At 34.4% G+C, this 72,089-nt stretch overlaps 3 protein-coding genes across 3 annotated transcripts; 2 read left to right on the top strand and 1 right to left on the bottom strand.

The window, feature by feature from the left end:
• Positions 1–23,358: 23,358 nt before the first annotated feature.
• Positions 23,359–24,133, bottom strand: LOC139866506 (large ribosomal subunit protein uL15x-like). Its single transcript, XM_071854760.1, has 2 exons — positions 24,078–24,133; positions 23,359–23,945 (listed from the first exon to the last, which is right to left on the bottom strand). Exon 2 carries the CDS (start codon positions 23,937–23,939, stop codon positions 23,493–23,495), a length of 447 nt encoding a protein of 148 aa, XP_071710861.1. The 5' UTR covers positions 23,940–23,945; positions 24,078–24,133; the 3' UTR covers positions 23,359–23,492.
• A 1,583-nt stretch (positions 24,134–25,716) lies between these two features.
• On the top strand, positions 25,717–28,251 carry LOC139867576 (plant intracellular Ras-group-related LRR protein 9-like). The gene is made up of 3 exons (XM_071855942.1): positions 25,717–26,561; positions 27,055–27,221; positions 27,426–28,251. Exons 1-3 carry the CDS (start codon positions 25,806–25,808, stop codon positions 28,024–28,026), a joined length of 1,524 nt encoding a protein of 507 aa, XP_071712043.1. The 5' UTR covers positions 25,717–25,805; the 3' UTR covers positions 28,027–28,251.
• Positions 28,252–30,091: 1,840 nt separating this feature from the next.
• Positions 30,092–34,139, top strand: LOC139865865 (protein JOKA2-like). The gene is made up of 7 exons (XM_071853966.1): positions 30,092–30,309; positions 30,792–31,786; positions 31,873–31,993; positions 32,671–32,922; positions 33,016–33,165; positions 33,247–33,765; positions 33,836–34,139. The coding sequence occupies exons 1-7, from the start codon at positions 30,283–30,285 to the stop codon at positions 33,932–33,934; spliced, it is 2,163 nt and encodes a 720-aa protein (XP_071710067.1). The 5' UTR covers positions 30,092–30,282; the 3' UTR covers positions 33,935–34,139.
• Positions 34,140–72,089: the final 37,950 nt, after the last annotated feature.

Below are 72,089 nucleotides of genomic sequence, written 5' to 3'. Positions count from 1 at the left end.
AGTTTTTTTTTTAATTTTTTTTTTTTTGGGTATACTTTAGATCAATAATATTAAAAATAATGATAACAAAATTTGTCGCCCCGCCCTCGAGTAAAGTAATTTCGGTTCAACGACCTAGTTTTCAACTTACGACGAATTTTAGAAATTATATTTTTAACTTAATTAAATAAAGTACATTTTTGTTTTTAAATTCACACAAAACTTAAATTTAAAAATGCGTATTAATTTAATACAAAACCTACAAAACAAAAATTTAGAATGGGGGGAGAAAACTAGTTCTTTAGTGTCTGCTAGTGAAAAATGTAGTGCCTGAACTTTTCCATGTTTATATATATTAATTGAGATTGATATTTACATGATTAAATGTTTCCAACATGTTAAGCAATCAAACTTGTTAAGACTTGATTAATTGAAATAGGTTTCATATAGACAATTGACCACCCAAGTTGACCGGTGATTCACGAACGTTAAAACTTGTAAAAACTATATGATGACATATATATGGTTATATATATAGTTAACATGATATTATGATAAGTAAACATATCATTAAGTATATTAACAATGAACTACATATGTAAAAACAAGACTACTAACTTAATGATTTTGAAACGAGACATATATGTAACGATTATCGTTGTAACGACATTTAATGTATATATATCATATTAAGAGATATTCATACATCATAATATCATGATAATATAATAATTTAAAATCTCTTTTGATATTATAAACATTGGGTTAACAACATTTAACAAGATCGTTAACCTAAAGGTTTCAAAACAACATTTACATGTAACGACTAACGATGACTTAACCACTCAGTTAAAATGTATATACATGTAGTGTTTTAATATGTATTCATACACTTTTGAAAGACTTCAAGACACTTATCAAAATACTTCTACTTAACAAAAATGCTTACAATTACATCCTCGTTCATTTTCATCAACAATTCTACTCGTATGCACCCGTATTCGTACTCGTACAATACACAGCTTTTAGATGTATGTACTATTGGTATATACACTCCAATGATCAGCTCTTAGCAGCCCATGTGAGTCACCTAACACATGTAGGAACCATCATTTGGCAATTAGCATGAAATATCTCATAAAATTACAAAAATATGAGTAATCATTCATGACTTATTTACATGAAAACAAAATTACATATCCTTTATATCTAATCCATACACCAATGACCAAAAACATCTACAAACACTTTCATTCTTCAATTTTCTTCATCTAATTTATCTCTCTCAAGTTCTATCTTCAAGTTCTAAGTGTTCTTCATAAATTCCAAAAGTTCTAGTTTCATAAAATCAAGAATACTTTCAAGTTTGCTAGCTCACTTCCAATCTTGTAAGGTGATCATCCAACCTCAAGAAATCTTTATTTCTTACAGTAGGTTATCATTCTAATACAAGGTAATAATCATATTCAAACTTTGGTTCAATTTCTATAACTATAACAATCTTATTTCAAGTGATGATCTTACTTGAACTTGTTTTCGTGTCATGATTCTGCTTCAAGAACTTCGAGCCATCCAAGGATCCATTGAAGCTAGATCCATTTTTCTCTTTTCCAGTAGGTTTATCCAAGGAACTTAAGATAGTAATGATGTTCATAACATCATTCAATTCATATATATAAAACTATCTTATTCGAAGGTTTAAACTTGTAATCACTAGAACATAGTTTAGTTAATTCTAAACTTGTTCGCAAACAAAAGTTAATCCTTCTAACTTGACTTTTAAAATCAATTAAACACATGTTCTATATCTATATGATATGCTAACTTAATGATTTAAAACCTGAAAACACGAAAAACACCGTAAAACCGGATTTACGCCGTCGTAGTAACACCGCGGGCTGTTTTGGGTTAGTTAATTAAAAACTATGATAAACTTTGATTTAAAAGTTGTTATTCTGAGAAAATGATTTTTATTATGAACATGAAACTATATCCAAAAATTATGGTTAAACTCAAAGTGGAAGTATGTTTTTCTAAAATGGTCATCTAGACGTCGTTCTTTCGACTGAAATGACTACCTTTACAAAAACGACTTGTAACTTATTTTTCCGACTATAAACCTATACTTTTTCTGTTTAGATTCATAAAATAGAATTCAATATGAAACCATAGCAATTTGATTCACTCAAAACGGATTTAAAATGAAGAAGTTATGGGTAAAACAAGATTGGATAATTTTTCTCATTTTAGCTACGTGAAAATTGGTAACAAATCTATTCCAACCATAACTTAATCAACTTGTATTGTATATTATGTAATCTTGAGATACCATAGACACGTATACAATGTTTTGACCTATCATGTCGACACATCTATATATATTTCGGAACAACCATAGACACTCTATATGTGAATGTTGGAGTTAGCTATACAGGGTTGAGGTTGATTCCAAAATATGTATAGTTTGAGTTGTGATCAATACTGAGATACGTATACACTGGGTCGTGGATTGATTCAAGATAATATTTATTGATTTATTTCTGTATATCTAACTGTGAACAATTAGTTGTAGGTTACTAACGAGGACAGCTGACTTAATAAACTTAAAACATCAAAATATATTAAAAGTGTTGTAAATATATTTTGAACATACTTTGATATATATGTATATATTGTTATAGGTTCGTGAATCAACTAGTGGCCAAGTCTTACTTCCCGACGAAGTAAAAATCTGTGAAAGTGAGTTATAGTCCCACTTTTAAAATCTAATATTTTTGGGATGAGAATACATGCAGGTTTTATAAATGATTTACAAAATAGACACAAGTACGTGAAACTACCTTCTATGGTTGAATTATCAAAATCGAATATGCCCCTTTTTATTAAGTCTGGTAATCTAAGAATTAGGGAACAGACACCCTAATTGACGCGAATCCTAAAGATAGATCTATCGGGCCCAACAAGCCCCATCCAAAGTACCGGATGCTTTAGTACTTCGAAATTTATATCATATCCGAAGGGTGTCCCGGAATGATGGGGATATTCTTATATATGCATCTTGTTAATGTCGGTTACCAGGTGTTCACCATATGAATGATTTTTATCTCTATGTATGGGATGTGTATTGAAATATGAAATCTTGTGGTCTATTATTATGATTTGATATATATAGGTTAAACCTATAACTCACCAACATTTTTGTTGACGTTTTAAGCATGTTTATTCTCAGGTGATTATTAAGAGCTCCCGCTGTCGCATACTTAAATAAGGACGAGATTTGGAGTCCATGCTTGTATGATATTGTGTAAAAACTGCATTCAAGAAACTTATTTTGTTGTAACATATTTGTATTGTAAACCATTATGTAATGGTCGTGTGTAAACAGGATATTTTAGATTATCATTATTTGATAATCTACGTAAAGCTTTTTAAAACCTTTATCTATGAAATAAAGGTTATGGTTTGTTTTAAAAATGAATGCAGTCTTTGAAAAACGTCTCATATAGAGGTCAAAACCTCGCAACGAAATCAATTAATATGGAACGTTTTTAATCAATAAGAACGGGACATTTCAGTTGGTATCCGAGCGTTGGTCTTAGAGAACCAGAATTTTGCATTAGTGTGTCTTATCGAGTTTGTTAGGATGCATTAGTGAGTCTGGACTTCGACCGTGTTTACTTGAAAAATGATTGCTTAACAAATTTTGTTGGAAACTATATATTTTTAACATGTGAATATTATGTGATATATTAATCTCTTAACACGTTTGATATTATGTGATAGATGTCTACCTCTAGAACAAGTCCCATTGACTCACCTAATAATAATGAAGAGTCAAATGTAAATTGGAATGATTCGTGGACTGATTCACAAGTTCCCGAAGAGGAACCGGAAGAAGAGTCGGAACCGGAAGAAGAATCGGAACCGGAAGAAGAATCGGAACCGGATGAAGAAATAGAACCGGTGGGGGAAATAATAAAACGGTTAAGTAAAAGAAAATCCTCAACCAACCGACCAAAGTTAATTATGGTCAATGGTGTTTCCGCCAAGGAAGCAAAATATTGGGAGGATTACCAATTCTCCGATGAATCGGATTCCGACGAGAATTCCGATGATGTTATAGAAATTACCCCAACTGAATTTAAAAAGGCAAAAGAAAATAATAAGGGTAAGGGCATAAAAATAGAGAAATCTATTTCCAACCCCGATGAACTTTATATGTATCGTCAACCCCCGAAGTCCTTAAGTTGTAACAATGACCCGGGAACCTCTAAACCACCAGGTTTTTCTAAACCAATGTGGATAACGACGGCTCATATTAGGGGAACATCATATATCCCTAGAAACTTGGCAAAACGAACCAAAACCGAAGAAGAAGAAACAAGCGAGTCGGAATAAGATAGTTGTATTCGTGTGGTGTAATATAAGTAATATAGTGTGCTTATGCTTTATGATATATGTAAAAATTGCTTGTATTAATAAGTATTTTTTTTTTATGAATCTAACTCTTGTCTATTTTACAGTATAAAAACACAAAATGGATAGACAACCCAATATTTTAAGAGACCTACCCGGAGACATGATTGATGAAATCTTGTCTAGAGTCGGTCAGAATTCTTCGGCATAACTATTTAAGGCGAGATCAGTTTGTAAGACATTCGAAGAACGTTCCAAGAATGCCTTGGTTTATAAAAGGCTTTCGTTCGAAAGATGGGGGATATCACATTGGGAAATCCATAAGTTACGATGTGTTTACTTTGACGCATATATTGCGGGGAACCCAAATGCTATTTTACGCAATGGGTTAAGAAATTATTTTGACTCAATATATCCGAATATTGGACTTCGTGATTTAGAAAAAGCGGCTAACATGCAACATAAAGAAGCATGTTATGCTTACAGATTAGTAATGTTCGCTTCTCACCAAAGTGAGAACAAGAACATCGGGCTACAACTATTAAACAAAACGTTCCCACAAGTAACGGAGTCGGTAATTGGGGTAATAAATGAGGTTTTTAGATTGTTACGGGACTGTTGGACATTACGTAACCCTCGTCCCTTTGACGACGTTACAACACGCTGTCTTATCAACGGCCATAACGGTTATGTTCCACAAGACCAAGGATGGGAAGTAATCCTAGTAAAACCAGAATGCATGACTTGTTTCTGGACGTATGAATTACGTGTCTTTATTGCCTTTGCTGAACGACTTGTGTACTAGCTAGAATTATCTTCACAACCATATTGTATCAAATTTATTGTGTGCTATATTTCATGCTATATGTAAAATAAGCGGTATTGTAAGTTTGTAAAATATTGTGTAAAAGTTTGAACGCGAAATATTATTATAATCAGTTTTTCATATAGAATTGTAGTAGTTGAATTGTATATTAGCTACTAAGTATGAACTTAACGGGTAGGTACTACCCGAGTTTAAACTTATAAAACGCTAATATGAAGAAAAAGCTTTTATAAATGAGTTCATATTATGCTACAAAATACTATTAACTACTCTTAATATTCTGTATGATTAACTTGTTCCATTTGACTATTTTGAAGGAAATGGCACCGACTACTCGACACACCGTGAATATGAATGAAGAGGAATTCCGTACTTTTCTAGCTTCAAACATAGCCGCAGTACAAGCTGCGCTACATACCAACAATAACCTTGGATCTAGCAGTACAGGAAATCGTGTAGGATGCACCTACAAAGAATTCACTGCCTGCAAACCTTTGGAATTTGATGGAACCGAAGGACCGATCGGATTGAAACGGTGGACCGAGAAGGTCGAATCGGTGTTTGCCATAAGTAAGTGTACTGAAGAGGACAAAGTGAAGTACGCTACGCATACCTTCACAGGTTCTGCGTTAACATGGTGGAATACCTATCTAGAGCAAGTGGGACAAGACGATGCGTACGCACTACCGTGGTCAGTATTCAAGCACTTGATGAACGAGAAGTACCTCCCAGAACCGAGGTCAATTAGCTCAAGACAGAACTTAGAGGGTTATGAACCCAAGGATTTGATATTACCACGTACGAAAGACGATTCACAGAATTGTGCCTATTGTGTCCGGGAGCATTCGAAGATGAGGAAGAGAAGATCGACGCGTTTGTGAAAGGATTACCGGAAAGAATCCAAGAAGATATAAGTTCACACGAGCCCGCCTCCATACAACAGGCATGTAGAATGGCTCACAAACTAGTGAACCAGATTGAAGAAAGAATTAAAGAACAGACTGCTGAAGAGGCCAATGTGAAGCAAGTCAAAAGAAAGTGGGAGGAAAACGGTGATAAGAATCACCAATACAACAACAACAGCAATTACAACAATAATCGCAACAATTATCCCAACAATCGCAACATCAATCGCAACTACAACAAACGGCCCAACAACAACAACAACAACAACAGCAACTACAACAATCATCCCAACAACAATAATAACCGCAACAACAACAACAACAATCAGAAGCAGCTATGCCAAAGGTGTGAAAAGTATCACTCGGGGTTCTGCACCAAATTTTGCAACAAGTGTAAAAGAAATGGTCATAGCGCGGCGAAGTGTGAGGTCTACGGACCAGGGGTTAATAGAACGAAAGGAACAAATAGTGTCGGAACGAGTAATGGCGGAGCAAGTAGTGTCGGAGCAAGTTATGCCAATGTAGTTTGTTATAAATGTGGAAAACCGGGCCACATTATTAGAAATTGTCTGAACCAGGAGTACACGAATGGACAAGGCCGCGGAAGAGTTTTCAATATTAATGCGACAGAGGCACAGGAAGACCCGGAGCTTGTTACGGGTACGTTTCTTATTGACAATAAATCTGCTTACGTTTTATTTGATTCGGGTGCGGATAGAAGCTATATGAGTAGAGATTTTTGTGCTAAATTAAGTTGTCCACTGACGCCTTTGGATAGTAAATTTTTACTCGAATTAGCAAATGGTAAATTAATTTCAGCAGATAATATATGTCGGAATCGAGAAATTAAACTGGTTAGCGAAACATTTAAGATTGATTTGATACCAGTAGAGTTAGGGAGTTTTGATGTGATAATCGGTATGGACTGGTTGAAAGAAGTGAAAGCAGAGATCGTTTGTTACAAAAATGCAATTCGCATTATACGAGAAAAAGGAAAACCCTTAATGGTGTACGGAGAAAAGGGCAACACGAAGCTACATCTTATTAGTAATTTGAAGGCACAAAAATTAATAAGAAAAGGTTGCTATGCTGTTCTAGCACACATCGAGAAAGTACAAACTGAAGAAAAGAGCATCAATGATGTTCCCGTCGCAAAAGAATTTCCCGATGTATTTCTGAAAGAATTACCGGGATTACCCCCACATCGATCCGTTGAATTTCAAATAGATCTTGTACCAGGAGCTGCACCAATAGCTCGTGCTCCTTACAGACTCGCACCCAGCGAGATGAAAGAACTGCAAAGACAATTACAAGAACTTTTAGAGCGTGGTTTCATTCGACCAAGCACATCACCGTGGGGAGCTCCTGTTTTGTTTGTCAAGAAGAAAGATGGTACATTCAGGTTGTGTATCAACTACCGAGAGTTGAACAAACTTACCATCAAGAACCGCTACCCACTATCGAGAATCGACGACTTATTTGATCAACTACAAGGCTCGTCTGTTTATTCAAAGATTGACTTACGTTCCGGGTATCATCAAATGCGGGTGAAAGAAGATGATATTCCAAAGACTTCTTTCAGAACACGTTACGGTCATTACGAGTTTATGGTCATGCCGTTTGGTTTAACTAATGCACCAGCTGTGTTCATGGACCTTATGAACCGAGTGTGTGGACCATACCTTGACAAGTTTGTCATTGTTTTCATTGATGACATACTTATTTACTCAAAGAATGACCAAGAACACGGTGAACATTTGAGAAAGGTGTTAGAAGTATTGAGGAAGGAAGAATTGTACGCTAAGTTTTCAAAGTGTGCATTTTGGTTGGAAGAAGTTCAATTCCTCGGTCACATAGTGAACAAAGAAGGTATTAAGGTGGATCCGGCAAAGATAGAAACTGTTGAAAAGTGGGAAACCCCGAAAACTCCGAAACACATACGCCAGTTTTTAGGACTAGCTGGTTACTACAGAAGGTTCATCCAAGACTTTTCCAGAATAGCAAAACCCTTGACTGCATTAACGCATAAAGGGAAGAAATTTGAATGGAATGATGAACAAGAGAAAGCGTTTCAGTTATTGAAGAAAAAGCTAACTACGGCACCTATATTGTCATTGCCTGAAGGGAATGATGATTTTGTGATTTATTGTGATGCATCAAAGCAAGGTCTCGGTTGTGTATTAATGCAACAAACGAAGGTGATTGCTTATGCGTCTAAACAATTGAAGATTCACGAACAAAATTATACGACGCATGATTTGGAATTAGGTGCGGTTGTTTTTGCATTAAAGACTTGGAGGCACTACTTATATGGGGTCAAAAGTATTATATATACCGACCACAAAAGTCTTCAACACATATTTAATCAGAAACAACTGAATATGAGGCAGCGTAGGTGGATTGAATTGTTGAATGATTACGACTTTGAGATTCGTTACCACCCGGGGAAGGCAAATGTGGTAGCCGATGCCTTGAGCAGGAAGGACAGAGAACCCATTCGAGTAAAATCTATGAATATAATGATTCATAATAACATTACTACTCAAATAAAGGAGGCACAACAAGGAGTTTTAAAAGAGGGAAATTTAAAGGATGAAATACCCAAAGGATCGGAGAAGCATCTTAATATTCGGGAAGACGGAACCCGGTATAGGGCTGAAAGGATTTGGGTACCAAAATTTGGAGATATGAGAGAAATGGTACTTAGAGAAGCTCATAAAACCAGATACTCAATACATCCTGGAACGGGGAAGATGTACAAGGATCTCAAGAAACATTTTTGGTGGCCGGGCATGAAAGTCGATGTTGCTAAATACGTAGGAGAATGTTTGACGTGTTCTAAGGTCAAAGCTGAGCATCAAAAACCATCAGGTCTACTTCAACAACCCGAAATCCCGGAATGGAAATGGGAAAACATTACCATGGATTTCATCACTAAATTGCCAAGGACTGTAAGTGGTTTTGATACTATTTGGGTAATAGTTGATCGTCTCACCAAATCAGCACACTTCCTGCCAATAAGAGAAGATTACAAGATGGAGAAGTTAGCACGACTGTATTTGAAGGAAGTCGTCTCCAGACATGGAATACCAATCTCTATTATCTCTGATAGGGATGGCAGATTTATTTCAAGATTCTGGCAGACATTACAGCAAGCATTAGAAACTCGTCTAGATATGAGTACTGCCTATCATCCACAAACTGATGGGCAGAGCGAAAGGACGATACAAATGCTTGAAGACATGCTACGAGCATGTGTTATTGATTTCGGAAACAGTTGGGATCGACATCTACCGTTAGCAGAATTTTCCTACAACAACAGCTACCATTCAAGCATTGAGATGGCGCCGTTTGAAGCACTTTATGGTAGAAAGTACAGGTCTCCGATTTGTTGGAGTGAAGTGGGGGATAGACAGATTACGGGTCCGGAGATAATACAAGAAACTACCGAGAAGATCATCCAAATTCAACAACGGTTGAAAACCGCCCAAAGTCGACAAAAGAGCTACGCTGAATTAAAAGAAAAGATATAGAATTTGAAATTGGAGAGATGGTCATGCTTAAAGTTGCACCTTGGAAAGGCGTTGTTCGATTTGGTAAACGAGGGAAATTAAATCCAAGGTATATTGGACCATTCAAGATTATTGATCGTGTCGGACCAGTAGCTTACCGACTTGAGTTACCTCAACAACTCGCGGCTGTACATTACACTTTCCACGTCTCGAATTTGAAGAAATGTTTTGCTAAAGAAGATCTCACTATTCCGTTAGATGAAATCCAAATCAACGAAAAACTTCAATTCATCGAAGAACCCGTCGAAATAATGGATCGTGAGGATAAAAGACTTAAGCAAAACAAGATACCAATTGTTAAGGTTCGATGGAATGCTCGTAGAGGACCCGAGTTCACCTGAGAGCATGAAGATCAGATGAAGAAGAAATACCCGCATCTATTTCCAGAAGATTCGTCAACACCTTCAACAGCTTAAAATTTCGGGACGAAATTTATTTAACGGGTAGGTACTGTAGTGACCCGAACTTTTCCATGTTTATATATATTAATTGAGATTGATATTTACATGATTAAATGTTTCCAACATGTTAAGCAATCAAACTTGTTAAGACTTGATTAATTGAAATAGGTTTCATATAGACAATTGACCACCCAAGTTGACCGGTGATTCACGAACGTTAAAACTTGTAAAAACTATATGATGACATATATATGGTTATATATATAGTTAACATGATATTATGATAAGTAAACATATCATTAAGTATATTAACAATGAACTACATATGTAAAAACAAGACTACTAACTTAATGATTTTGAAACGAGACATATATGTAACGATTATCGTTGTAACGACATTTAATGTATATATATCATATTAAGAGATATTCGTACATCATAATATCATGATAATATAATAATTTAAAATCTCTTTTGATATTATAAACATTGGGTTAACAACATTTAACAAGATCGTTAACCTAAAGGTTTCAAAACAACATTTACATGTAACGACTAACGATGACTTAACGACTCAGTTAAAATGTATATACATGTAGTGTTTTAATATGTATTCATACATTTTTGAAAGACTTCAAGACACTTATCAAAATACTTCTACTTAACAAAAATGCTTACAATTACATCCTCGTTCAGTTTCATCAACAATTCTACTCGTATGCACCCGTATTCGTACTCGTACAATACACATCTTTTAGATGTATGTACTATTGGTATATACACTCCAATGATCAGCTCTTAGCAGCCCATGTGAGTCACCTAACACATGTGGGAACCATCATTTGGCAACTAGCATGAAATATCTCATAAAATTACAAAAATATGAGTAATCATTCATGACTTATTTACATGAAAACAAAATTACATATCCTTTATATCTAATCCATACACCAACGACCAAAAACACCTACAAACACTTTCATTCTTCAATTTTCTTCATCTCATTGATCTCTCTCAAGTTCTATCTTCAAGTTCTAAGTGTTCTTCATAAATTCCAAAAGTTCTAGTTTCATAAAATCAAGAATACTTTCAAGTTTGCTAGCTCACTTCCAAACTTGTAAGGTGATCATCCAACCTCAAGAAATCTTTGTTTCTTACAGTAGGTTATCATTCTAATACAAGGTAATAATCATATTCAAACTTTGGTTCAATTTCTATAACTATAACAATCTTATTTCAAGTGATGATCTTACTTGAACTTGTTTTCGTGTCATGATTCTGCTTCAAGAACTTCGAGCCATCCAAGGATCCATTGAAGCTAGATCCATTTTTCTCTTTTCCAGTAGGTTTATCCAAGGAACTTAAGGTAGTAATGATGTTCATAACATCATTCGATTCATATATATAAAACTATCTTATTCGAAGGTTTAAACTTGTAATCACTAGAACATAGTTTAGTTAATTCTAAACTTGTTCGCAAACAAAAGTTAATCCTTCTAACTTGACTTTTAAAATCAACTAAATACATGTTCTATATCTATATGATATGCTAACTTAATGATTTAAAACCTGGACACACGAAAAACACCGTAAAACCGGATTTACGCCGTCGTAGTAACACCGCGGGCTGTTTTGGGTTAGTTAATTAAAAACTATGATAAACTTTGATTTAAAAGTTGTTATTCTGAGAAAATGATTTTTATTATGAACATGAAACTATATCCAAAAATTATGGTTAAACTCAAAGTGGAAGTATGTTTTTCTAAAATGATCATCTAGACGTCGTTCTTTCGACTGAAATGACTACCTTTACAAAAACGACTTGTAACTTATTTTTCCGACTATAAACCTATACTTTTTCTGTTTAGATTCATAAAATAGAGTTCAATATGAAACCATAGCAATTTGATTCACTCAAAACGGATTTAAAATGAAGAAGTTATGGGTAAAACAAGATTGGATAATTTTTCTCATTTTAGCTAAGTGAAAATTGGTAACAAATCTATTCCAACCATAACTTAATCAACTTATATTGTATATTATGTAATCTTGAGATACCATAGACACGTATACAATTTTTCGACCTATCATGTCGACACATCTATATATATTTCGGAACAACCATAGACACTCTATATGTGAATGTTGGAGTTAGCTATACAGGGTTGAGGTTGATTCCAAAATATGTATAGTTTGAGTTGTGATCAATACTGAGATACGTATACACTGGGTCGTGGATTGATTCAAGATAATATTTATCGATTTATTTCTGTATATCTAACTGTGGACAATTAGTTGTAGGTTACTAACGAGGACAGCTGACTTAATAAACTTAAAACATCAAAATATATTAAAAGTGTTGTAAATATATTTTGAACATACTTTGATATATATGTATATATTGTTATAGGTTCGTGAATCAACCAGTGGCCAAGTCTTACTTCCCGACGAAGTAAAAATCTGTGAAAGTGAGTTATAGTCCCACTTTTAAAATCTAATATTTTTGGGATGAGAATACATGCAGGTTTTATAAATGATTTACAAAATAGACACAAGTACGTGAAACTACCTTCTATGGTTGAATTATCAAAATCGAATATGCCCCTTTTTATTAAGTCTGGTAATCTAAGAATTAGGGAACAGACACCCTAATTGACGCGAATCCTAAAGATAGATCTATCGGGCCCAACAAGCCCCATCCAAAGTACCGGATGCTTTAGTACTTCGAAATTTATATCATATCCGAAGGGTGTCCCGGAATGATGGGGATATTCTTATATATGCATCTTGTTAATGTCGGTTACCAGGTGTTCACCATATGAATGATTTTTATCTCTATGTATGGGATGTGTATTGAAATATGAAATCTTGTGGTCTATTATTATGATTTGATATATATAGGTTAAACCTATAACTCACCAACATTTTTGTTGACGTTTTAAGCATGTTTATTCTCAGGTGATTATTAAGAGCTCCCGCTGTCGCATACTTAAATAAGGACGAGATTTGGAGTCCATGCTTGTATGATTTTGTGTAAAAACTGCATTCAAGAAACTTATTTTGTTGTAACATATTTGTATTGTAAACCATTATGTAATGGTCGTGTGTAAACAGGATATTTTAGATTATCATTATTTGATAATCTACGTAAAGCTTTTTAAAACCTTTATCTATGAAATAAAGGTTATGGTTTGTTTTAAAAATGAATGCAGTCTTTGAAAAACGTCTCATATAGAGGTCAAAACCTCGCAACGAAATCAATTAATATGGAACGTTTTTAATCAATAAGAACGGGACATTTCAGAAAAGACCAATCGAATTCCATTCTCGGAACTACACGAGAACAGAATAACTAACCCTAGACAGCATTATTTCTTAGAACATTTGAATCTCCCCACACTTAGGTAGTTGTGGTGTCGAAATTGTGATTAACTTCATTGTCAATTTCTCTTGGACCATAATCAACTTGCATATCTGTGACTTTTGCTTTAAGCCATTGGTCGGATTCCTGTGTAATATCCACAAATTCAACTAGTTTCGCCTTTTCTTTAGGCGATAGATTAGATACTAACCGGTTACATAACTTAAAGTTCCCCTTGGTTCTAGCATCACGAATCCGTTTAATAAGTTTCTTCATTGAACTATTAATAACGGGGTCATTTAATTTTGTATCAACAACGGGGTTCTTTGTTATCAAGTCATCATTAGGTGTTACTTCATTTTCCCCACACTTAGGCATTTTATTATTACTAAGCACTACCGTTGGAGTTGGTAAGACAACATGGTTCTTACCAATCGTTTTTGCTGGTTCAACGGTTTTGGTTGGTGGAGATTTAGACTTTCAAATCATAAAGGTGATTGATTTCTCATCATTACTAAGTGTCATTCTACCCTTTCTTACATCAAATAACGCCCCGGTGGACGCTAAGAATGGTCGACCTAAAATTAGAGGAATGTTTGAGTCCTCTTCTATGTCAATGACAATAAATTTGACTAGAAAGGTTAAATTACCCACTTGAATGTGTAGGTTGTCAGCAATTCCAACTGGGTGCCTAATGGTTTGATCAAAGAGTCGAACACTCATTTTCGTTGGACTTAACTCACCTACTCCTAATCTCTTATATAATGAAAGAGGCATAACACTCACACTCGCACCTAAATCTTCTAGTGCATCATACATGACACAATCACTAAGTAGACAAGGAACAATAAATTCACCCGGATCACCCACCCTGGGTGGAGGTTTTGGTAGAACTGTCTTCACCGGGTTTATTTTTACAGTTTTTGTTTCTTGTACTTTCTTATTCTTCTTCTTCTTTCCAGAGGTATCACAAACTTTATTACCTATTACTTGCTCATACTCAATTCTTTTTCTTGGAAATGGGATGGGTGGTCTGTATGGTGCCACCACTGACTTTACAAACTCGGGTGGTGGTGGTGTTGTAACTTCTTCATTGTTACTCACATCTAAAACCTTCCCATCTTCTGATGATGGTTTTTCAGAATTTGTTGACACCATATTAACATTCTCATTCCGAGGATTTACTTCAGTATTACTCGATAGCTTTCCTTGTTCCCTCTCACTCATCAAGCTAGCAAGAGTACCTACGTGTTTTTCTAGATTCAAAATGGAAGCTTGTTGAGTTCTTAATGACTGATCAAACCTCTCATTTGTTTGGGTTTGAGATGTAATAAATTGTGTTTGAGATTCCATTAACTTTACCATCATTTCTTCCAGATTTGGCTTTTTCTCTTCGGTTTGTTGTGGTGGTTTATACAAGCTAGGACTTTGTTGATTGAAAGTGTTGTTTTGAGTTGGTTGGTTATTCGGACCTTGTTGGATATACGAGTTATTGCTGGGTCCATTTGGATTGTAAAGAATGTTTTGATTTCGATTGAAGTTTGGCCTTGGCGGTTGATAATTATTTTGATAATTATTTCCCGGCCTTTGGTTCATGTAGGAAACATTCTCACGTTGTTCCATCGTTTGTTCAATGTGACAATCTTTCGTTAAGTGTGGTCCACCGCATTGCTCACAACTGATTCGTATTGCGTGAATATCTTTAGTCATCTTTTCCATTCTTCTTTCGAAAGCAACTATTTTTGCGGAAACGGAATCAAAGTCATGGCTAGAATCGGCTCTAGCCGCTTTAGATGATCTAACGATATCTTTTTCTTAATGCCACTCATGAGAGTAGGAAGCAGTGTTATCAATAATTTTGTAAGCTTCAGTTGCGGTTTTCTTCATAATGGAACCACCAGCTGCTATATCGATATCTTTTCGTGTAGCAACGTTGACACCTTGGTAGAATATTTGTACTATTTGATAAGTGTCTAAACCATGTTGTGGACATCCTCTCAACAACTTTCCAAATCTTGTCCACGCCTCATATAGAGTTTCATTTGACTTTTGTGTGAACGTAACTATTTCTCCTTGAAGTCTCATGGCTTTAGATGCCGGAAAGAATTGTTTAAGAAATTTTTCAACTAAAACATCCCATGTATCAATCGCCCCTTCAGGTAACGATTCTAACCACTCTTTGGCTTCTCCCTTTAAAGTCCAGGGAAATAACATGAGATATATCTATTCATCCTCAACTTCTCGAATTTTGAATAGTGTACAAATCCTATTAAAGGTACGAAGATATTCGTTTGGATCTTCTTTTGGCGTACCACTAAATTGGCATTGGTTAGTTACCATGTGTAGGATTTGTCCTTTGATTTCATAATCTGGTGCATTAACATCTGGCTTAATAATGGCGTGACCTTGGCCCGTGCGTGTAGCTCTCATTCAGTCTTCCATACTTAGAGGTTCTTGATTTTCCATGATTGGATTTGTTGAATCTGAATCACTAGAGGATTCTGATTTAATGGTTTCTTCCTCGACAATCTCGGGATGAGTGATTTGTGGTTCAGGAGGAATGATTAGTGGTTCGGGATCTCTGAATTGTCCTTGAATATCCTCCGGATTCTCAATTGTGAGGTTGGGTTCAAAAAATGGATTATCGGAAATTTGAATTGGATTACTTGGTCGACTTGATGATGATTCTAAAGAAAAATCAACGGCGACAATATTGGCTAGATGTCTTGATCGAGTAACAGGTGGTGAACGTATGAAAGGTGGTGAAAGTTTTGCTCGGTGCATTCACAGAATATCCTATTAGTTATAAAAAGAAAGAAAAATTATATAAGTTATCCAATTAATAGACTTTTCTGCTTTTGCCCACGTTTCGAATAGTCAAAAGATGTAGCAGGGAGCCAGAACCCTTTAAATCGGAAGCTCACAACTCAGCCACTAACAAATCCAACTATTACTACGAAGCATAAAATTTTGATGTCTATCAATTTAACCGCTTAAAATAATTTTTCGTTGAAATTTAAAGAAATTTTAGAGAAGTAATAGAGAAAATTCTAAGTCATAAAAACAAGAGCGGCGAGAAATAAGAAAGAAAAAGAGTGCGTCGAAAAACGTCGAAAAATAAAAGGTCGAAAAAAATAAAAATAAGAAAGTAGCGCGTCGAAAATTAAAAAGGAATTAAAATGTATAAACAGCGTCGCAAAATTCTAAAGCACCTAAATCTTAGTCAAAAGAAAAAGCACTTAGGGGATTTTACGGCAAAGCCTAAGAATCTAAAAATAAAAATAAACTACGGCAAATACTAGTCTTAAAACTAATTACGAGCGAAAAATATAAATATTACGAATAAACGATTAAAAAGGTACGAAATAAAAATTAAACTTAAAGTTGTAAAAAAATACAATTTTTATAAAAATATTATTTTTATATTTTTTATTTTATAAAAGTATTAATTTATATATTAATAAAACTAAATAAAACTTAAAAATACAAATTTAATTAACTAATTAAAATTAAATATAAACCCTAATTATAATTAATAATAAATAATTTAACCCTAATTTCGTAATTAATGCTGCAATGTTTGACCTGTCAGAAACCTCCGCGAGTGCGGATATCTTCAGTTCAAAAACTCCGCGAGTGCGAAGGATGCAAGTTCAGTTGAAGTGCAGATCGAAAAATTACAGGTTCAGTTATATTATTTTTTTTTACTTTTTTTATTTTGTTTTTAATTTTCTGTTTTTTTTATTTTATAGAAAATGTTTTATAATATAACTTAAAAATAAAAATCACTTATTAGTATTTTATAACTAAAAATATATTTTTTTTAGACTTAAAGATATATATATATATATATATATATATATATATATATATATATATATATTTTATTTTTATATTTTTGATATTTAAAACTTATGTAAAAAAAATAACTGAAAAACTAAATTTTTTTTTAATAGCGTCTCGCTTCGGCGTTAAGTGTTGTTCCCCGGCAGCGGCGCCAAAAATACTTGATGTGTGCGAGGTGGTGTATAAAATAGTTATATTTTTACAACAAAATACTATTAAATACGATACAATTTTACACAAGTTATTTATTCAATTATAGAGTGGATATACCTAAACATTGCTACAACACTTGTAGGCAGTGTACCTAATCGTACAGTAGTGTAGTTTTTAGTAAGTCCGGTTCGTCCACAGAGAACTCGCCAAGATTAACGCTATATTTTTAAAACTATAATTGTAAATAAATATATATATATAAATATAAGTAGTATTATTATTATAAAAGGGGGGTTTTTACCGTTTAATGACCGGTTTGTCGATTTTAAAACTTTAGTCGCAGTTAAAACCTAATGTAAAATATTAAATATATAAAACTTAATTTAAAGCGTAAAGTAAATAACGATAATGAAATTGCGATAAATAAAAGTGCGATAAAATAAAATTGCGATAATTAAAAAGTACGATAATTAAAAGTGCAATTAAATAAAATGACAGTAAATAAAATGCGATAATTAAAAGTGCAATTAAATATGAAATAAAGGAATTATGCTTATTTAAACTTCCGTAATCATGATGTTTGACGTGTTGATTTTAGTTTATTCCCATGGGTTAATTGTCCTTTGTCCTGGATTATTCAATAAGTCCGTCTGGTTTTTGTCCATAACAGTCCATCAGTCATAAATATAAAGTGCGAGTGTCCTCGTCAAATTATCCTTATATCCGAAGTCAAATATTCCAACTAATTGGGGACTTTAACTGTAACAAGGTCTTAATATTTTGTTTAATAGTTACACCAGGATATCGACTGCGTGTAACCCAAGGTTTTAATACTTTGTTAACAATTACGCCAAGTGTCCTTCTACATAATCCACCCCTGTTTTAATAAGTCTATTAACTATTAATCCATTCCCTTATCCGGTTAAATGAACGATTATTCATACATATAAATATCCCGCCCATCGTGTCCGATCGAGTGTATATGGTTATTTATAGCTACGTCCAATTTTAAATCTTTATATTAAAATTAACAAACTATCATTTAGTTAAATAAATATAAAGCCCATTAATAGCCCATAGTCTAATTTCCACAAGTGTCGTTCTTTTGTCCAAACCCCAATTATGGTACAAAACCCAATTACCCAATTTTAATATTTAGCCCAACATCACGATTACTTCGGCTTAAATAAGCATAATAATAACTTAGCTACGAGACATTAAATTAAAAATAACATTAACCATAACTTACAGTGATTAAAAATAGCGTAGCGTTACACGGACATAATTTCGACTTACACCCTTACAATATTCGCTAACATACCCTTATTATTAGAATTTAAAATTAAAATTAAAATTAAAATTATAATATATATATATATATATATATATATATATATATATATATATATATATATATATATATATATATATATATATATATATATATATATATATACACGTGAGATAGATAGAGGAAAGATTAGAAAAGTGTGTAAAATTCGTGCAGAATTCGATGGCTTTTATAGGCCCACGTTGTACTGTAGAGCTCCGCGAGTGCGGAGGTATCATTCACAAAAGTACCGCGAGTGCGGATGTCTGGAAACCAGCTCACATATTAGATCCAAAACGTGGGCTGCGTAAAATTATATTATATAATAATATATATAATTAATTATATATTATATTTTATTCTTATGCATAGTTGACTTGTAATTTTTGGTCCGTTGCGTCGCGCACTGAAAGTTGGTTCATGTCTCGGTTCCAAATTTTCGAACGTCCTTGCGTACTATTTAATATCTTGTACTTTGCGTTGTGTGTCTTGTACTCTTGTAATTTTGAGACGTTTCTCATCAATAATTTGAACCACTTTGATTGTACTTTGTACTTTTTAGCTTTTTGGTCGTTTGCGTCTTCAAATCGTCGAATCTGTCTTTTGTCTTCACCTTTTATTATTTAAACGAATATCACTTGTAAATAGAACAATTGTAACTAAAAGCTTGTCTTTCTTGAGGAATAATGCTATGAAATATATGTTCGTTTTCAGCATTATCACCATGAAGAAAATAGTAACACAAGTTCCAGATTCAATTGATTCAACCAAAATATCAAAAATGCAGTAATCTTCAATCACGAAACCAGATCCAAAAATACATACACACTTCAATATTACAGAACTTAATAATGAGGTACAAGACTAAGAAACAGGAAACACAAATGAACACAAAAGATCAAGATGAACCAGATGATGAGTAAGCTCTGGAACAATCGGCCAAAGTACAAGAAGGAACTCAAACCCTAAAACAGATGAGAGTGTGATGACTGCAACACCAAAAAGGGCACATATATATAGCCTCAAGAAAGTAGGGTTGACACTTCTGGTCCTTCAATTATTTCCATCAGCAACACCAACCTTTTTATTATTCAACTTTGGCCACTGCACAAAAAACTTAGACTAACATTAGAAACCAAGGAACTTACAAGGGTAAGATTGTCATTTCAACATTCCGTTAAGTGGCGTCACGTGATTAATAGGTGGGTATTTTTGTCTTATTACTTTATGTTCAGCTTTTTTTGCTATGTTGGTCCCTCGTTTTTATATTGTTTAGCTAGGGTGATCCCTCATTCTATAATTGTTGCGTGGGTAGCCCTTCAGTCTAACTTTCTTTAAAAAAAAATTGTAAACTCTTGACAAGTGCATTCCATGTGACGGTAAATACGTCCTTTTACTTCCATCTTCATCTTCTTCATAAACCCTAATTTAATTAACCCATCAAAATAAGATACGTAAAGAAAAAAAATGCTCGTACAATAACAATTTTGAATTGGTTTCAAGAGTTTGAAAGTCCGTTAATTTCGATTTGGTTTCAAGAGTTTGAATAAAAAAAAACCGCTAATAACAATTTCTTTCCGATGTGTTTGATTTTGATGGGTTAATTAAATTAGGGTTTATGATGTTTTGGTGAAGAAGATAAAAATGAAGATGGTAATGAAGATGAAGATGACGATTAAAAAGACGTATTTACCCTCACATGCAATGCACATGTCAAGGGTTAACAATTTTTTTTGTTGAAAGTTAGACAGGGGAACCACCGACACAACAATTGTAAAATGAAGAGATCAACGTAACTAAACAATATTAAACTGAGGTGCCAATAAAGCACAAAAAGCTGAAAATGAAGTAAAATTCCGAAAATGTCCATCACGTGTTAATCACGTGATGGCACTTAACGGGCCCTTCGACGACCGTTAGACAGATGGTCTTGGATAAATGTAAAAAAATAATAATTGGGAAAATCTGATTGCTATTTGTTGTATAATCAAGGTAGGAACAGAACAAAAGAGTTGGTGCTTGATTTTCTAATAGAAGTGATGAATCATAATAATTGCTTGAAAATTGTAAACCATGAACAAAATTAGATCATAGATAAGTGACTTCGATTAAAAAGCAATGTGATTAAAGGATAACTTTTTTGTAATTTTTGTATTTGTGTGTTGTTCCAAGTTTCGAAAAATAAATTATCTGCTTTTATTTTATTTTTATATTAATTTAAATTACATTTAACACACTTAAAAACAAACAAAACAAACACCACCTATAAGTCATTCTAGTTTTCAACTTTTCTTCATATCACTAATATAAAACGTTAGGTCATCCTATGGTATGCAAATCTCATTGATTACATCATAGGAGCATAACATATGAGATGAACGAGATACCATTTATGCTGTATGTCAGAATATACATAATGTTTTTCCAATACTAAGGCCACTTGCAATGGGTCCCTGAACAGCTACGCCAGAAACCGCCACCCACTCACCACCATCACCAACAAATCACCAGCAGGGTCGCCAGTGGCACCTGATGGTTTAACGAATTTCAGTGGGTCCCACTCTTCTTTCTTCACCCAAATTCACAAACTTCTTTTCTTCGACCTCTTTTCTTTTCACTCTTCACCAACTTCTTTTTTTCTCTAAAAACTTCTCTTATTTTCATATATCAAATCATGACTGCTTACACCGGAAAGTATGCTGGTACGATCTTCATCTCTTTTTCTATATATCCGTAATTAAACTTTGATTGATGATTAATTCGTGACTAAAATTTTTAGATGCTGTAATTTGACCTAATTGCAATTGGTATGAGTTAACTACTTACGGAGTATGTTATTTTTATTTATTTATTTATTTATTTATTGTATTTAATATTTAATAATAATGAAAAATTAGTTAGAGTTTGAAATTGAGTGTAAGATAGTGAGGGTTTAGTGAAAGAAATGTGAAATGAATGTTAAAGTGTTTGTGCTGATGTTGCGGAGAGAGTTTCAGTGAAAATGAAGTAGAATTGCGAGTGGCCTAAACGTTCATTACAAACTATTTTGCCATAACATAGGCAAGCATAATAAAGGGCCCATTTACTGATTTACCTAATGACTAATCTGGTAACTTGCAGGGCAAAAGAATAATAGCGAAGAAGTAAACGTTTTATGGGTCTGCATAGAGGTTATTTGATCGCAAAGGATTCACAACAAAATTTTGATATTATTGGGTAGGTGATAAAACTTTAGAAGGTTATAAGTCAAATTACAGTAATAATAAATTTGACGAATACATAAAGCAAGCCTCAAAAGAAAATGGGCGAAAACACGCGGACACAAGAGATCATAACTACTTAATCTAACAATGAAACAACTCAAGCAGAGTAATCTATGGAGAGAAACTATTCAAGTGAACATTAAGGATTGAAAGCATACAGTCCACAATTGGGAGCAAGACTAAAAGGTAAAAGGGATGAGCAGATTTTTTTTTTTTTCAACGAAAATACGAATTACTTGTATTAAACAATTGAGAGCTTCAACAAAATTGAAGTCCCAAAAAAACAAACCAACCAAGAAACCAGACATATTTCGTGGGTTATTGTAAATATTTTTGTGAAGTGTGCGTGAGTTTGTCTTTCAAAAAAAAAAAAAATTTAAGAAACCAAAAAAGACGTGACCAATCAAGCGAAGACAGAACGATTAGAAACCATATCCATCACAACCATATAACCGCACAAAGGAAAGAGAGAACTTATGCGTCCGTGGATGAATTCGCCAAATTTCTCCATCTAGGCAACTTAAACCCCACGTTTTCTTCTTGAAACCTTCACTTTAGTCATCTTTGAAGAGGTCACACCGCAAGAATCGGGAATGCCATTCCCATTGACAGTTTCGGCCGCCAATTTAGTCACATTGAATCAAAAGCGGCAAAAGATTTAACCATTCCCGAAATGTCATCAGCCGTGGATGTATCTGAGGGTAACACAACCGAAGTATCGCAAGGCTTACCACATTTGGAAGCGACCGTCTCGAAGTCAACCGTATTACCCTTAATACTACCCTCCACCGGGATCGATTCGTCAGAAAACAAACCATTATAGCATTATCCAAATATAATGCAGACATACACAGAGTCCGATACACATATACCATTATAGCATCATGGCCAAAAAATGTAGTCAAAACGAATAACTTGCAAACATAGCCTTACGTATACCTACAATCCTGAACTTCCTATCAATTGATGTAGACCACAAACAGGTAGCGTGCGAAACAAAAACTATACGTATAACGCTATTCCGAAAGTGTAACAAACTTCAAGATTAAAGCAGATTGTATACATATGCACGTTCGACACAGATAAATAAATTACCTAAACAAAACAAAAGTCAAAATTAACAGTATTCAGAAAAGCTCAGAAAAAAGTATATTGCTTGTTACAATAAACAGGATAAGCTTCTTTAAACAACTTTAGATCTTACCAGCTCAAGCTTGTGCATTGAATAAGTAGACATCTAATTAACATAAATCACCTTTCCCAAAATTTCAATAAAGCTAAAATAAGTAGACATCTAAATAACATATAACATAAAAATAAACCATCATATTTCGAATCAATTGTCACGATTCAACGAAATTCATTCATAATAAACACATGAATCCAAATTCTAAATATGCAATTAACCATAACATAACAGTAATCAAATCTTAACCAAATCTAAGCAGTAAGTAAAACAGCACCACCAGCATCCTTAATCTTTTTCTCAGCAGTTTTCGAAATAAGTTTCGCTTTCACAACCATCGGGTTTGATACAGGTACAGTTCCCTTCCCTAACACTTTAAAGTAACCAAATTGAGTCACATCAACAACTGGTACCTTACCACCACTTACAGCAGCTTGATCCTTCACTTCTTGTGGGACCATTGACCAAAGTTTATCAACGTTTACAATTGGACAATGGAATTTGTTCCTAAGCCTGTGAAAATATCTCATACCGACCTTACCGAAATAACCGGGATGATATTTGTCGAATAGGATACGGTGGTGGTGCATACCACCGGCGTTACCTCTACCTCCCGGATGTTTCCTGTGTTTTCCGATACGGCCGTGACCGGCGCTCACGTGACCTCTCTTCTTCCGATTCTTCCTCAATCTCGTCGTCATTTTGACCTAATATTGAACCAAACAATTACTCTTACTGATCGAAAATGTAAATAAAGTGATAGTAATTGAGTGTATATGCATATATATTAAACTTTAATTGAGGAGAATTAGGTATGAAAACGTAATAGATCTATGTACCTGAAAGGAACTCCGGCGACGAACAGCGGCGATGAAAGTTGCTAGGGAAGTCAGGAGATAATAAAAAACCCTAATATTGTTATATACAGAGCAATTGAGCATTTGATGTATGTTTAATGGGCCTGTTTTAGTGGGCTCGGGCTAATGTTTATATCGTCATGGGCTGGTATTACTAATATTTGATTGGGAAATTGGTCAATATGTCAGCATTTTCGTAAGTCTTTAATAATAAGCATAAAAAAAAAAAAAAAGGAAATTGCAAGATAGGACTCATGTCCACGGATCACGCATGATGCGTGCAAACCCGTGTGTGATGCGTGTTTTCGAGATATTCAACTTGACAGACCTTTTTGCTCGTAAACACGCACCAAAAATCACGCTAGACGCGTCATGCATGGTGCATGGTACTTGGTGCATGGTACTTGGTGCATGGAGCTTGGTGTTTGGTGCTTATTGGGCAAGAACTTTGAATTGACGTATTATTTGACTTGTAGCTCCGATTTAGTCACCATTTTTTTTAAATCGTGTATTTTTCGAGTAGAAAAAAATGGTGACTAAATCGAAGCAACGAGTCAAAAAATATGTCCATTCAACGTTTTGAAATTTTGACACCACGAATCACGCACCGTCGATGGTGCTTGGTTCCTGGTGCGACTTTGCAAGGAAAAATGGTTGCCTTGTTGAATATCTCGTACACACGCATCATGTGTGGTGCATGATGCGTGGACAGAGGGTATTTCTTGCAATTTTAAAATTTAAGAACATATTGTTAAACACGTCAAAATGGGGACATATTGACCAATTTCCCTATTTGATCCGATTTGAAACAAAATGCATTAATTAATTAATTAATTTTACGAATAAGTTTAATAGGATTAATTCACAACAAATATAAGTTGTATTTTACAATTTTTAATGTATAATTATCTTGAATTTTCAAAAATGACGATGGATATTGTCATGGGGGTTCACTCGATGAAAATTAACCATATTCATGAATCGGTTTTATGGAAAGCTTAGAGATAAATGAGTCGCTATCTAAATGGAGGATCCGTTTCGAGTTAGCTACGCTTTAAGAAAACAGAGAGGGAAACATAAAGCTTTCCAAACAACTTTTCTTATAATAAACAAGCATCACACTTAACTAATAACTACTACTACATGTGCATGGACACGTTTAATTTGCTTTCATTGGAATTTGGTTTATTATACTTTAGTGCCACCATGAAACTGGATTAACGGAATTTTAAAGATGCATGATTAATTGGTGGAACTATTGCTTAGACAGAGCTTCAAGAACTTATATTTATAAAAGCGATTCGAAACACGTACAAAGGGGTAAATATGTGTGTAATGTAATTTAAATAAATAGAAAATATTCACAGCAGATGAAATGCAAACACCTCTATTTTTAGGAATTAAAAATCAACTCTTATTTTGGATGAATGAGATTAACCGAAATAACTACCAGAAATTGAGGAAGCAATGGATGCAAAAATTTTCTTCAAATTGGTTCAGCAACAGCCAAATACCGTTGTCATCGTCCTTCAATTGCTTTTGTTTGTTGCCTTTCTTCCGTTATTCGGACGAGACATAACGTGACGCTCTGATCTCAAAATATTCATCAATCAATAATAAACAAGCGTTACGTTCATTGATCTCTCTGAATCCTTCATCATCTTCATCATCCTAATCATTTATATAATTAATTAAATTAATTACGTCGCCATGGATCCAAATCCGAGTCCTAGGAAGTCGCGAATCCTTTCGTACGTTATGACTAAAATCCCGAGCTTCAAACGTCGTCAGTTACAGGAGCTCGAAAACGACCGGCTAGCCCGTCCTTCATCGTTACCGGAAACATATACTGAACTTTCGCAACGTGAATCGTATACAGAACTCGCGGAACGTGTGTCGCAATTAACCGACGATGATATTTTAGCGAATATTCGCGCAGTTGTCGTTGAGGTTCATCAGATCCGATCCGTGATCAAAACGTTAGGCGAACGTCCTGATCCAGAAACTGTAGAGCTAGCAAAATCGAGATACGCTGAGGCAGGGGAATCACCGTTTGCTGATCAGTTTGATGAAATCGAGTTATCAGAACGTGAAATTGAAATAGTGGAAAGGAGAAAAAGAGCAATGAAACGAGAACAGCAAATGTATAAGGCGTTGTTATCGTTAGATGAGATGCACGAAACGTATTGTAATTTGTTGTTGGTTGCTGAACGAAGGCTTCAGAAGCTTTATGATACGGCGAAAGCTGCCGGAAAGTTAACGGCGCTTGATAAGAAAGCTTCTTCTTCGATGCTTCCGACAATTGCGGAGGAAGTTAAAGAAGAAATGGCGGATATACTTCAGGATGCGTTGGTTAACGGCGTTGAACGGATTGATTTGTCGCATCGTCGGTTGCCGTTTATTCCTGAAGCCTTTGGGAAGCTTCGAACTTTGGTTTCTCTTGACCTATCCAAAAATAAGCTTACGGTAATTGATCTGCAACATATTCACTGTAATATTAATATTAATTAAATGCTTGTTTACTATTTCAAAAAAAAAATTAAAGCTCGTTTAGGCTCAAGAGTTTGTTAAAATTCGATATAAAAACATGTTCAACCTTGAGCTTGAGCTCGTTTAAACTCGTTTTAAATCAAGCTCGTTTAAGCTCGAAACGAGCTCGTTTAAGCTCGGCTCAAATGGAACTGGTTAAGAGTAGAGCTCGAGTAACTTCTTAGTAGTTTAACTCATTTATATTATTAATTTTCTCCCCTAAAAAGTTATATGTAGGGTTGAGTGCACTTGTGATATAAGTTGAAGTTTGAACATGTATAACATTTAAAGCAAAATTGACTGTTATGCACAATGTTTGTGCAGTTAGCCCCACAGATTACATCTCCAAATTAATAATCAATAATATTTACAAATACATACAATTGTGATTGAAACCAGTAACAAAGAATCCTTGGCATCATTGAAACAGGCTGTCCCAGATTCAATTGCAGGACTTCAAAGTCTCGAGGAGCTCAATCTTTCTTCTAATCAATTTAAAAAACTACCAGATGCAATTGGTTCGTTGCAAAAATTGCAGATTCTAAATGTCTCAAGCAACAAACTCGCTTGCTTACCTGATGGCATTTGTAAATGCAGGTACTAATCTATTATCTCATAACTTAGGCCCCGTTTGGCTCACGGAATCCAATGGGATCCCGGCGGAATTGAAATTGAATTTAGACCCGACGCATGTCTAGATTCAATTTGAATTCCGCTGGAATCTCATTGGATAATGTGAACCAAACGGGGCCTTGCATCATCACATCAAGTCCTCTAATATTGGCTATTTTTTTGGTTCAGCTCATTAGTAGAATTTGATGCCAGTTTCAACAAGATTAAATATCTCCCAGCGAACATTGGCTACGAATTGGTGAATCTAAAGAAGCTTATAATGCCGTTGAACAACTTATACACCCTTCCTACCTCTATTGGCGAAATGGTATCTCTTCAAATTCTAGATGTGCACTTCAATGAACTAAGAGGTTTACCACCTTCTATTGGAAAACTAACAAAACTTGAGGTTCTTCATTTGGGAAGTAACTTTAACAATTTAAAAGCACTTCCCGACACAATTGGAGATTTAACGAGTCTTAGAGACCTTGACATATGCAACAATCAGATTCAAGAGCTGCCAGTCACTTTCGGGCGGCTCGTGAATCTGACTAGATTAGTGGTGGACCACAACCCGTTGATGGTCCCACCACCAGAAGTGGTGGAAGAAGGTGTGGACGCTGTGAAGGTGTATATGAGCAAAATGATGTATGATGTCATTGTTGAAGAAGAGAAAAGGATGATGTGGGAACGAGAAGAACAGGCACAGGCTAGTTGGTTTGAGACGTTGTTTTTTGGGCCAGTTTCGGGTCCAGGTGCAACGTATCCTTACCTCACTCATCGACTATGATCAAATTATAGTTAATATCTAAGGGTGGTAGTTTGAATTGGGTATTCTATTCCTTATTCCACCATGTTATTGATAATATTATCTGTTTTTTTGTGTGCTTTCCAAGCCAAAACCAAACCTAAAAACATGTATGTAAAGTTTTGCAGGGTGGAGACATATATGGTGGTCGATATATGTATCATGCTAAATTTATTCCATGTATTTAAGGATGATAATTGAAATAAAATGGACTTGTTTATTTTTTGGCGTTCGATAGAAATTTATGCAGTGTATGATTAAGCACTTTCATTGTTTAGTTCAATATAAGACTACTGTTTTATTTGATGAATTGATGGGAAACATTTTCAATTTCGCCGAAAAAAACTTTATGCTACCATAAAGATAAAGGTCTTGATTTCTTTAGATGGTCTTATTAATTTGGAACAGCAGGCCCCATTCTACTTGTGAGCAGAAGACTTATTGATAAAAGCACAAATACAAATCAGAGTGTTTATATGAAATAATAATCTTTTGAGAAAAATATAAGAAGTGACTAGATGGGTATGTGGATGACATGTTTGTTAACATTCCTGCATAAACAGAATGGTTCTTTTAATTTCGGACTGTAATCATACACAAGGTATATAATATAAAGGCTATGTGATAATTGGAGTGTAAATACTAAAGATACAAAATTACGCGGTTGGCGCCCTAAAGTTTATTTTTGACGTAGATGCCCCTATTATTTGAACATGTTGCGCGGTTGCTCTCTTACACTAATCAATGTTAGTCAAACTTCGTTAAGCAGGGTCATGGGACATGCATGTAAGGTTAATTTCGTCAATTTCAATTTCTCCCTCACATATACATCATCATCACTGAGAAACTAAAAACCCTAATATATAAAACCATTATTTCAGTTAGAAGAACTAAGAAAAACATAACTTCTAAATCAAATTAAAATATAAATCAAAACCCATAAGCTTTTATAATATCAAAACATCACTATTTACGATTACCTATCATGTCCTTACATAGTAAGTTATATCGAATATGAATGTTATACTGGCCGGAGGTTCTTCTGGAAGCAGTTTATCTCTAGAGAGTAGAGAGATGACTTTTTCCACCTGTAGATAGTGAAAAGATTTTCTTTATCGGTGAGTGAATGAGCGACTTCCCTTTTATTTTAAGATAGAGAAAACACTCTCTACATCTCACCTCCCAATACTACATGATGATGGAATTGGTTTTTGCTTGAATTATGTTTGTGGCTAGTTTGGTTGTGGTTGTATGGTTTTGTATATATGTTTGTTGTACTTTGGTTCTTAGTTTAGGTGAGGCTTGTGCTTAGTTTTCTTTTGGTTAGGTTGTATTGTCTCGCATTGTCGTTTCTCTTGTTGTTTCTCTCAGTTCTTTCGAGCCCTTTCACTTTGTTGGAACGCTTGTGTTTTAATAAAGATATTTTTTTCCGAATAAAAAGAGAAATAAACTCACGACACTTTTTTTCCCTAGAAAAAACGAATAACTTTATGTAACAAAAAGAGGTTCATAAAATATGAAACCTCCTTTAACGAGCTAACTATACAATCGAGCAAACTAAAACAACAAAAAAATCAAACCTAAGCTCACAAACACTCAACAAAAAAGGAAAAAGCTTAACAACATAAACAATGCGGTTAAACACAAAAATAAAGATGAAGACCAATCTATCCGACTACTGGGAGATCAAGAATCATCTAGCAACCACAAAATTCAACCATCCACGCTTGAATGAGGAGCTCAAACATCTCTGATAAATTCGTCGAAAGCTTCCATTTTCGCTCTTTGAACCAATATTCTATTTTTATCCTTTTTTAACCTTTTGAGTTACACTGAAGCGGTAGACGAAATACTAGAATTAATCACACCCTTCATATTATCGTTATCTATCACTTCGTTAAAAACCGTAAAAAAAAAAAAAAATTGCAAAAAAACTCGAACTCCGCATTTCCGCTTGATACCGAAACTAGGCTTTTTTTACCTATAGATTTGTCATGTAAATATTTACCCTTCGCCTCAGAGTCATTAACTCATGCTTTTTCTATAACCAATTTGCGCTTAAACTCGCTTCCATCGCGGCTCACGGCTACGCGTAAATATCAATTTCCTAATTTCCATCCATCAATCCATACAATCTAATCGTTGTTTTTACATTTCTATTTCTATCATTAAATAAATTATCAATTCAACAAATTTCCTTTTTCGTTTTGCAAGTTTTCATCACATCTGTATCTCGACATGTCTTCTTCCTCAATTGTGATCAAGGTTCGTTTTTACGCTGTTAATTGCTCCGATTTTTGAACTGCATGTATCAATTTTGATATGACGTTTACTAATTTGTTGATCGATTTATGTTGTTGTGTGTGTGTTTTTTTTAATCTAGGGTTAGGGTTATTGTTGATCAGCACTCTTTTTACTGTTTCTAGTAAAAACCTAAGGTTATCCTTTTGGGATGAAATTTGCAAAATTGTTGGCTTGAAAACTCGATTATAATTTTTTTTTTTTTTTGTTGGGGATGTGTTTATCTTTCTTTAATTTGTATATGTATGTGGAATATGTATTATTGTTAGTAATTAGTAATTGTTATTGTTATTATAAATTATAAATAATAGCTTAAACTTGTTGGTTGTTTTTAGCTGTAGAATCATAAAACGATGATTGCACAAAATTTCGTTATTGTGAATGCATCCTGGTTTTTTTGGGGTGAAATTGAGCTAAAATTTTGATACTTTGGGATATATTTGCAGGTCAAGTATGGTGAAACACTCCGCCGTTTCAATGTGTCTGTTGATGACAAGAAACTCGCTCTTGACATTGCTATGTTAAGGGATAAGATTCGCAGTCTCTTCACCTTCGGTTCTGATGTTATCTTTACACTAACTTATGTCGATGAAGATGGCGATGTAGTTACGCTTGCTGATGATGACGATCTTCATGACGTTGTTCGTCAATCTTTAAATCCTTTGAGGATTACTGTGACTTTAAACAATGGTGATGTCAGCAAATCGAGTGCGAATTCAACTCCCCTGAGATCACCATCATCACAACCGTTTAATTACTTGAACGCGGGGACCGCTGAACTTATGAAAGCTGTTCCTGATCCGTATAGGGAATTTCTTGCAAAGAATGCTGAGTTGGCAGCTAAAGTGACATCATCATCTTCTCCAATAGTTTCTGAGATTTTTGAGAAGATGAAGTTGATGTTCTTAGATCCGAATTCAACCACTAATGCTAATCAGGGTGTGAACCCGGGTCCCACTGAACCATTGATAGTTAAGGACAATAAGGTTAACACTGAGGCCGAAAGTTCGAAATTAAAGAAAGTTAAAAACGTGACTGAAGGTGTTCAGAAACTGAGAAATGTGGATCTTAATCTTCCTTATTTTGAACATGAATCTCCGATTAATGCTACTAAGGATGATGTCAGCACTTTGTCGGGGCCCACTGGTTTGGGTCAAGTGGCACCTCAGGCGGTTAAAGTGGCTACTGATAACAAAAATGATTCAGGCAGCTCATCATGGGCTCAGGGGATGTTAAATGCAACTAACGAATGGCCGTTTTCTGGGATACCGTTACCTAATGAGTCTGATTCACAAGGATATAATCGTCATTCTCGTGGACATCATTGGAAGAGATTTAACAGCTTTGATTATTCAAGCAAGGACAACGTATTCCACAGGGGTGTTCGTTGTGATGGGTGTGGGGTCCATCCCATTATTGGACCCCGGTACAAGTCAACAGTGTAAGTAACCTTAAATTCTTGTTTTGCTGATCTGTATACAATCAATAGCACGTTTTTTATTTTTTTAAATTGTGTTACTTTTTCAGGAAAGATGACTATGATCTGTGCCGTGTGTGCTATAAGAAAGCTAGAGATGTTGCCAACTACATCAAAATTGAACGCCCTGCACATGATTATATGCGCTACGTGCCTTTCAATGGGCTCCATGTATGTAGTTTTTATATAAGTTGTTATACATCGTTTACTTGGTAATATTTAAGTTACGATGCCATGTTTGATTTCAACTTAATAGGCTTGTTAAAAATGCAAAGGGTGCGTTTGTTTACCTCTTAATGGAATGGTTAATGCTGAACCATTCCGCATTCAGCGCATTTGTTTTTGACCTCTAAATGACATATACAAGCTGAAAATGACATATACAAGCTGAATGGTTCAGAAGAATTCAGTGCTGAACCATTCAGAGATGAAACACTCTCTTAACCATTAAGAGCCTAAATTTTATGTAATATTCTTCTCAAATCACAAATCACATCCTGAATACTTAACCAACAAGTATATTGAATTTTTTGTTCATGTTGCACGTTAATAAGATAATTTTACTCAGTTTATAGTGTTCATTATAAATGATTATCAAACAGCTTATTTTCATTCAGAACAAACTTTATTCAGAGGCTTTGAATCATTCAGCGCTAAATCATTCAGTTTTATCAAACGCACCCTTAATGTAGAAAGTCATTAAGGGGTGTTTGTATTTGACTTATTAAATAAATGTAAATGTAAGACGTGTCTTAATGAGTAAAATTTAAATAAATGTAAATGAATATTACATAGAAGGTTAATAAGAAAAAACAACAAACGGGCCCTAACGATTTGTGTTTTGGTAGTCTCTTCACGTTCCACCACCTACTCTTCCTCATGCTATGCGTGCTCCCGGGTCAAAGCTTCATCGGTCAAAGCTAGACAGTCGGTTCATTCTCGATGTCAACGTTCTTGATGGTACAATAATGGCTCCTTTAACTTCATTCACTAAAATTTGGAGGATGAGGAACAACGGTTCGATCATATGGCCCCGTGGCTCGCAACTTCAGTGGATTGGGGGTGATCGGTTAAGTAACTCACATACTGTTGATATTGAGGTTTGTATCTATATCTATATACTGTATCTTATTGTTTTAGTTTCATTTTTTTTTTTTCCAGATTGGTTCCTATTTTTTTTTATCATCTTTTAGATACCTGTCGAGGGTCTGCCTGTGGATAAGGAGCTTGACGTTGCGGTTGACTTTACCGCACCCGAACTTCCGGGGCGTTACATTTCGTACTGGAGGATGGCGTCGCCAGCTGGACAGAAGTTTGGGCAACGGGTTTGGGTCTTAATCCAGGTAATTAAATTTAAATATCTTACACATGTGGTGTAATTGGTCTAGTCTTTATTACTCAATTTGTTTACAATATGTGTGTAGGTTGATGCTTCAATGAAAGATTTGGGTGAAACATTGATCAATCTGAATCTGCCACCTGTCACAAAGAACGTTGAAGTTGATAATTTTGTGCAGGTCACAGAATCTGAAAATACATCTATCAATTCACAAATCAAGGATCAAGAGATGAATTTCCCCATTAATGACTCATTGATCATCGATAATAATGTTGGTGCGTTAGAACCATGTATCTTTTCGGTTTCCAAATCTACAGAAATGGAAATTGATACTGGTTTGGTTGACCCAGTCAATGATGACCCTAGGGTGGATTCGATGGTGATGTCACCACAGCCATCGGGTCCCACTGTTGCAGCGGCTCAGGAGGTAATTATTGATGAGAAGGAGCATATTCTTATGAAGGAACTAGAAGACATGGGGTTTAAGCAGACGGATTTGAACAAAGAAGTTTTGAGGAAGAACAATTATGATTTGGAGAAGTCGATTGATGCTCTTTGTGGTGTTTCAGACTGGGACCCAATGCTTGATGAGCTGCTGGAAATGGTGAGTGTTTAACTAATTAAAGTTTGGTGTTCTATATGATGTTTGTGTTAACAAGTGATATGGTTGGTAGGGTTTTGAAGATAACGAAGCGAACATGAGGCTTTTGAAGAAGAACAATGGAAGTATTAAGCGTGTGGTGATGGATCTTATCAATGGAGAAAAACCTTGATCGAGGAACTCAGTATGATGGGTGAAGTAATGAAGTATCTATCTTCTATCTGTCTGTAAATAAAGTTTGTGGACTTGGTGTGTGTTTTTCGTTTACTTGATTCAAACTGGGTGTAGTGTGGCGTGTGTGTCTGTTTTGATGCTGGTGAATAATGATGTTTGATCTTGGTTTAATCGGTTGATGCTATGGACTGGTCTATTGGCTATATTATCCTTGTTTCCTTTTCAAAAATTGATCTTCACATTTTATAATATGATATTGACAACATTTTCGTCGAATGAGAATTGAATACGTGTTATTACGGTTCGTAATACACTTTCTCAAAATAATTAACTATTCAAAGATGTGTCCGAGTTCGAACTCAAAAAGTTAATTATTGTTCAAGTTTTAGCTCGATGCTCGATTAGATTTGAAATAATCTTGGTTTGAAACTAGTTATTAAGCTTAAGATGCTCGATTAGAAACTCGAGCTCAATAAGCTTGTTTTAGTTCAATATTTAATTATTCTAAAGTGTGCAAAAGATTTTATAAACTGAAATTGGAAGTTCTCTCTAGTTCTCTCCATATCACTTCATCCATAAGAAGAATTTGTCCCATCTTACATATCCTCTCGAATTAACCGAGTAGGTAGTGAAGATCATTCTGACACATACAAATGTAAATGTTAAAATTGCACCATTTCATATGAGTATAAGCGTTTAAAATCATCTGCTTATTGACACATACAAGTGTCAAAAATGATCCAATATATGTGAACCGTTTCTTCCTAGGAATCTCATTGGTGCGGAAGATCCTATAAACATTTTCTTCGATGAAGGTAATCCTTAATGTCAAGAAATCTTGCTCAACTCCTAGCTTCAATTTATTCTCCAAAAATAGCCCACCATTAAACTTAAATCTAGAGTTAACATTAGAAGCTGAAGTAGAAGGTTCAGATGTTGAGGTCGTTGGAACTGATGTTGCAGAATCTAGTATTTCCTCTTCTAAATGCTCTAAAGAACATCGTCATCAGGAACTTCAGTATAGTAATCGACATCATCGTCGGCAAATCCTTCTTCTTCAAGTGTAGGTTCAGTGTCTTCCACAATTTCATCAATAATTGGCTCAACATCAGATGGTAAGTCTTCTAAATACATGAATGAACTTAGACATACAAAACCATCATCATCAACCTCTTGCAAATAAATGTTCTCAAGATCCAAGTCTTTAATCTTTATCATACAAACCTTCACCCTCTGTTCTATTGGAAGGACCAGCTTCATTATTAATATTTGTTGACGTTGTGTTCTCCAATGTTGAATTATTAATGCTCCCTTCTCCCCTCATTACTATTCTCATGATCCAAATCGTCATGTTCATTTCTGCGAGGACTAATTGTCGGGCTGCAAGTAGTAATGGAAAATCATTCTCTTGCCTTTTGTAAAACAGTAAGGGCAACATCTCGAAGACAATCAAGATTAATATTACCCTCACGTGTTTTGCACGTGACTTGACTTAACGGCAGTTGGACGGAAGGACGAGGAGTGAGATAAATTGATACCACGAGGATTAGTATTGTAGTAAAAATAGAAAAAGGACGAGGATTGTTATTTTAGGTTTACCTCAGGGACAAGGAGTGTAATTTTGTCAAGTATTTACCCACCGTTTCTTCTATTTACTCCTCGGCTGTTAAATTAAACCCTCGATCGATAAATTTCCGTAAAACTCACTAAATTTCCGTACATGGATATCCAGGTTCGTTTGCTTACACTTTTTTTTTTTTACTAATATTTATTATTTTTTCGATTTACGATTTGATGGCTGATCTAATTCGTCCATCATCCATATCTGTATTCTTATCGTATGATTTACTTCTTTAATTTTAATTTAGCTTCACTTGATGACTGTTTCATTGAATTATAAAATTAGTCATGTTGTTCGATTTATTATTTGGTACCGTTTTGAACCTACTGTTAGGGTTCTAATTTGTTGTAATTATACCTGTTGAATGTTTAGGTAATTGCCATTATAATTTTTTTATATGCTTTTCGCAAAAGTTTTGGATCAAAAATTACCGTAAGTTAAAAAAATTATGTATCTATATTTTCCTTATATGCCTGAGTGCCTCACTTATGCATATTGTGTATGTGTTATACAGTATTATATATGAAAGAGCATATGAAAACTTTCTAGTTAAGTTATAATCATGAATCTATGAAAGTGTTACTTTAAGCTTAGTAGACTGCAAATGCGTGTTTGGTTTGATTATCTTTATAGATCAAGTCTCATGAAATTTCTCCTATTTTTTTTTTTTTTTTTATTGTAACATGTGTTGGTCCGAACAAAGTGATTAGGGAAATTGTGCTAAAATACATGGAATAGACTAGATCAAATTACTAAAATACAATGAGCTAATGAGATATACATACGATACATACACCATGTTCATAAGGAAGTTACAAATCACTATTAGACCACTCAGAACCATGACATACTTCTTCAACTTTTTTTCAGCGCCACATTAGTTTTCTCTCTCCACCTTCCTCACCACTTCCTCCCATAACACTCTCATAACACATCATTGTTAACCATGACATACTTGTCCTCAAATTTTATTATTTATTATTATTATTATTAAATTTCGATAATATAATCATTTATATAAATAATACTATTATCAAAATACAAAACACACTTAAAGTAATAAAAATAATACGATTAAAATTTATTAAAAGTCCTAAAAAATAAAAAATTACAATAATTAAAAAAGTCGTAATATAATTACTACTATATTTTAAAATCCTAAAACGATATTTTATATGATTTATTTTCAACGAGAATATGGATGAGATGGATCATCTTCATATGGGTCATAAGATACATCATCATCATCACCATCACCAAATTCCAAATACAGAGAAATTCGATTTGAACGGAAGGTGAGAGTTTCTTTTTATGCCGTTCCGTTGATCCTCGGTACGAAGGTAAAGAGCGGACAATTCCGGAATACAGTCTTCGTTATAATATAACACGTCTGTGTGTTCAAACGGTACATTTTATTTCAAAAATTCAAACAACTATTCTAAACAAACGTCTTGAATGTCAATTTTTTCAAACGAAATTTTTGAACCACGTTTGTAATCGTAAAATTTGGATTCATAGTCGAATTCACTGCCGTAATAAACATCGAATGACACGATCATCGAGGGAATTGTCAACATTTTTGAAGATGTGTGTGAAGTGTATGTTTTTGATTTTGAAGTATTTTTTGTTTTGAGTTTGAGTTGTTTTGTTTATATATATATATATATATATATATATATATATATATATATATATATATATATATATATATATATATATATATATATATATATATATATATGTATATGTATATAGATTGAAGAAAATATATCCGTTGCAAATCAAATATATCTGTTACCCTCTAAATCGGCGCCCTCGTACATGCTATTTGATGAAAAGTTCCAGGGCGAAGACGTGGTCTGCATGGGAGGTCGGCCAGGCCGACATGAATGCCAATGGCACCCTTCGAATCTGAATGCATGGCGCCTCTTATAACATGCCGATGGGAAGTGGTCTTACTAGGTTTGACATATTTCATTCCATCAATTAAACCAATTACAAAACTCTTTATGCTTAATCCCGTCAAGTCGCGAGTTATAAACTAATTAATTAATTAAAGAAAAATTAAAATTCTATTAATACCGAGTTTTTAGATGTGAACAGAGTGAAAATATGATCATACCAAGAGGTTTACTTGTTGAGAGTAGCTTAAACTTAGTTGAGCTATAACTAAAAACCAAACTAATAATTAGGAAAACTTAGTTGCACCTTTTACATAGTATTTGCATCAACTGTTACTCTCCACTTGAAGTTTCATTGGAGTACCCTCACTATGAACGTTTGAGAAATAGCAAGTGATATATATACATGACCAAGTGTTGCTAAAATTCGAGACAAAATAAGATAATAAAGTCTATGACACCAACTTCTCAAACGACATTGAACCTCATGACCATGTTGTAAATGCCTCAACCAAATATCCAACTACTTTTCTTAGTCTCCTGTATATTAAGTAATCTGCCAAACTATTAAGTAAATATATATAATTAACTACATCATCACCAAAAGTAGAACTCATGTTAACAAACTACTAAGTAATCTGCCAAACACGTCAAATTATAATATTAATATAATTTTAGTTAACGACAAACTAATCGGAGGCGAAACCAAGATTGAGAGATGTGGGTGGCTTACTCGATAAGCACATATTATATTTATAATTTTTAAACTAATTTTTAAAGTGACAATGGACTGCTTGTGAATTATATTAGTCTTGAACAAATGGGCCGACTAATTTATAATTTTTTGGACATAATAATACATTTGAAACTTGATCATTGAAGGAGTCTTATAATTATTTGAGCAAAAAATACAATTGAAATTTGAGCTTTATTTGGACCTTGGGGAAGGCTGAGCACCCCTCAGTCCCCCCTTGTCTCTGCCTCTGAAACTAATAATACTTGTAAGTGAAAAAGAATAGTCTTATTAAGAATTTGTGTATCGGGTATATAGCTTTACTAACATAACATAAAGGTATTAGACATTTATACCTTTAGATTGGTCAATTTGAGTTGTATTACATCTCTAATGGGTCAATTTGTGAATTGGTGTTAAGATCAATTTAAAAATTCTCATTGAGATGTGGAATTATTAAACATAAATCCTTATAATTTAAGTAAACAATTGCTTACCTGACGGTAGTTTTCAATTTTAGCCGATAAGTTATATCTTTGGTTCTTTATATCTGCAAGTTGCCCAACATCATTCCTGAATAAAAATAAAAATATGTAAGAAAACGATGAGTGATAGACCATTTTTGTTTCAAATTTCACATATTATTATTATTGTTACTATTGTTGTTGTTGTTATTGGTTTAATTACTATTAATTTTTACTTATGATGATTTTGTAGCTCCATTATAGGACTGAAAGAGTGCTTTTGAGGGGTGTACTTGAAGACGGCAATATGGTATTAGATGGGGTTATATTAACGCGGGATGTTTTAAATGACAGGATTCACACCAAATTCAGGATTCATCGAGAAGTTTCGCTTAAATTGGACTATATGCTCGGAGGTGTGTGGGTCCTTATTACTTCGGATGCTGATCTCCGTGTGGCCCTAAGACAGAATTTGAATCCCTTGGAAATTAGGGTGAGACATATCTGATCAGAGTATAAATCCGTTAATGACAAATTTGAATTTACATCATAATTTGAATCCATTGATAATTAGGGCGAGACATATCTGAATGTAATAACTAATTAGTAGATTGACCCCAAACAACAAAATGCTATTCATGATGGTTTCAGTTTGCTCTCATCTTTTGATTCTATACTAGTATATTTTTATAATTTTAATGTTTTGTGTGTTTACAAAAAGCTGGTGTTGTTCTATAATAATAATTTCAAATGTTATCAAAAGCTACTAGTTTAAAATTCGCAAAATTTGCGGGTTTTGGACATTTCGTGTTTAGTATTCAATTGTTTTACACCAACCCTGGTCAATGGAAGTCTCTCAAACAAACCCATCTGACAATAATAAGGGTGAAAAATTCTACGTAAGCTCAGTTGCCCAACAAGTCAAAAAAATTTGGACAACTTGTGCCCCATTTTCGGCTTGGTATAAAATATACTTAGCTATTGAGGTTGTTTACTTCTAAACCAGTGCAGGAAGAACATGCATTCAAAGTATAAAGTAACATTTAGTTGGCCACTTGTTGGGTACTTAGTGTAAATGTGTAGGTCAATTATGGTCAAGTAGATTTAAGATCAAAACGATCGGGTTGGGCCAACCATCAAACACTTACATTTTCCTTTTCTAAACAAAACAAATACAGTTATTTCGGGTGACATTCTTATTAATATATGTTACAAATGCTGATAATCTTCTTTTTTAAACATTTACTGATAGTGCAAAGTCCAGTAAATCTACAAGTAAATGCCATTTAAATTCAGTAAGACACATAAAAGTTAGCCCTTTTAGTTGTCCAAAAAATGTTCAAACGGCTGGCTGCTGGCATGGCATACCTAGACCGAGGTATAGTATCATGTAGAAGCAGAATGAGCGGCATTCTACAAAATGACCATTCAGATTCTACAAAATGGTTTTAGCAATGTTTCTACACAAACCATAGATATTCTTCAAGCAAATCCAGGTAGTAAAACGTAAATCCACAGTAGTATGATTCCCATCAGTTATATGGTTTAATGCCTGTAGCTGAGAAGCCACACGTAAATAAAAAATATCATAATATAAGTTCAGATAGAGCATCACTTTTAAGTAGACTGGAAAGTAGACATAAGATGTACCAATAACTGAGTTATTGATAATGCTAAAAACAAACATATATTTCATAGCATTATTCCTCAAGAAAGACAAGCTTTTAGTTGCAATTGTTCTATTTACAAGTGATATTCGTTTAAATAATAAAAGGTGAAGACAAAAGACAGATTCGACGAATTGAAGACGCAAACGACCAAAAAGCTCAAAAGAACAAAAGACAATCAAAGAGGTTCCAATTATTGATAAGAAACGTCTCGAAATTACAAGAGTACAAGATTCAAAACGCAAAGTACAAAATATAAAATTGTACGCAAGGACGTTCGAAAATCCGGAACCGGGACTAGAGTCAACTCTCAACGCTCGACGCAACGGACTAAAAATTACAAGTTAACTATGTATATAAATATAATATAATATATAATTAATTATATTAATTATATATATATATTATATTTATAAATAAAAACCGTCGGCAGAGAAAGACTCCAAAAGGGTGAGCTGTAAAAACAAACTCCGCGACTCGCGGAGTTTGAAGGCCAAAAAGGCCGCGAGTCGCGGAGCCCCAAAATGAAAAACTGCCTATAAAGCCAACCGAATTCTGATCATTTTCATCCATCTTTTTCTTCTTCTCTCATATATACGTAAAATATATATTTATAATTTATATTTTAATTTTAATTTTAATTATAATTCTAATAATAAGGGTATGTTAGCGAATGTTGTAAGGGTGTAAGTCGAAATTCTGTCCGTGTAACGCTACGCTATTTTTAATCATTGTAAGTTATGTTCAACCTTTTTACATTAATGTCTCGTAGCTAAGTTATTATTATGCTTATTTAAAACGAAGTAATCATGATGTTGGGCTAATTACTAAAATTGGGTAATTGGACTTTGTACCATAATTGGGGTTTGGACAAAAGAACGACACTTGTGGAAATTAGACTATGAGCTATTAATGGGCTTTATATTTGTTTAACTAAATGATAGTTTGTTAATGTTAATATAAAGATTTACAATTGGGCGTCCCTATAAATTACCATATACACTCGATCGGACACGATGGGCGGGGTATTTATATGTACGAATAATCGTTCATTTAACCGGACACGGGAATGGATTAATAGCCACTAGAATAATTAAAACAGGGGTGAAATTATGTACAAAGGACACTTGGTATAATTGATAACAAAATATTAAAACCTTGGGTTACACTCAGTCGACATCCTGGTGTAATTATTAAACAAAGTATTAAAATCTTGTTACAGTTTAAATCCCCAATTAGTTGGAATATTTAACTTCGGGTATAAGGATAATTTGACGAGGGCACTCGCATTTTATATTTATGACTGATGGACTGTTATGGACAAAAACCAGACGGACATATTAAATAATCCAGGACAAAGGACAATTAACCCGTAGGCATAAAACTAAAATCAACACGTCAAACATCATGATTACGGAAGTTTAAATAAGCATAATTCTTTTATTTCATATTTAATTTCCTTTATTTTATATTTAATTGCACTTCTAATTATCGCACTTTTATTTATTGTTATTTAATCGCACTTTTAATTATCGTACTTTTTAATTATCGCAATTTTATTTTATCGCACTTTTATTGCAATTTCATTATCGTTAATTATTTTACGCTTTAAATTAAGTCTTTTATTTATTTAATATTTTACATTAGGTTTTAACTGCGACTAAAGTTTTAAAATCGACAAACCGGTCATTAAACGGTAAAAAACCCCCCTTTATAATAATAATATTAATTATATATATATTTGTATTTTTATAAAAGTAAACTAATATAGCGTTAAGCTTTGTTTAAAGATTTTCCTGTGGAACGAACCGGACTTACTAAAAACTACACTACTGTACGATTAGGTACACTGCCTATAAGTGTTGTAGCAAGATTTAAGTATATCCATTCTCTAAATAAATAAATATCTTGTTTAATTGTATCGTATTTAGTAGTATTTCCTGCTAAAATTAATAACTATTTCGTATCCCTTAGCTTTGACATCAAGTATTTTTGGCGCCGCTGCCGGGGAACTTTCTAAACGCCGGAAGCGCAACGATAATAAAAAAAAAAAAAAAAAGAGATTTTTTCTATTAAAAGTCGCTTTTGTAAAAATACGTTTTAAATATTCGAAAATATAAAAAGAAAAACAAAAATATAAGTATTTTTAAGATTTTGTTAAATATTTAAGTTGATTAAGTTTCTTTATTTTTATTTTAGTTTATAAAAAATATAAGTTTTATTTAAATATCTTTTATTTATATAAAAACAGAAAAAAAAAAAAATAAATAAATAAAGAAAAATGCGTTGAAATTAAACCTGTCAGTTGAAATTCTGAACCCCGCGACTCGCGGGGTTTGATGTTTTAAATACCGCAACTCGCGGAGTGACTCTGACACGAGACAGAACCCTAATTCAGCATTAATTACGGGGTATTTAATAATTATTATTATTATTAACCCTAATTATTATTATTATTATAATTAATTTTATTTTAACTTTTACTTTTTATTTAATTTATGTATTTAGTATTAATTAGTTTTATTAAATTGTAAAATTAATAGTTTTAATAAATAAATAATATAAAAATAATATTTTTATAAAAATTGTAATTTTTATAACTTTTTGTATATTTTTATATTTTGTCCCTTTTTAATCGTTGTAGCGTAATATTTGTATTTTTCGCTCATATTTAATTTTAAACTTAGTTTTTGCCATAGTCATTTTTACTCCTAGATTTTTAGGCTTTGCCGTAGAATTCCTTAAGTGCTTTTTCTTTAGACTAAGATTTAGGTACTCTAGAATTTTGCGACGCCTTTTTAAGTTTTAGTTTCTTTTTAAGTTATTTCCATTTGGGATTTAGTTTTTCCTGTAAGCTTTAATATTTTTAGACACTTTTTACTATGTATCAATTATCATTCCAATTAGTAATATCAATTTGCGATTATAATTTTAAGTTAGTTGTAGTAATAAGGTTAGGTTAGTCAAGTATTTTTAATTTTTTATAAGTTTCTTTTATTTTTCCGTCACCTTTTATTTTTTTCAACCATTTTTCTTTTTCAATTTTTTTTTCCGACGAACTCTTTTTCTTTCTTATTTCTCGCTATTCTAGTTTTAGGACATAGATTTTTATTCTACTTCTTATCTAAATTTCTTAAAATTACGAAAATTTATTTTGAGTGGTTAAATTGATAGACATCAAAATTTTCTGGTTCGTAGTAATAGTTGAATTTGTACGTGGACCGGGTTATTGGAGCCAAACAGTCCTCAATTATATTGAGACCAAACGAATCCTGCCCCTCTGCTGCATCTTTTGGCTATTCAAAACGTGGGCAAAATCAGAAAAGTCTATTGGTTGGATAACTTATTATAATTTTTCTTTCCTTTTTAAAACTAATAGGATATTCAGTGAATGCACCGAGCAAGACGTTCATCACCTTTTCTACGTTCACCACCTGTAACTAGATCAAGACATTTAGCAAATATAACCGCCGTTGATTTTTCTTTAGAATCGTCATCCAGTCGACCAAGTACTTCAGTTCAAATTTCCGATAATCCATTTTTTGAACCCGACCTCACAATTGAGAATCCGGAAAATATTCAGGAACGGTTCGTAGATCCTGAACCATTAAACTTTCCTCCGGAGCCACCAATCATTCAAACAGAGATTGTTGAGGAACGAACCATTAAATCAGAATCATCTAGTGATACCGATTCAACAAATTCAATTATGGAGAATCTGGAACCTTTAAGTATGGAAGACCGAATGAGAGCTAAACGCACTGGCCAAGGTCACGCAATTACTCATCCAGACATTAATGCGCCAGATTATGAAATCAAAGGACAAATTCTACACATGGTGACTAATCAATGCCAATTTAGTGGTGCGCCGAAGGAAGATCCAAATGAACATCTACGTACCTTTAATAGGATCTGCACACTATTTAAAATCCGAGAAGTGGAGGATGAACAGATATATCTCATGTTATTTCCCTGAACTTTAAAGGGAGAAGCCAAAGATTGGTTGGAATCGTTACCTGAAGGGGCGATTGATACATGGGACGTTTTAGTTGACAAATTTCTTAAACAATTCTTTCCTGCATCTAAAGCCGTAAGACTTCAAGCAGAAATTGTTACGTTCACACAGAAGCCAAATGAAACTCTATATGAGGCGTGGACTAGATATGGAAAGTTGTTAAGAGGATGTCCGCAACATGGTTTAGACACCTGTCAAATAGTACAAATATTCTACCAAGGATGCGACATCACTACAAGGAAAGACATAGATATAGCAGCTGGTGGTTCTATTATGAAGAAAACCGAAACTGATGCTTACAAAATTATTGATAACACTGCTTCCCACTCACATGAGTGGCACCAAGAAAAAGATATCATTAGATCATCTAAAGCAGCTAGAGCCGATTCTAGCCATGACTTAGATTCCATTTCCGCAAAGATAGATGCTGTGGAGAGACGAATGGAAAAGATGACTAAAGATATTCACTCAATACGAATTAGTTGTGAGCAGTGTGGAGGACCACATTTGACAAAATATTGTCTCAGTATTGAATTAACAATGGAACAAAGAGAGAATATTTCATACATAAACCAAAGGCCTGGAAATAATTATCAGAATAATTATCAACCGCCAAGACCGATTTACAATCAAAACCAGAATTATAACCGAAATATTCCATACAACAACCAACAAGGTCCTAGCAATCAACAAATATCCAATAATACTTACAACCAGCAAAGACCTAATTTTCAAAACAAACCACCACAACAAACCGATGATAAAAAGCCGAATTTAGAAGATATGATGACGAAGCTAGTTGAAACTCAAACGCAGTTTTTCACATCTCAAAAACAAACCAATGAACAAAATGCTCAAGCATTTAGAAATCAACAAGCTTCTATTCAAAATCTGGAACAAGAATTGAGTAACCTAGCAAGGTTAATAGGTGAAAGAAAACCGGGAAGTCTACCTAGTGATACAAATGCTAACCCCCGGAGTGAAACAGCTAAAGCCATTACCACAAGAAGTGGCACAACACTTAAACCACCTGAAATACCTGTAACTTCTGATGAAACCATTCCTACTCCACAAGAACCACAACCTGATCAAGATAAGGAAAAAGAACCGGTAGTTGAAAAGGTTAATGAAGATAACACAGTTAAGGATAAACCTTATGTTAAACCATATCAACCACCACTTCCTTACCCGAGTAAAATGAAGAAAGAGAAACTTGAAGCCGAGCAATCCAAATTTTTGGATATGTTTAAACAGATAAATGTAAATCTTCCTTTCATTGATGTGATTTCAGGAATGCCTAGATATGCTAAATTCTTGAAAGATCTAATCTCAAATAGAAAGAAAATGGAAGAACTCTCGGCTGTTACTATGAATGCTAATTGTTCAGCAGTGCTGTTGAATAAGATACCAGAAAAACTATCTGATCCAGGAAGTTTCACAATTCCATGTTTTCTGGGTAGTCTTAGTTCAATAGAAGCATTGGCAGACTTAGGTGCTAGTATAAATCTAATGCCGTATTCACTATACGCTAAACTAGACCTTGGAGAATTAAAACCAACCAGAATAAGCATACAACTAGCCGATAGATCAATAAAATATCCCTGATGGGATAATGGAGAACATGCTAGTTAAAGTTGGTACTTTAGTATTTCCAGTAGATTTTGTTGTTCTGGACATGGAAGAAGATTCTCAAGTTCCTCTCATATTAGGAAGACCATTCTTAAACACGGCTAAAGCAATGATAGACGTGTTCGGTAAGAAACTGACCCTAAGTATAGAGGATGAGAGTGTTACCTTTTTAGTTGATAGAGCAATGCAACAACCACAATCTGCAGATGATACATGTTATTATATTCAAACTATAGATGCACATGCAGAATTATTAGAAGAATTTCCAGAATTACAAGGAACAGGAGAATGTTCTTTAGGAGAAGGTAATGAACCAATTGATGAAGCTGAAATGTTAGCTACACTTATAGCTAATGGATATGAACCAACAATAGAAGAAATTCAAATGCTAAAAGAAGAAGACAGATATCGATACAAATCATCGATAGAAGAACCTCCGAAATTAGAGTTAAAGCCACTTCCAAACCATTTGGAATACGCTTATTTACATGGTGAATCTGAATTACCTGTAATAATATCGTCTTCTCTTACTGAAAATGAGAAATCACAACTCATTTATGTGTTGAAAGCTCATAAACCAGCCATTGCATGGAAGATTCATGATATTAAAGGAATAAGTCCTTCGTATTGCACACATAAAATCCTTATGGAAGAAGGTCATAAAACGTATGTGCAACGCCAACGAAGACTAAATCCTAATATGCAAGATGTAGTTAAGAAGGAGATTATTAAACTGCTAGATGCAGGTTTGATATATCCAATTTCTGATAGTTCATGGGTAAGCCCAGTTCAATGCGTACCTAAGAAGGGTGGCATGACTGTCATTACAAATGAAAAAAATGAGCTTATTCCTACTAGGACTGTAACAGGATGGCGTGTATGTATTGATTATAGAAAATTAAATGACGCCACCAGAAAAGATCACTTTCCCTTACCTTTCATAGATCAAATGTTGGAAAGATTAGCCGGAAATAGTTACTATTGTTTTCTAGATGGATTTTCCTGATATTTTCAAATTTCAATAGCACCCGAAGATCAAGAGAAAACCACATTCACGTGCCCTTATGGTACTTTTGCTTACAAACGCATGCCATTTGGACTTTGCAACGCCCCTGCAACCTTTCAAAGGTGTATGATGGCGATTTTTCACGACATGATAGAAGAATGCATGGAAGTATTCATGGATGACTTTTCAGTCTTCGGTGATACATTTAAATCATGTCTAATTAATCTGGAACGAATGCTAATTAGATGCGAACAATCAAATCTAGTACTTAATTGGGAGAAATGCCATTTCATGGTTAAAGAAGGCATCGTTCTTGGACATAAAATTTCAAAAGAAGGAATTGAAGTGGATAGAGCTAAAGTAGATGTAATTGCTAAACTTCCACATCCCACCAATGTTAGAGGAGTTAGGAGTTTTCTAGGGCATGCCGGTTTTTACCGACGTTTCATAAAAGATTTTTCTAAAATTGCCACTCCTATGAATAAACTCCTAGAAAAGGATGCTCCATTCATCTTTTCGGATGAATGCATCAAATCTTTTAATATTCTTAAAGAGAAACTCACTAATGCGCCGATCATGATAACACCAAATTGGAATCTACCATTTGAACTAATGTGCGATGCAAGTGATTTTGCAATGGGAGCCGTTTTAGGACAAAGGATTGAAAAACGATTTCAACCTATATATTATGCTAGTAAGACGTTACAAGGAGCACAAACGAACTATACAACTACTAAAAAAGAACTCCTTGCTATTATCTTTGCTTTTGACAAATTTCGATCATATCTCGTTCTAGCAAAAACGGTGGTCTATACCGACCATTCTGCTCTTAGATACTTATTTTCAAAACAAGATGCTAAACCAAGATTAATCCGTTGGATCTTACTCTTACAAGAGTTTGATATTGAAATTCGAGATAAAAAAGGAGCAGAAAATCTCGCCGCTGATCATCTTTCTCGTCTTGAAAATCCTGAGTTAGAAGTTCTAAATGAATCGGCCATACAAGACAACTTTCCTGATGAATATCTATTGAAAATAGATTATAAAGAAATCCCATGGTTTGCAGACTATGCAAACTACTTAGTTTGTGGATTCCTTGAAAAAGGATTATCGTACCAAAGACGAAAGAAATTCTTCAGTGATATAAAACACTATTTTTGGGAAGATCCACATCTGTTTAAAAGTTGTCCCGATGGAATAATACGCCGATGTGTATTTGGAGATGAAGCTAGTAAAATATTAAACCATTGTCACACAGGACCAACAGGAGGGCATTATGGGCCTCAACTAACAGCAAGAAAAGTTTATGATGCTGGATTCTATTGGCCAACAATTTACAAAGACGCACACCTTCTTTGCAAATCCTGTGATGCATGTCAAAGGGCCGGAAAAATAAATCAACGTGATGAAATGCCACAAAATGTCATCCAAGTATGTGAAGTATTTGACATTTGGGGTATTGACTTTATGGGTCCATTTCCAAAATCTCATAATAATCTATACATACTCGTAGCCATTGATTATGTATCTAAATGGGCGGAAGCACAAGCTCTCCCAACTAACGATGCACAAGTTGTAGTCAACTTTTTAAAACGTATTTTTGCAAGGTTTGGAACACCGAAAGCTTTAATAAGTGATCGGGGTACTCATTTCTGTAATAATCAACTTGAGAAAGTTCTTAAAAGATATGGAGTAACTCATAAAATCTCCACCGCATATCATCCACAAACAAGTGGACAAGTTGAAAATACCAACCGAGCTTTAAAATGTATTCTAGAGAAAACCGTAGGATCAAATCCGAAGGAATGGTCCATTAAATTGGAGGATGCACTCTGGGCTTTTAGAACAGCCTACAAAACTCCAATTGGAACCACACCTTTTAGACTTGTTTATGGAAAAGCATGTCATCTTCCAGTAGAAATTGAACACAAAGCATTTTGGGCTTTGAAGACATGTAATCTTGATTTACATGAAGCCGGACGTCTACGATTAAGTCAACTAAACGAATTAGAAGAATTAAGACATGAAGCATACGAAAATTCGTTAATCTATAAAGAAAGAACGAAGAAATGGCATGATAAAAGAATCAGAAGTTCAAAAGAATTTAAAGAAGGAGACAGAGTTCTTCTTTTCAATTCACGATTCAAGCTATTTCCTGGAAAATTGAAATCAAGATGGTCTGGACCATTCATAGTCAAAAGAGTTTTCCCATACGGAACGATAGAATTGATAAATTCAAATGGGATTGAATTTAAAGTTAATGGTCACAGAGTTAAACATTACATACATGGTCCGATGGAAGTCGACAACGAAGTTAATCACAATTTCGACACCACAGCTAACTAAGTGTGGGGAGAATCAAGTCTTTAAAGGATAATATGTATTTCTGTTAGAGTTAGATTGTCTGTTTTCGTGTAGTTCTCGAAAATGGAACCCGAATGGTCTTTCCCTAGCAGACCCTAAAGAACTAGTCTTCTCCCCCCATTCTGAATTTTTATTTTTTTTAGGTTTTTACAAAATGAAGACTGCCTGTGAACTAAACCATGGTCTAATGCTACACGCTTTGATCACTAAACGTAATAATGACATACTACCGAGTGAATTAGTATCAGTAATCAGAGAAAGAATGGACGGAGTTAGAAAAGAATCTAGATGCGAAGATAATAAGTTACAATTTGGTAAAGGAAAATCAAAATCCGCAGCGAAAAGAAGAGCACGACACCTAGAAAGATGTCACAAATGTGGAAAATGGTCACATGGAGGTAAATGTTCAAATAATCAAACCTATTCAAATACCGAATTTGTTACTTTATGCAGATACGGACCGCTCATATGTTTAGAAGAAAAGACACTGAATGCTCGAGGTTACGCCTATGTAGCCATGGAAAACCAATTAAACCGACTATCTTATGAATGGGATAGATCATATAACTTAGAAATCTATTTCACAGGTATGTCTGTACAGTTTTTATTTTTATTTTTATTTTTAACCTTTTGATAATAAACGCTAATTTGTTCGCTAAAAAGTATTAAATTGGTATTGAATAAAATTAGGTTTGGCGACCGAAATTATTGATATCATTCAAAAATTTATTACATCACTGCGAAATTTAACGTTTATTCTTAAGGTATAAATATCTTTAATCAATCAACCCAAAATATTTCAAAAATTCGTCATGAGTTAAATTAGGTCTTGGAACCGAAATTACTTTACCGAAAAGAGGGGCGCATATTTTTGATAATATTTGATTGATTAAAGTGGGATAAAAAGCCAAAAAGATTTTAAATTTTATTTTTACCATGTTTTTAAAATTAATATTTAAATCTTAAATTAATATTGTAAACTTTGTAAAAACAATATATTTAAAATTGTAAATATTTGAAAAATTAATATAAGTTTGGTATGAATTTATAATATGAATTTTTAAATTAAGATTGGTGTGAACTTTTAATTTTTAAAATATGAATTTTTAATTTTATGCATTTCAAATTTTAAGTTTGGTGTGAATTTTTAATATTAATTTTGAATTTCATATTTAAGTTGTGTGAATTTAAAAACAAAAATTTACTTTATCTCATTAAGTTAAAAATATGATTTTTAAAATTCGTCGTAAGTTGAAGACTAGGTCTTTGAACCGAAATTGCTTTACCCGAGGGAGGGACGAGAACTTTTATTATCATTATTTTTAATCTTATTGAATTAAAGTATGCCAAAAACATTAAAAAAACCCCAAAAATCTTAGCTTTTAAAACAATCGCTACAAAAATACAAATTTTAAAATTTTGTTGAGGGACGGACTAGGACATCGATCCGAAACGACCTCATCCTAAATAACAAGGGAAACAAAATTTTAAAATTAAGTACTTAATTGTTTCAAAAGTTAATGATTATAAAAAAAAAAAAAAAAAAAAAAACAAACTCCGCGAGTCGCGGAGTTTGAAGTGCAATTCGTCGCGAGTCGTGGAGGAGTCGGATTACAGAAAAAAAATAAAGAGCTGCAACAGCTCAGTTTCACACACCACAACTCAAAAATACTGCGAAAAACACTCCGAAAATACACCCAAAAACACCCCCAAAATCCCAATTTTTAACGGTTAATCACCAAATTTTTTACTAAAATCATGTTGAGAAGGATGCTATCTAAGAATTACTCAAGAAAAACGGTAAATTTCTACACCTAAACACCATTTAATCCGAAATTTGGTGTTCTTGAGCAATTTTTTCCCCAATTTGATTTTGATGCTTTTTAGTGTAATTATGCTTAAATTGTTTATGTATTATGCTTGTATAACCTAGATTGATGCTGTTTAACATGATTAGAAGCCTTAAACTTCAAATTTTGAATAATCTAGGGTTTGTGTTCTTGAGCAAATTTGGGGCTTTTTGATATAAACAGGTTATGGCCGATTTTTGTCATGAATTGTTGCTAAATTAAGTAGTGTAACATGTTTAGGTAGTTAAATGATCCAAACTTTGAACCTAAACATGATTTTGAGAATTAAAGTGGACTTTTTCAAGTCTAAAATTCATGAACTTGATTTTTGAAAGATAATGCCATTTGAGACTTGTTTAATTGCTAGTAATGATTATTTTGACATGTTATTTGAGTTGAATGCTTATGAACTTGGCAAACATTTTCGTATATGCTTATTTGAAAAAGTGTAGATTTGATAAAAATGTGAAAATGAGCTTAAGTTTGATATAAATTGATAATGTCATTGTAATTATTTTGATTGATGATTTTGCTGACACTAATGCATATTTGGATGCACAAAAATTGTGTTTGATGTGTTTTGCAGAATGAAAGGGGTGAATCTTCATCCCAAGCCCGCAATGCTCCTGCTGAGAATTTGGAACAACAGGAGGTGGATAACTACTACAAGCAGGATATACCTCATCCAGTCATGACCTTTTCCGATATGCACTTGGAAGAGTTGCACCCGAACCTGAGATTTGACAGACTTTGGATAGATTATCCAAAATATCAAAGGGGTTTGCATACTCTTCATTCTAAGGTTGTTGAGGTACCGAGGGTCATAGAATGGGGACCCTTAAAAGCTGTAGAATTGGCCGGGTCAATTAGGGAATTACTTGTACAGAGGTATGGTAATTTTTCTTTTAATGACTGGGTACGTTTATTCACCATGCGTAGACCTGTATATAAAGTATGGTGTGAAGAATTGTTATGTAGTATAGAGTTGAATGATCGGGTAGCTAGTTTAACCGATCGTTCTTTTATTAGATTTTTTTTAGGCGGTTCGATGCGCCACATGTCTTTACTGGACATGGCTCAGGCTTTACGTATATATACGCCTGAGGAGTTAGCGTCTGCCGATTGTAGAGGATTGATACTAAACGGTAGAAAGATAGATGAAAATTTTGATACACACGGTGTGTGGAGTCAAATGACAAGCCATCACCGTTTCAAAGGGGGAAATTACTCTTATTTGGATATAGATAGAGCCGAATTAAGAGTGATACATAGGTTTTTAGCTAATTCGATTACACAAAGGGGTAAGAACAAGGAAAAAGTAAATGAACAGGATTTGTTTTACCATATGTGTATTCGAGACCCACAAAGCGCTGTAAGTATACCGTATTATGTGGGTTATTATTTATCAGCTATGGTTCGGGGGATGCGACCGCATAGCATAATAGGAGGTGGTATTTTTATTACTTTGATTGGTGAATATCTCGGTGTGGATATAAGTCGGGGGGGATTATTAGTAGAAGAGCCAGAACCCCGCGATACTATAGGTTTAAATGTATACCATGGTGCGAAAGTTTTGAAGAGGCGAAATAACGCCGCAGTACGATACCATGGTAGACATCCACAAGTGGAGAGAAACCAACAGCAAGGTAATGTAGGAGGGGGGAATGAGATGCAAGAAATGCAAAGGTTTATAGCTTCTCAGGAATACGAAAATGCTAGACAGAGAGCATTTGAAGATTGGCAAGTTCATCAGAACCAAATCATAGCTCATTGCCAACATATAGGTAGAAACTATATTCCTACACCGAAACCCATTTTCCCTCCCTGGTCTATAGAGATGCAGCCACCGTATCCTACGTATGACCCTGCCGAAGCATTCTATAGCACCTATGGTTATGCCTGGAACCCCTATTGGTACCAGTATCATCCCTAGTATACTTATTTTTTTTTTTTTTGTAATTTGTAATTATAGATACGTTTAATGCTTTTGTTAATATTGTAATCATTTTTATAATTATCTAACTTTTATTCTTAGATTTTAATAATTTTTGAATGTGGGGTAATATACCAAACTTCAAAAATATGTATATATGTTTGCAGTTTATCTTATGTACACAACAGGGTAAAACAACGCATTTTCAAAGACTGGCATTAAGTTCAGCAAAAGCAACTAATTTTGACGACAAGATGCAAAATATATGTGAAATAACAACAAGACGGAATGAACAAATGATGTGCACCATTTATCATTCAGCAAACAAACGCCAATATATTTGGAAACTTTGGTAAAAATTTAATCATTTTCACACTAATCACCCTCAATAATTTAAATTGTTACTGATTTCTTGCAAATGAGGGCATTGCAAGATCTTAAGTGTGGGGAGGGGTTAAATTCTTTCGGATTTTAAAAATTTTTACTTTATACACTTGGTTACCATTAAAAATACTAGTAAAGCAGTAGTTGTATTAGAATCTAGTGCTCTCTGATAATAAAGAACAGCCCTGGTCTTATATACTGACTACCCAATTCTAGTAAAATTTTTCAAAATTTTCAATTAAATGAACTAAAAATCATGTTTATACATATTTATGAACGATAAAACTAGGTTTTAACACCGAAATTATTGTTACCTCAAAAAGGACATAAATTGAGAAACAAACCAAAATGTTAAAATTCATTTAAAATGGAATATAGGACGATAAAAAGGAAAATAAAAGCCAAGTGTGGGAAAATTTACCAAGTTATCTTAAACATATGTCACATATATCTGTAACAAATAACTGAAAATACTTCTGCTTTGGACTAAACTAAACTGTTTTACCCAATGAAAGAAAAGAAGAGATGGATCTACACGATGAATCAATTCCATCATTAAAAGGAAGTAAAGTCTTCCGAAAAAAAAACGCGCTTCTTGATTTAGGTCATGAAGTTGTCGTCCAGACCAGCTGTAGGTTGACGAAAAATCTAGAAAAGTCATCACTAAAATCAGCAGGAAATCCACGGACCTCAGCATTAAACAGGGTCGCCAAGTGGTCAGATTTATCCTAACCATGAGAAGGATTTATCTCGTACAATGGGGGGGGCACCATGCAAATTAGCTGGATAAGACTAATGAATCAGACCCCCAGAAAGGATAATCTCCTTTTAAAGATTAAAAATCAGCTTTTAAGACTGATATTACTCAATCCTTGAGATTGACTTTAAAGATTGAGAATTACAAACTCATGGAATTCAATGATATCTAAACTAGAGCTTGAACGAGAAAATATTTTGATCAAAATTACAAACCGATTTGTTTTCTGAAAACCCTATTTTCAATGCGTTCATTACCATTGAACGTAAAAACCTAGGAATTCACCTGGAATTCATTAGGTCACCTGAACTAAATCGGGTGTCAACCGTAAGAACGGTGGTTGCATAGTGGTCAAAGACAGGACCTTGTGCCATACCGAAAAATTATAAGGGTGAGCTTTACTATTGCTCCTACCAAGGATAGTAATTGCGTCCGACACGTTATAGACCATAATTAAAAGCATGTCAGGGGACATTGCCTTAACAGTTGCTTGTTCAACGCTTTCCTTTACAACCGGACGGTAGTTTATCGAAAGGTAATATACGGGATAAGTAAACTGGACGTGTTGCTTTCCAAATACAAGGTTAGCAAGTGGGTGACACAAAACAGCAAGTTTTGAGCTAAAATTTTCAATTCTGAAACCCACCAAACCCACAAAAATATTTTGCAAACACCGGTAAAGGGTTATTCCGGAAAACTTATCTAGGGTAAAAACTAGATTTTTAAAAGTTCAAATGTTTTCATAAAGATCCAATTTCCTTAATGGATCTAAATTTTTATAGTCATATGGGACTGTAAACCATATCGTTACTACCATTGTTCATACCACCGTATAGAAATCACTGATGTACAAAGTGTGAAGAATAAAGAAGTGATTCTAGTATTTCAAGACGATATTGCTTGAGGACAAGCAACGCTCAAGTGTAGGAATATTTGATAATGCTAAAAACAAACATATATTTCATAGCATTATTCCTCAAGAAAGACAAGCTTTTAGTTGCAATTGCTCTATTTACAAGTGATATTCGTTTAAATAATAAAAGGTGAAGACAAAAGACAGATTCGACGAATTGAAGACGCAAACGACCAAAAAGCTCAAAAGAACAAAAGACAATCAAAGAGGTTCCAATTATTGATAAGAAACGTCTCGAAATTACAAGAGTACAAGATTCAAAACGCAAAGTACAAAATATAAAATTGTACGCAAGGACGTTCGAAAATCCGGAACCGGGACTAGAGTCAACTCTCAACGCTCGACGCAACGGACTAAAAATTACAAGTTAACTATGTATATAAATATAATATAATATATAATTAATTATATTAATTATATATATATTATATTTATAAATAAAAACCGTCGGCAGAGAAAGACTCCAAAAGGGTGAGCTGTAAAAACAAACTCCACGACTCGCGGAGTTTGAAGGCCAAAAAGGCCGCGAGTCGCGGAGCCCCAAAATGAAAAACTGCCTATAAAGCCAACCGAATTCTGATCATTTTCATCCATCTTTTTCTTCTTCTCTCATATATACGTAAAATATATATTTATAATTTATATTTTAATTTTAATTTTAATTATAATTCTAATAATAAGGGTATGTTAGCGAATGTTGTAAGGGTGTAAGTCGAAATTCTGTCCGTGTAACGCTACGCTATTTTTAATCATTGTAAGTTATGTTCAACCTTTTTACATTAATGTCTCGTAGCTAAGTTATTATTATGCTTATTTAAAACGAAGTAATCATGATGTTGGGCTAATTACTAAAATTGGGTAATTGGACTTTGTACCATAATTGGGGTTTGGACAAAAGAACGACACTTGTGGAAATTAGACTATGAGCTATTAATGGGCTTTATATTTGTTTAACTAAATGATAGTTTGTTAATGTTAATATAAAGATTTACAATTGGGCGTCCCTATAAATTACCATATACACTCGATCGGACACGATGGGCGGGGTATTTATATGTACGAATAATCGTTCATTTAACCGGACACGGGAATGGATTAATAGCCACTAGAATAATTAAAACAGGGGTGAAATTATGTACAAAGGACACTTGGTATAATTGATAACAAAATATTAAAACCTTGGGTTACACTCAGTCGACATCCTGGTGTAATTATTAAACAAAGTATTAAAATCTTGTTACAGTTTAAATCCCCAATTAGTTGGAATATTTAACTTCGGGTATAAGGATAATTTGACGAGGGCACTCGCATTTTATATTTATGACTGATGGACTGTTATGGACAAAAACCAGACGGACATATTAAATAATCCAGGACAAAGGACAATTAACCCATGAGCATAAAACTAAAATCAACACGTCAAACATCATGATTACGGAAGTTTAAATAAGCATAATTCTTTTATTTCATATTTAATTTCCTTTATTTTATATTTAATTGCACTTCTAATTATCGCACTTTTATTTATTGTTATTTAATCGCACTTTTAATTATCGTACTTTTTAATTATCGCAATTTTATTTTATCGCACTTTTATTGCAATTTCATTATCGTTATTTATTTTACGCTTTAAATTAAGTCTTTTATTTATTTAATATTTTACATTAGGTTTTAACTGCGACTAAAGTTTTAAAATCGACAAACCGGTCATTAAACGGTAAAAAACCCCCCTTTATAATAATAATATTACTTATATATATATTTGTATTTTTATAAAAGTAAACTAATATAGCGTTAAGCTTTGTTTAAAGATTTCCCTGTGGAACAAACCGGACTTACTAAAAACTACACTACTGTACGATTAGGTACACTGCCTATAAGTGTTGTAGCAAGGTTTAAGTATATCCATTCTCTAAATAAATAAATATCTTGTGTAAAATTGTATCGTATTTAGTAGTATTTCCTGCTAAAATTAATAACTATTTCGTATCCCTTAGCTTTGACATCAGTTATAAGCGGGGATAGAAAGTAGATGTAAGATGTGTTAGGGAAATTACGGCCTCACTAATTTCCAACAAACGTCCAATGAAAAACAGTAAAGAAATAAGAACAATCCACAACACAAGAATTTAACGTGGAAACTCCAAAATACGAGAAAAACCACGGGCCTCCAAAGAGAGAAATTCACTATATCACAAATTGTTACAATGACATAGACAACTCTCTTAAGCTAACTACACTCTTCAAAGTATTTAACTAATACAACTCTCAAACAAGGATAAGAAAGAAATAATCAAATACTTAAAGTGTATTGATTGGTGCAAGTTGGAATGAATCCCACGAGCTCCTTTTATAACTAAGGATTTCACCTCCAACTTCTTCCACCCACCGATGTGGGACAACTTCTTTTTATATTCAAAGAGGATACTCCTCTTTCCTTTCATCCACCAATATGGGACAAGTAACCATATCATTTTCTATCAAAAATAACACCAACAAATCTCCACCTTTTTGATAGAAATAGATAACCACATTTTCACATTGCAAAGATAACCGACATAGACGCTTCCTCGACGACAACTTCAAGATCCTCATCTTCATGCCGTTAACATTATCTCTCAAGAGACAAAACTCGCATCCTCATCGAACATTGTCTGAACCGATAATCATTACCATAACAGAAATCATAACTAAAAAAGAATTATCATACTCCACCATAAAGAGTATAGCACTTAGAATATCACATTCCAAGCATTTCACATCAGCACATGTTGTATAACCAGCTGAACTTTTGTAGTGCAACTTCCCTGTTTGGCTTTCCCGAAAGTTCCATCAACTACAACATCTATTTCCATCATACAACCTGCATCAACGCCAAACCAATGCCCATGTGCAATTGTGGAACCGCTAACAAACATCCCTTTCCATGGTGGCGCGGACACACCATGAGAATAACATGACTTCAGAGGAATTCGTCACTCTCCGTAACAACGGAGACATCATTAGCGCCTTTGGAGTCATTTGCCGATTTAGCTCCACCTGGACAATTAACCCTTACATGTCCAGCCTTCACGCACCTCCAGCATACCAGATTCTTCACGAAGTTTCTCTTCCGCCTATCCGAACACAACAATACCGTACTTTCTGATGACGAGACCCCGTTACCTTCCAGTCTTTTCTCCTCAGATAGGAGCTTGCTAGTAACGTCTTCAAACTTTAAAGCTTCCTTCCCATACATCAAAATAGGTTTCATGTGCTCATAGGACGATGACAAAGATAATATAAACCTCAAAGCTTTACCTTCATCTTCCACTTTAACTCCAATAGCCTCAAGTTCCGAAACAATACCATTCAGAATGCTCAGATGATCTGAAATCTTTGAACCCCCATCCATACGCAAAGTATGAAACTGTTCCTTAAGACACAACCGGTTGGAGATGCCCTTGCCCTGGTACAACTGCTCCAGCTTATCCCAAATCTCCTTAGCCATTGATAACCCGTGCACATTTACAAGCACATTCTTTGCAAGACACAAACGAATCGCACTTGCCGCCCTCAATCCATATCATCCCATTCTTCTTCATCGAACTTATTACTAGAATCACTGTTGGAAACAAAGGTGGGTTTACCTTTCAAAGCCTTGTGTAAACCAGATTGAATCAACACATCCTTGACTTGAACATGCCACAAGCCAAAATTGATCCTCCCATCAAATTTCTCTACATCCAACCTCATTGGACTGAACTTCGACATCGTATCCATATCCTAAGAGCAACACGTTCTCTGATTTTGCCCACGTTTCAACTGGCCGACATATATAGTGGAGTGGCGCACAGGATCTGTTAAATTGGAAAATCCAACACCCGGTCCACCATAAATTCTTGACACCACTTACTCCGAATCAGAAAAATATTGTCTAACCGGATACCCTATACGATCAATAGAACTCGTTTCTGATGTGGACGATCCACTCCCGTGGTAACCATAAAGTGTACTCCGACTCCTATAACCGAGACCCACCGTCAAACCTGACGCTCTGATACCAGTTGTTGGGAAATTACGGCCTCACTAATTCCCAACAAACGACCAATGAAAAACAGTAAAGAAATAAGAACAATCCACAACACAAGAATTTAACGTGGAAACTACAAAATAGGAGAAAAACCACGGGCCTCCAAAGAGAAAAATTCACTATATCACAACTTGTTACAATGACATAGGCAACTCTCTTAAGCCAACTACACTCTACAAAGTATTTAACTAATACAACTCTCAAACAAGGGTAAGAAAGAAAAAAATAATCAAATATTCAAAGTGTATTGATTGATGTAAGTTGGAATGAATCCCATGAGCTCCTTTTATAACTAAGGATTTCACCTCCAACTTCTTTCACCCACCGATGTGGGACAACTTCTTTTTATATTCAAAAAGGACACTCCTCTTTCCTTTCATCCACCAATGTGGGACAAGTAACCATATCATTTTTTATTATCAAAAATAACACCAACAAGATGTACCAACAATTGAAGGAGCTTATTTCGGTTTAACCAACCCACAAGAAAAAGTTACATGTGTGTTACCTAATCCCAAATTGGAACATCTAACTCAAGAATTAAGGACAAAAGAATGTTTAAATCCATTATTGGTTCCCGATTTGTTACCTATCTAAATCACGCAAGCCCTAACCGATTTTACCTTCTATTTCTTATTAAACAAACGGCTCTGAAGTTGGATGTTCTTGTGATGAAAATTAGATTGGATTTAGGTAATTTCAAATGCCTAATTGTCGAGTTCAAACTTGCAACTATTATTCACTGAAGCTTTAAGGAAACTTGCAACTATTATTCACTCTCATGAACATGATAGCTACTTGCAGCGCAGCATCCAAGAACTTGGATTATTGTTCGATTAGAGTCTAAACAATGTGTCAAGTGATAGAAATTTGAGTAAAATGAAGCTGATAATTGTGGAGTTAAAATGGACCCCGCCTCATTTAAAGAGGCTTAAAGTTAAGCTGCGAGCTCAGAAATGATGAAAAATAGTGTGTACTTTTAACAAATCAGATTAACGCAGCGGATAGTTAAAATAATAATCTTTTATTATTTTATGAACAAAATTTAACAAGATTAAATATTCACTTATTTAATGAAACATGCACACGATTAATCTTTCTCAATGATCCAGTTACACCATAATAATTGTCATGAATATAAAATAACAAAGGAGGAGTTGACGATATACCTTTCTTGGAGAAATTGATGAGACGGAGAGAAACTTATGATCAAAAGTATGACCGTCTCTTTGGATAGTCCACACTACACTTCAAACGACCGTCAATGGATGCTAGTCCAAACCCAAGTAATATTAATCAACCTTTGGTTAATATTATGAAATCAAAATTTTTAGTTCATCGAAAGAAGAATAAGAGATAAATTACTCCGTAATATGGTACAATATATATAGATATTTTATTTTAATATTTCACCCGTGAACCTTTTAAAAGAACCCGTGAATTCAAATTACGTATCATAAAGTCGTATTTCTCAAATACTTCAAGGGTATGTTATATAACTTATAATTATAATTTCTATCATGTCGCTTTCATGTGAATAGTAAATTAATTAATTTCGATTCATTTACTATTCATATGAATAGTAAATGAATTAATTTCGATTTACTATTTTGTTACTTGAGTAATATATATACATCATATATATATTTTATTTGACGTCTCGGTGTATATGTGTGTGAACCCAAAGGCTCAAATGATGTTGACCATATAGTTATATGTTGTACCTTGCACATTAATCCGTAACACCGGCAATTTTTTTTTTTTTTTTTTTTTTAAACACAGCGGAAGACTTTATTAACAAACACACTATAAGTCGCGTCGTTACATTAATCTGAGTAATTAAGTTTAAGTTTACACAACGATGTTACGTTATTACAAAACATGATTTAAACAAAAGTCCACATCAGAGTAGGGTTGTCAAACATGTCTTCTGCATCAGCACCCATCTCGACTAGCAGTACCTAAACCTGCAAGGGGTAATTATGTGGGGGATTAGCGCACCGCTAAGTGAATGTAATATATCTAACAGATATAGCTTAAGTCACACACAAGCTATATACTAACAACAACACATGCTAACTACCAACTAGCATACAATAAGACAATACGAGGATCGGCGGCTTGTACGAGCACACGACTCCTAGCTGATCGGACTTGAGTCTATCGATAGTCCCTGCTACTCAATTCACAGTATAGTTATCCAGATGCAGGGGATGTATCGTTCACACTATACTCCACAATCAGTAGCCTATGGACCCAACCTCCCCTAGACAAGGTTGACCTCATACGAACTCTAACCTCTCCTAGGCACGGTCTCGAGTCCCCAGTCTCCCTAAGCCCGACTGGTGCCATTCACACAGTGTACACATAAATCACATACAACATCAGGCATACTATATTATTCTAACATGGCAATTTCTACACTATGCATGGTAAAAGAGTCAACCACAGTAGCATGATATGCTACTTAAACTCTATCCGGAGATAGACCCACTCACCAATTACCAGCAACTGCTCAGTTATTATTTCTGAGCTTCCTCCTTGTCCTTATAACATGAGAACAACACAAACAAAGTTAATATACATATCCAATAAATAATATAATCATTTCATACGATTAACTAAGTCATAACACCATATATTCATAATTTTATGAGTCTACATCATGACTCCACTCAATAATGGCATACAGGTGCGTGCAAAACACGACATACACACTAAAACTCCTTTTCACGCCCAAAAACAGTTTGATCTAGTTTCTTAAAAGTTTACCATTGAAAAGTATTCTTTATTACGATTCTAACGATAGTTTATTCATCAAAAACGGAGTTACGTTTTGAAAGTTACGCCCGTTTCAATTTCATAAAAGGTACTGTAGCAAATAGTGGCACTGTAGCAACTCGGGTACTGAAGCAAATAGTGACACTGTAGAAACACGGTACTGTAGAAAATAGTGACACCGTAGCAACTCCGGTACTATAGCAAATAGTGACATTGTAGCAACTCGGTACTGTAGCAAATAGTGACACCGTAGCAACTCGATACTGTAGCAAACATTGACACTGTAGCAACTCGGTACTGTAGCAAATAGTGACACTGTAGCAACTCGGGTGCTGTAGCAAATATTGTAGCAAAATACTGTAGCAAAATACTGTAGCAACTGGTTTCGAACAAGTTCGCTGATTTCGAACATTTTTCGCCCAAAACTCGATTTTTGAGCGATTTTGATCAAATTTTAAGCACATGGAAGCTACTAAACACATATACAACCTATTTCTAACATCTATTGATGTTTTTGGAACATTAAACAACAAGATTTGAGCTAATTTTTTCAAAAACCCATAAGAATACTAAAACCCAATTTTCAACAAGATTAATACATAAATCTTTGTAATACTTACCTTAAGATGATCACAAGAACACAAGTAATCGATTGCTAACTTCAATTAATCCAAAAGCTCACAAAATCAAATTAGGGTTCAAGAGAAATAAGAAGTTAGATACGGGATGTAATTTGGGAATTTTAGAGAGAAGGAGAAAAATGAGCTGAATCACAGCTCTCTAGTCACTTAATTGGGTTAAAACCCATACCCCTCAACACACGGGTATTTATCAGTTATCTTATCTGATAACCTTTCGTATCTCCTTAGGCGGTCCTAACGGAGTCCAAATTAAATAAACTAACCTGTTCTGGGACCCTTGTCACAAACTGGTCACAACACAATTATAATAAAACACTAATAAAATAATTAAAATAAAAGCACTTAAGACTAAGCACAAACCCTAAGGGCAAAATAGGCAACTTACAACTAGCCTGGGTTTCAGTCTGTTACAAATCCACCCCCCTTAAGAAGATTCCGTCCTCGGAATCTGGTCTTGGTCAAACAAATGAGGGTAGCATTTTCTCATCAACTCTTCCGTTTCCCACGTAAGATTAGAACCCAAACTGTGTTTCCACTCAATCAACACCATCGGAATCTCTTTCTTTCTCAGATTAGTCACCTTTTGGTCAACCACACGGACCGGATCTTCCACCAATTTCTTATTCAAATCGACCCTTAAATCTTCTAAAGGAAGAAGTTGTGTTTCATCGTCGACTTTACACTTATGAAGATAACACACGTTGAATGTATTATGAATACCGGCTAACTCTGATGGAAGATCTAACACTACAGTCTGATCATTCAACACTTCACTGATTGAAAACGGACCAATAAATCTCGGTGCTAACTTACCACGTTTACCGAATCTGATAACCCCTTTCCACGGCGAAACTTTCAGATACACTCGTTCACCCACATTAAAGGTTACCGGACATCTACGCGGATTAGCATACATTTTCTGCCTATCTCTAGCGACTTTCAACTTTTCTCTCGCAATTGCAACTTTTCGGCTGTCATTTGAACAATTTCGGGACCTGCAAACTGTTTCTCCCCGGCTTCTAACCAACAAGTCGGAGTTCTGCAACGACGACCGTATAACATTTCATAGGGCGGCATCCCTATACTCGAATGATATGAATTATTATACGGGAATTCGACCAACGGCAAATGTGTATCCCACGAACCACCGTATTCTAACACACAAGCCCTTAACATATCCTCCAAAGTCTGTATCGTTCTTTCACTCTGTCCGTCTGTCTGAGGATGATAAGCTGTACTTAAATTCACACGTGTACCTAGATTCTGTTGAAGACTATTCCAAAAATTTGACACAAATCTGGAATCTCTGTCTGAAACGATCGATAACGGCACACCATGACGACTAACTATTTCTTTCACATACAATTCGGCTAACTCACTTAATGAAGCTGTCTCATGAGTAGCAAGAAAATGAGCACTTTTAGTTAGACGATCCACTATTACCCAAATCATATCATGTCTTTTCTGAGTTCGAGGTAATTTGGTCACAAAATCCATCGTTATATGTTCCCATTTCCACTCTGGAATCTGTAACTGACATAACGAACCATAAGGTTTCTGATGTTCTGCCTTCACTTGAGCACATATATGACACTTTTCGACATAACGGGCGATATCTGATTTCATTGTTGGCCACCAATACACTGTTTTCAAATCATGATACATCTTATTACTACCCGGATGTACTGTCAATCTGGATTTGTGAGCTTCCGTCATGATTAAATCCCTCAAATCTCCAAGCTTAGGCACCCAAACAAGATTGTTTAAGGTCTTTAGTCCACGTGAGTCATCAATTAAGTCCGCTTTTCGTTTGGTCATTTTTTCAGATTTAATATGTTCGTCCTCTAAAGCACAGGCCTGAATGGTTTTTAAGCTGTTAATCAAATCTGAAGTTATATTCAAACGAAGAAATTTCACATTTTCACTTGACTTTTTACGACTTAGCACATCTGCAACCACATTTGCCTTACCCGGATGGTATTTAATTTAACAATCGTAATCTTTGATCAACTCTTGTCATCGTCTCTGACGCATATTAAATTCTTTCTGTGAGAAGATATACTGCAAACTCTTGTGATCTGTACATATAACACAATGGGTTCCATACAAATAGTGTCTCCACAGTTTCAAAGCAAACACTACTGCAGCCATTTCAAGATCATGCACTGGATAATTCTTCTCATGAACTTTCAACTGTCGCGAGACGTAGGCGATTACTTTATCTCTTTGCATTAATACACAACCCAACCCAGCATATGATGCATCACAGTATACCACGAAGTCGTCTGAACCTTCTGGTAAAGCTAACACTGGTGCCTGACACAGTAGCTATTTCAAAATCTGAAAAGCCTTTTCATGTTCATCAGTCCATCGAAAGGCTACATATTTACGAGTCAACTTAGTCAACGGACCCGCTATTTTCGAGAAATCCTTGATAAATCTGCGATAATAACCAGCTAATCCCAGAAAACTCTTAATCTCAGTCAGAGTCTTCGGAGAATTCCAATTCATTACCGCTTCTATCTTTGTCGGATCAACTTTTATACCCTCGGCACAAATCACATGACCCAAAAACTGCACTTCACGTAACCAAAATTCACACTTTGAAAATTTTGCAAATAGTTGTTCACGCTTCAACATGTTCAAAACCTGTCTCAGATGTTCAGCATGTTCACTTTCGGTCTTTGAATACACTAGTATATCATCTATAAACACAATCACAAACTTATCTAAGAACGGGCGACACACTCTATTCATTAGATCCATGAAGATTGCTGGCACATTCGTCAACCCAAATGGCATGACAAGAAATTCATAATGACCATACCTTGTTCTGAACGCTGTTTTCGGTATATCTGATTCAGCAACACGAACCTGATGATATCCGGATCGTAAGTCTATCTTAGAAAAGAATGAAGCACCCTGTAACTGATCGAACAAATCGTCTATTCGAGGTAACGGATACTTATTCTTCACTGTTCTTTTGTTCAATTCACGATGATCAATACACATACGCATTGACCCATCTTTCTTTTTAACAAACAATACCGGAGCACCCCAGTGTGAAGAACTCGGTCGGATAAACCCACGATCTAATAGTTCTTGAATCTGTGACATCATTTCACGGATTACAGACGGCGCTAATCGGTATGGGGCTTTTACAACTGGAGTTGTTCCAGGAACAAACTCAATCTTATATTCGACTTCCCTTACCGGCGGCAGACCTGGTAACTCATCTGGGAACACTTCGGAAAATTCTGATACTACCGGAATATCAGCCATTGTTTTCTTTTCTTTCTTCGCATCAATTACATATGCAAGAAATGATTCACAAACCTTTCCCATCGACTTTTTCGCTTTCATCATGGTTATCAATGGAAGATTATACCCGCTCCGCTCCCCTCGGGCCACAACACGGGTTCCATCGATCGGGCGAAAGGTAATCATTTTCCTATTGCACTTAATATTAGCCCTAAGCGAGCTCAACCAATCCATTCCTAGTACTACATTAAAGCTAGGAATAGGTAACACTAAACAAGTCACCGGGAAAGACTTCCCTTCGATCTCTATACAAACCCCAGTCACATAGGTTGTGACGGGTGTGGTCTTACCATCGGCTACTTCTACACTAACCGGCTTGGGTAACACAGCAGCTGGTAAATTCAACTTAGCACATAAATCTAGGGACATAAAACACCTATTGGCACCACAATCAAACAATACGCGAGCAGGTATTGAGTTGATTAGAAACATACCGGTGATCACTTCGTCGGTTGCCACAACATTCTCAACCGCCATCTGAAAAGCTCTAGCCTCTACTGTTGAAGGGTTCTTCCTCTTCTGCCCACTCGAGGCAGTTGACCCTCCAGCTGATGCTGAACGCGCCCCTGACCCTGCCCCGGAACTACCACTCTTCGACGGACAACTAATTGCACGATGCCCTGGTTTGTGACAACTCCAACACACACTATTCGGATACGGGCATGCTGAAGACTCATGCCCAACAACACCACACTTTAAGCATCTTCTTGTAGCCTCAGAACACTGACCACTGTGAGAATATCGACACGTGTGACACCAATTCCCTTTACCTGATCCAGATCCAGTACTACTCTGACCACTTTTACCCTTCGATTTAAACCCACTAGACTTCTTGGATTTAGATCCTGATTAACCAGATACTTGCCCACCTTGTTGTAGCACATTACTAAACATTTTGTTTCTGGCGACCTGAACATCACTTTCTACCATCTTAGCCATCACAACAGCTTGAGACAATGATGTAGCTGTTCTAACAAAAGTTCTGTACTCAGGCAGAATGATATTAACAAAATGCTGGATACGAGACGCTTCGTCTGGCACCCATTGTTGTACAAACCTCAGTTTATCCATAAACTTCTCTACTACCTCATCGATCATCATTTGAGGTGTCATCTTTATTTCAAGAAACTCAGTATTGATTCGGTTCATATCAAACGGATTACAATACTGTTCACACACCTTCCCATAAAACTGCTCCCATGTGATCATACTCACTTGCTCTTTCGGTATACTGGAAATCAAAGAATCCCACCAAATCATAGCCCTACTTTTCAACAGTCTACTAGCATATGTTACCTTCAACTTGGGTTCACACTGACACGCTTCAAATACCCTTTCAACTTCTCGCAACCAATTGAGAGTTACAGTTGTAGTGACCCGAACTTTTCCATGTTTATATATATTAATTGAGATTGATATTTACATGATTAAATGTTTCCAACATGTTAAACAATCAAACTTGTTAAGACTTGATTAATTGAAATATGTTTCATATAGACAATTGACCACCCAAGTTGACCGGCGATTCACGAACGTTAAAACTTGTAAAAACGACATGACGATATATATATATGGATATACATATGGTTAACATGAGATTATGATAAGTAAGTATCTCCATAAGTATATTAACAATGAGTTATATACATATAAACAAGACTACTAATTTAAGGATTTCGAAACGAGACATATATGTAACGATTATCGTTGTAACGACATTTAAATGTATATATATCATATTAAGATATATTAATATATCATAATATCATGATAATATAATAATTTAACATCTCATTAGATATAATAAACAATGGGTTAACAACATTAATTGAGATCGTTAACTTAAAGGTTTCAAAACAACACTTACATGTAACGACTAACGATGACTTAACGACTCAGTTAAAATGTATATACATGTAGTGTATTTAGATGTATTAAAATACTTTTGGAAGACTTCAAGACATATATCAAAACACTCATACTTAATGAAAATGGTTACAGTTACTTTTCCATTCTTTTCTTTCATCAAGAATTCTAGTCGTATTCTTACCGGTATTATACACAGCTTCAAAACGTACTTACTATGAGTATTTACCAATAGGAACTAGCATGGGATTCCACTCTTGATTATGTCATGTATGACTAATCAATTTTAACTTCTACCATGAGCTAGTCAACTAACTAGAACTCCTTTTAACCTCACTCACCACTCACCAATTACCACTCATCATTCACTCCATTTCACTTCCAATTCTCTTTCTAATTCTCTCTCAACACACACACACACACACTATTATGAACGTATTTTTCCAGTAGTTAATCATCATCTTCATCAAAAATCACTTCAAGAATCAAGCTATAATCATCATAGGAAGAACACTTCAAGAACACTTCAAAAATCCCTTCAAGTTTACTAATTTACTTCCAAGCTTTCTAATCCATTCCAAGTAATCATCTAAGATCAAGAAACCTTTGTTATATACAGTAGGTTATCTTTCTTATTCAAGGTAATATTCATATTCAAACTTTGATTCAATTTCTATAACTATAAACTATCTTAATTCGAGTAAAAATCTTACTTGAACTTGTTTTTGTGTCATGATCCTACTTCAAGAACTTTCAAGCCATCCAAGATCCTTTGAAGCTAGATCATTTCTTGTCACTTCCAGTAGGTTTACCTACTAAACTTGAGGTAGTAATGATGTTCATAACATCATTCGATTCATATATATAAAACTATCTTATTCGAAGGTTTAAACTCGTAATCACTAGAACATAGTTTAGTTAATTCTAAACTTGTTCGCAAACAAAAGTTAATCCTTCTAACTTGACTTTTAAAATTAACTACATACATGTTCTATATCTATATGATATGCTAACTTAATGATTTAAAACCTGGAAACACGAAAAACACCGTAAAACCGGATTTACGCCGTCGTAGTAACACCGCGGGCTGTTTTGGGTTAGTTAATTAAAAACTATGATAAACTTTGATTTAAAAGTTGTTATTCTGAGAAAATGATTTTTATTATGAACATGAAACTATATCCAAAAATTATGGTTAAACTCAAAGTGGAAGTATGTTTTCTAAAATGGTCATCTAGACGTCGTTCTTTCGACTGAAATGACTACCTTTACAAAAACGACTTGTAATTTATTTTTCCGACTATAAACCTATACTTTTTCTGTTTATATTCATAAAATAGAGTTCAATATGAAACCATAGCAATTTGATTCACTCAAAACGGATTTAAAATGAAGAAGTTATGGGTAAAACAAGATTGGATAATTTTTCTCATTTTAGCTACGTGAAAATTGGTAACAAATCTATTCCAACCATAACTTAATCAACTTGTATTGTATATTATGTAATCTTGAGATACCATAGACACGTATACAATGTTTCGACCTATCATGTCGATACATCTATATATATTTCGGAACAACCATAGACACTTTATATGTGAATGTTGGAGTTAGCTATACAGGGTTGAGGTTGATTCCAAAATATATATAGTTTGAGTTGTGATCAATACTGAGATACGTATACACTGGGTCGTGGATTGATTCAAGATAATATTTATCGATTTATTTCTGTACATCTAACTGTGGACAACTAGTTGTAGGTTACTAACGAGGACAGCTGACTTAATAAACTTAAAACATCAAAATATATTAAAAGTGTTGTAAATATATTTTAAACATACTTTGATATATATGTATATATTGTTATAGGTTCGTGAATCAACCAGTGGCCAAGTCTTACTTCCCGACGAAGTAAAAATCTGTGAAAGTGAGTTATAGTCTCACTTTTAAAATCTAATATTTTTGGGATGAGATTACATGCAGGTTTTATAAATGATTTACAAAATAGACACAAGTACGTGAAACTATATTCTATGGTTGAATTATCGAAATCGAATATGCCCCTTTTTATTAAGTCTGGTAATCTAAGAATTAGGGAACAGACACCCTAATTGACGCGAATCCTAAAGATAGATCTATTGGGCCTAACAAACCCCATCCAAAGTACCGGATGCTTTAGTACTTCGAAATTTATATCATATCCGAAGGGTGTCCCGGAATGATGGGGATATTCTTATATATATGCATCTTGTTAATGTCGGTTACCAGGTGTTCACCATATGAATGATTTTTATCTCTATGTATGGGATGTGTATTGAAATATGAAATCTTGTGGTCTATTGTTACGATTTGATATATATAGGTTAAACCTATAACTCACCAACATTTTTGTTGACGTTTAAAGCATGTTTATTCTCAGGTGAATACTAAGAGCTTCCGCTGTTGCATACTAAAATAAAGACAAGATTTGGAGTCCATGTTTGTATGATATTGTGTAAAAACTGCATTCAAGAAACTGATTTCGATGTAACATATTTGTATTGTAAACCATTATGTAATGGTCGTGTATAAACAGGATATTTTAGATTATCATTATTTGATAATCTACGTAAAGCTTTTTAAACCTTTATTTATGAAATAAAGGTTATGGTTTGTTTTAAAAATGAATGCAGTCTTTGAAAAACGTCTCATATAGAGGTCAAAACCTCGCAACGAAATCAATTAATATGGAACGTTTTTAATCAATAAGAACGGGACATTTCAGTTGGTATCCGAGCATTGGTCTTAGAGAACCAGAAAATTTGCATTAGTGTGTCTTATCGAGTTTGTTAGGATGCATTAGTGAGTCTGGACTTCGACCGTGTTTTCTTTAAAAATGATTGCTTAACATTTTTGTTGGAAACTATATATTTTTAACATATGAATATTATGTGATATATTAATCTCTTAACGTGTTTGATATTATGTGATAGATGTCTACCTCTAGAACAAGTCCCATTGACTCACCTAATAATAATGAAGAGTCAAATGTAAATTGGAATGATTCGTGGACTGATTCACAAGTTCCCGAAGAGGAACCGGAAGAAAAGTCGGAACCGGAAGAAGAATCGGAACCGGAAGAAGAATCGGAACTGGAAGAAGAAATAGAACCGGTGGGGGAAATAATAAAACGGTTAAGTAAAAGAGAATCCTCAACCAACCGACCAAGGTTAATTATGGTCAATGGTGTTTCCGCCAAGGAAGCAAAATATTGGGAAGATTATCAATTCTCCGATGAATCGGATTTCGACGAGAATTCCGATGATGTTATAGAAATTACCCCAACTGAATTTAAAAAGGCAAAAGAAAATAATAAGGGAAAGGGCATAAAAATAGATAAATCTAATTCCAACCCCGATGAACTTTATATGTATCGTCAACCCCCGAAGTCCTTAAGTTGTAACAATGACCCGGGAACCTCTAAACCACCAGGTTTTTCTAAACCAATGTGGACAACGACGGCTCGTATTAGGGTAACATCATATATCCCTAGAAACTTGGCAAAACGAACCAAAACCGAATAAGAAGAAACGAGCGAGTCGGAATAAGATAGTTGTATTCGTGTGCTGTAATATATGTAATATAGTGTGCTTATGCTTTATGATATATGTAAAAAAATTGCTTGTATTAATAAGTATTTTTTTTATGAATCTAACTCTTGTCTATTTTACAGTATAAAAACACAAAATGGATAGACAACCCAATATTTTAAGAGACCTACCCGGAGACATGATTGATGAAATCTTGTCTAGAGTCGGTCAGAATTCCTCGGCACAACTATTTAAGGCGAGATCAGTTTGTAAGACATTCGAAGAACGTTCCAAGAATGCCTTGGTTTATAAAAGGCTTTCGTTCGAAAGATGGGGGATATCACATTGGAAAATCCATAAGTTACGATGTGTTTACTTTGACGCATATATTGCGAGGAACCCAAATGCTATTTTACGCAACGGGTTAAGAAATTATTTTGACTCAGTATATCCGAATATAGGACTTCGTGATTTAGAAAAAGCGGCTAACATGCAACATAAAGAAGCATGTTATGCATACGGGTTAGTAATGTTCGCTTCTCATCAAAGTGAGAACAAGAACATCGGGCTACAACTATTAAACAAAACGTTCCCACAAGTGACGGAGTCGGTAATTGGGGTAAGAAATGAGGTTTTTAGGTTATTACGAGACTGTTGGTCATTACG

The sequence above is a fragment of the Rutidosis leptorrhynchoides genome, chromosome 9 (assembly GCF_046630445.1).
Source record: "Rutidosis leptorrhynchoides isolate AG116_Rl617_1_P2 chromosome 9, CSIRO_AGI_Rlap_v1, whole genome shotgun sequence".
In the NCBI taxonomy this organism is placed as follows: Eukaryota; Viridiplantae; Streptophyta; class Magnoliopsida; order Asterales; family Asteraceae; genus Rutidosis; species Rutidosis leptorrhynchoides.
This window is presented reverse-complemented; position numbering and strand designations above follow the sequence as displayed.

Excerpts from the sequence above, each read along its gene's own strand:
- LOC139867576 (XM_071855942.1), top strand. The coding sequence starts at position 25,806 with ATGGATCCAAATCCGAGTCCTAGGAAGTCGCGAATCCTTTCGTACGTT. Across the intron at positions 26,562-27,054 it reads TATCCAAAAATAAGCTTACG|GCTGTCCCAGATTCAATTGC; the intron begins GTAATTGATCTG and ends TCATTGAAACAG. Across the intron at positions 27,222-27,425 it reads GATGGCATTTGTAAATGCAG|CTCATTAGTAGAATTTGATG; the intron begins GTACTAATCTAT and ends TTTTTGGTTCAG.
- LOC139866506 (XM_071854760.1), bottom strand. The coding sequence starts at position 23,939 with ATGACGACGAGATTGAGGAAGAATCGGAAGAAGAGAGGTCACGTGAGC.
- LOC139865865 (XM_071853966.1), top strand. The coding sequence starts at position 30,283 with ATGTCTTCTTCCTCAATTGTGATCAAG. Across the intron at positions 30,310-30,791 it reads CTTCCTCAATTGTGATCAAG|GTCAAGTATGGTGAAACACT; the intron begins GTTCGTTTTTAC and ends ATATATTTGCAG. Across the intron at positions 31,787-31,872 it reads CCCCGGTACAAGTCAACAGT|GAAAGATGACTATGATCTGT; the intron begins GTAAGTAACCTT and ends TTACTTTTTCAG.